Genomic DNA, 60948 nt, shown 5'->3' on the forward strand with positions numbered 1-60948 from the left:
GAAGTCTGGAATTGTGATGCCTCCAGCTTTGCTTTTCTTTTTCAAGGTTGCTTTGACTATTCGGAATCTTTTGCAGTTCCATGCAAATTTTGGATTGTTTGTTCTAGCACTGTAAAAAAAAATGCCATTGGTATTGATAGGGATTGCATTAAATGTGTAGATTGCTTTGAGTCGTATAGATATCTTAACAATACATTTTCTTCTAATCCATGAGCATGGAATGTTTTTCCATTTCTTTGTGTCATTTTCAATTTCTTTTATAAGTGTTCCATAGTTTTCAGAGTACAGGTCACCTTTTCAGTTAGGTTTGTTCCTAGATATCTTATGGATTTGGTAGTATTGTAAATGGGATTGGTTTCTTAATTTTTCTTTCTGCTGCTTAATTATTGGTGTATAGAAATGCAATGCTGTATGTTGATTTTGTATCTGACTACTTTATTGGTTTTGTGTATAAGTTCTACCTGTTTTTTGGTGGAGTCTTTCTAGTTTTCTATATATAGTATCATGTCATGTGCAAATAGTGAAACTTTTACTTCTTCCTTGATGATTTGGATAGCTTTTACTTCTTTTTGTTGTCTAATTGCTGAGGCTAGGACTTCCAGTACTATATTAAGTAACAGTGGTGAGAGTGGACATCCCTGTATTGTCCCTGACTGTAAAAGGAAAGCCCTCAGTTTTTTCCCATTTAGAATAATATTAGCTGTATGTTTTTCATAGATGGACTATGTTATGTTGAGGTATACTCCCTCTAAACCTACTTTGTTGAGTTTTTTGTTTGTTTTCAATGCTTATTTATTTATTTATTATTATTATTTTTTTAAACTAAGCCGTTGGTGAGACTTGTGTTCTTTTTTTTCAACGTTTATTTATTTTTCGGACAGAGAGAGACAGAGCATGAACGGGGGAGGGGCAGAGAGAGAGGGAGACACAGAATCGGAAACAGGCTCCAGGCTCTGAGCCATCAGCCCAGAGCCCGACGCGGGGCTCGAACTCACGGACCGCGAGATCGTGACCTGGCTGAAGTCGGACACTCAACCGACTGCGCCACCCAGGCGCCCCAATGCTTATTTATTTTTGAGAGAGGGAGAGAGAGACAGAACTTGAGAAGGGGAGGGGCAGAGAGAGAGGGAGGCACAGAATCCAAAGTAGGCTCCAGGCTCTGAGCTGTCAGCACAGAGCCCGACGTGGGGCTAGAACTCAGGGACTGTGAGATCATGACCTGAGCTGAAGTCAGACACTTAACTGACTGAGCCACCCAGGTGCCCCGGGTTGTTTTTGTTTTTGTTTTTTTTAATAATGAATGGATGTTGTACTTTGTCAAATGCTTTTTTTTTTTTTGCATCTACTGAAAGGATCATATGGTTTTAATTCTTTCTTTTATTAGTGGTGTATCACATTGATTGGTTTGTGAGTATTGAACCACCCTTGCACCACTTGATAATGGTAAATGATTCTTAATGTACTGTTGGATTTGGTTTGCTGGTATTTTAGGGACAATTTTTGCATCCATATTCATCAGGGCTATTGGCCTATAGTTCTCCTTTTTAGTGGAGTCTTTATCTAATTTTGGTATCAGTGTAATGCTGGCTTCCTAGAATGAATTTGGAAGTTTTCTTTCATTTTTCTATTTTCTATATTTTCTTTCACAGTTTGAGAAGAATAGGTATTAATTCTTCCTTAAATGTTTGGTAGAATTCACCTCTGAGGCCATTTGTTACTGGACTTTTGTTTCCTGGGATTTTTTTTTATTACTTGTTCAATTTCTTTGCTGGTTATCAGTCTGCTCAAATTTTCTAGTTCTTTCTGTTTCAATTCTGGTAATTTATATGTTTCTAGGAATTTATCCATTTCTTCCAGGTTGTCCAATTTGTAGGCGTATAGTTTTTCATAATATTCTCTTATAATTGTTTGCATTTCTGTGTTTTTGGTTGTTATTTCTCTGTCTCATTTATGATTTTATTTATTTGAGTCCTTTCTCTTTCCTTTTTGATGAGTCTGGCTAGAATTTTATTGATTTTATTAATTTTTTGAAAGAACCAGCTTCTGGATTCATAGATCAATATATTCTTTTTTTTTTTTTAGTCTATGTATCATGTATTTCTGCTCTTTATTATTTACCTTCTTCTGATGGCTATAGACTATGTTGTTCTTTTTCTATCTCCTTTATGTGTAAGGTTAGATTTTGCATTTGAGATTTTTGTTCCTCAAGGCAGGCCTGTATTGTGAAATATTCCCCTCATAGGACTGCCTTTGTTGCATACTAAAGGGTTTTGGGCCATCGTGTTTTCATTTTCATTTATTTCCCTGTTTTATTTTTTTACTTTTTTCAATTTCTTGTTTGATTTCCTGGATGACCCATTCATTATTTAGTAGCGTGTTGTTCACACTCCATGTATTTGTGGCCTTTCCAGAATTTTTCTTTCTGGTTGTGTTCAAGTTTCATAGTGTTGTGGTCAGAAAACATGCATGTTAGGATCTCAATCTTTTTGTATTTGTTGAGGGCTGATTTATGATCCAGTATGTGATCTTTTCTGGAGAATGTCCTATGTGAACTTGAAAATTATGTGTATTTTGCTACTTTAGGATGGAATCTTTTTTTTTTTTTTTCAACGTTTATTTATTTTTGGGACAGAGAGAGACAGAGCATGAACGGGGGAGGGGCTGAGAGAGAGGGAGACACAGAATCGGAAACAGGCTCCAGGCTCTGAGCCATCAGCCCAGAGCCTGACGCGGGGCTCGAACTCACGGACCGCGAGATCGTGACCTGGCTGAAGTCGGACGCCTAACCGACTGCGCCACCCAGGCGCCCGGATGGAATCTTTTGAATATACCTGTTAAATCCATCTGGTCCAGTGTGTCATTCAAAGCCATTGTTTCCTTATTGATTTTCTGCTTAGATGATCTGTCCATTGTTGAAAGTGGGGAGTTAAAGTCTCCTACTATTACTGTACTATTATCAAATGAGTTCCTTTATGTTCGTTATTAATTGATTTATATACTTGGGTGCTTTCAAGTTGGGAGTATAAATATTTATAATTGTTATATCTTCTTATTGGATCATCCCCTTTGTGATATAGTGTCCTTTTCTTCTTCTTCCTCTTCTTTTTTTTTATTTTTTATTTTTTTATTTTTTCAACGTTTATTTATTTTTGGGACAGAGAGAGACAGAGCATGAACGGGGGAGGGGCAGAGAGAGAGAGGGAGACACAGAATCGGAAACAGGCTCCAGGCTCTGAGCCATCAGCCCAGAGCCTGACGCGGGGCTCGAACTCACGGACCGCAAGATCGTGACCTGGCTGAAGTCGGACGCTTAACCGACTGCGCCACCCAGGCACCCCTTCTTCTTCCTCTTCTTCTTCTGTTCCCATTGGTGTTGTTTTTGTAGTTGTAAGAACAAGGAAAGCCTTTCTTTTTTAAATTTTTATTTAAATGCTAGTTAGTTAACATATAGTGTGATATTGTTTTCAGAAGTAGAATTTAGTGATTCATTACTTACATACAACACTCAGTTCTTTTTTTTTTTTATTTAAAAAAAATTTTTTTTTCAACGTTTATTTATTTTTGGGACAGAGAGAGACAAAGCATGAATGGGGGAGGTGCAGAGAGAGAGGGAGACACAGAATCGGAAACAGGCTCCAGGCTCTGAGCCATCAGCCCAGAGCCCGACGCGGGGCTCGAACTCACGGACCGCGAGATCGTGACCTGGCTGAAGTCGGACGCTTAACCGACTGCGCCACCCAGGCGCCCCACAACACTCAGTTCTTAATATGGCATCTTTTTTTTTTTTTTTTAAGATTACTTAATTTTGAGAGTGAGGGGGAGAGGGGCAAAAGGAAATGGAGAGAGAGAATCCCAAGCAGGTTCCATGCTGTCAGAACTGAGCCCAAATGAGGCTCAAACTCACAAACAGCGAGACCATGACCTGAGCTGAAATCAAGTGTCAAATTCTTAACTAAACTGAGCCACCCAGGTGCTCCACGACTTCTTTGTTTTAAAGTCTAGTTTGTCCAATATAAGTATTGCTACTCTGGCTTTCTTTTGATGTCCATTTGCATGATAAGTATTTCTCCATTCCCTTACTTTCAATCTGCAGGTGTCTTTAGGTCCAAAATGAGTCTCTTGTAGGCAGCGTATAGATGGGTCTTGTTTTTCAATCCATTCTGTAACCTTAGGTCTTTTGATTGGAGGATTTAGCCCATTTACATTCCAAATAATTATTGATATATATGTATTAATGCCTTTTTATTATTTTTGTCACTGTTTCTGGAGATTTTTTGTTGTTGCTTTGTTTCTTTCGGTCTTTTCTTTCCACTCAAAGAGTCCCCTTTAATATTTTTTGCAGGGTTGGTTTAGTGGTCACAAACTTCTTTAGTTTTTGTTTGTCTGGGAAACTCTTTGTCTCTCCTTCTATTCTCAACGAGAGCCTTGCTAGATAGAATATTCTTGGCTGCAGATTTTCCCCCATTCAGCATGTTGAATATGTCATGATACTGCTTTCTGTTTCGCCAAGCCTCTGTTCAGAAATCTCCAGCTAGGCTTATGGGTCTTCTCTTGTAAGTTAATGACTTCTTTTGTCTTGCTGCTTTTGACATTTTTTTTCTTTATCACTATATTTCACCAACTCGATTACAGTATGTCTTGGTGTTAGCATGCTCTTGTTGATTTTGATGGAGTTCTCTCTGCTTCCTGGATCTGGATGTCTGTGTCCTCCCCCAGATTAAGGAAGTTTTCAACTATTATTTCTTTTTTATTTTATTTTATTTTTATTTTATTTTATTTTTTAATATATGAAATTTATTGTCAAATTGGTTTCCATACAACACCCAGTGCTCATCCCAAAAGGTGCCCTCCTCAATACCCATCACCCACACTCCCCTCCCTCCCATCCCCCATCAACCCTCAGTTTGTTCTCAGTTTTTATGAGTCTCTTATGCTTTGGCTCTCTCCCACTCTAACCTCTTTTTTTTTCCTTCCCCTCCCCCATGGGTTCCTGTTAAGTTTCTCAGGATCCACCTAAGAGTGAACACATATGGTATCTGTCTTTCTCTGTATGGCTTATTTCACTTACCATAACACTCTCCAGTTCCATCCACGTTGCTACAAAGGGCCATAGTTCATTCTTTCTCATTGCCACGTAGTACTCCATTATGTATATAAACCACAATTTCTTTATCCATTCATCAGTTGATGGACATTTAGGCTCTTTCCATAATTTGGCTATTGTTGAGAGAGCTGCTATAAACATTGGGGTACAAGTGCCCCTATGCATCAGTACTCCTGAATCCCTTGGGTAAATTCCTAGCAGTGCTACTGTTGGATCATAGGGTAGGTCTATTTTTAATTTTTTGAGGAACCTCCACACTGTTTTCCAGAGTGGCTGGACCAGTTTGCATTCCCACCAACAGTGCAAGAGGGTTCCCGTTTCTCCACATCCTCTCCAGCATCTATAGTCTCCTGATTTGTTCATTTTGGCCACTCTGACTGGCTTGAGGTGATATCTGAGTGTGGTTTTGATTTGTATTTCCCTGATGAGGAGCGACGTTGAGCATCTTTTCATGTGCCTGTTGGCCATCCGGATGTCTTCTTTAGAGAAGTGTCTATTCATGTTTTCTGCCCATTTCTTCGCTGAATTATTTGTTTTTCAGGTGTGGAGTTTGGTGAGCTCTTTATAGATTTTGGATACTAGCCCTTTGTCCGATATGTCATTTGCAAATATCTTTTCCCATTCCGTTGGTTGCCTTTTAGTTTTGTTGCTTGTTTCCTTTGCTGTGCAGAAGCTTTTTATCTTCATGAGGTCCCAATAGTTCATTTTTGCTTTTAATTCCCTTGCCTTTGGGGATGTGTCAAGTAAGAAATTGCTACGGCTGAGGTCAGAAAGGTCTTTTCCTGTTTTCTCCTCTAGGGTTTTGATGGTTTCCTGTCTCACATTCAGGTCCTGTATCCATTTTGAGTTTATTTTTGTGAATGGTGTGAGAAAGTGGTCTAGTTTCAACCTTCTGCATGTTGCTGTCCAGTTCTCCCAGCACCATTTCTTAAAGACACTGTCTTTTTCCCATTGGATATTCTTTCCTGCTTTGTTAAAGATTAGTTGGCCATACTTTTGTGGGTCTATTTCTGGGATTTCTATTCTATTCCATTGGTCCATGTGTCTGTTTTTGTGCCAATACCATTCTGTCTTGATGATTACAGCTTTGTAGTAGAGTCTAAAGTCTGGGATTGTGATACCTCCTGCTTTGGTCTTCTTCAAAATTGCTTTGGCTATTCAGGGCCTTTTGTGGTTCCATATGAATTTTAGGATTGCTTGTTCTAGCTTCGAGAAGAATGCTGGTGCAATTTTGATTGGGATTGCATTGAATGTGTAGTATTGACATTTTGACAATATTTATTCTTCCAATCCATGAGCACGGAATGTATTTCCATTTCTTTGTATCTTCTTCAATTTCCTTCATAAGCTTTCTATAGTTTTCAGCATACAGATCTTTTACATCTTTGGTTAGATTTATTCCTAGGTATTTTATGCTTCTTGGTGCAATTGTGAATGGGATCAGTTTCTTTATTTGTCTTTCTGTTGCTTCATTATTAGTGCATAAGAATGCAACTGACTTCTGTACGTTGATTTTGTATCCTGCAACTTTGCTGGATTCATGTATCAGTTCTATCAGACTTTTGGTGGAGACTATCGGATTTTCCATGTATAATATGTCATCTGCAAAAAGTGAAAGGTTAACTTCATCTTTGCCAATTTTGATGCCTTTGATTTCATTCTGTTGTCTGATTGCTGATGCTAGAACTTCCAACACTATGTTAAACAACAGCGGTGAGAGTGGACATCCCTGTCATGTTCCTGATCTCAGGGAGAAAGCCCTCACTTCTTCCCCATTGAGGATGATGTTAGCTGTGGGCTTTTCATAAATGGCTTTTATGATGTTTAAGTATGTTCCTTCTATCCCGACTTTCTTGAGGGTTTTCATTAAAAAACGATGCTGAGTTTGGTCAAATGCTTTTTCTGCTTCGGTTGACAGGATCATATGGTTCTTATCTTTTCTTTTATTAATGTGATGTATCACATTGATTGATTTGCGAATGTTGAACCAGCGCTGCATCCCAGGAATGAATCCCACTTGATCATGGTGAATAATTCTTTTTATATGCTGTTGAATTCGATTTGCTAGTATCTTATGGAGAATTTTTGCATCCATATTCATCAGAGATATTGGCCTGTAATTCTCTTTTTTTACTGGGTCTCTGTCTGGTTTAGGAATCAAAGTAATACTGGCTTCATAGAATGAGTCTGAAAGTTTTCCTTCCCTTTCTATTTTTTTGGGATTGCTTGAGAAGGATAGGTATTATCTCTGCTTTAAACGTCTGGTAGAACTCCCCTGGGAAGCCATCTGGTCCTGGACTATTATTTGTTGGGAGATTTTTGATGACTGATTCAATTTCTTCGCTGGTTATGGGTCTGCTCAAGCTTTCTATTTCCTCCTGATTGAGTTTCGGAAGTGTGTGGGTGTTTAGGAATTTGTCCATTTCTTCCAGGTTGTCCAGTTTTTGGCATATAGTTTTTCATAGTATTCCCTGATAATTGTTTGTATCTCTGAGGGATTGGTTGTAATAATTCCATTTTCATTCATGATTTTATCTATTTGGGTCATCTCCCTTTTCTTTTTGAGAAGCCTGGCTAGAGGTTTATCAATTTTGTTTATTTTTTCAAAAAAACAAATCTTGGTTTCATTGATCTGCTCTACAGTTTTTTTTAGATTCTGTATTGTTTATTTCTGCTCTAATCTTTATTATTTCTCTTCTTCTGCTGGGTTTAGGGTGTCTTTGCTGTTCTGCTTCTATTTCCTTTAGGTGTGCTGTTAGATTTTATATTTGGGATTTTTCTTCTTTCTTGAGATAGGCCTGGATTGCAATGTATTTTCCTCTCAGGACTGCCTTCGCTGCATCCCAAAGTGTTTGGATTGTTGTATTTTTATTTTCGTTTGTTTTCATATATTTTTAAATTTCTTCTCTAATTGCCTGGTTGACCCATTCATTCTTTAGTGGGGTGTTCTTTAACTTCCATGCTTTTGGAGGTTTTCCAGACTTTTTCTTGTGGTTGATTTCAAGCTTCATAGCATGGTGGTCTGGAAGTATGCATGGTATGATCTCATTTCTTCTACTCTAATTAAGGGCTGTTTTGTGACCCAGTATGTGATCTATCTTGGAGAATGTTCCATGTGCACTCGAGAAGAAAGTATATTCTGTTGCTTTAGGATGCAGAGTTCTAAATATATATGTCAATTCCATCTGATCCATTGTATCATTCAGGGCCCTTGTTTCTTTATTGACCATGTGTCTAGATGATCTATTCATTGTGGTAAGTGGGGTGGTAAAGTCCCCTGCAATTACCACCTTCTTTTCAACAAGGTAGCTTATGTTTGTGAGTAATTGTTTCATATATTTGGGGGCTTCCGTTTTCGGTGCATAGACATTTATAACTGTTAGCTCTTCCTGATGGATAGACCCTGTAATTATTATGTAATGCCCTTCTTCATCTCTTGTTACAGCCTTTAGTTTAAAGTCTAGTTTGTCTGCTATAAGTATGACTACTCCAGCTTTCTTTTGGCTTCCAGCAGCATGATAAATAGTTCTCCATCCCCTCACTTTCAATCTGAAGGTGTCCTCAGGTCTAAAATTAGTCTCTTGTAGACAGCAAATAGATCGGTCTTGTTTTTTTATCCATTCTGATACCGTATGTCTTTTGGTTGACACATTTAGTCCATTTACATTCAGTGTTATTATAGAAAGATATGGGTTTAGAGTCATTGTGGTGTCTGTAGGTTTCATGCTTGTAGCGATGTCTCTGGTACTTTGTCTCACAGGATCCCCCTTAGGATCTCTTGTAGGGCTGGTTTAGTAGTGATGAATTCCTTCAGTTTTTGTTTGTTTGGGAAGACCTTTATCTCTCCTTTTATTCTAAATGACGGATTTGCTGGATAAAGGATTCTCGGCTGCATATTTTTTTTTCTGTTCATCACATGGAAGATTTCCTGCCATTCCTTTCTGGCCTGCCAAGTTTCAGTAGAGAGATCGGTCACGAGTCTCATCAGTCTCCCTTTATATGTTAAAGCACGTTTATCCCTAGCTGCTTTCAGAATTTTCTCTTTATCCTTGTATTTTGCCAGTTTCACTATGATATGTCATGCAGAAGATCGATTCAAGTTACGTCTGAAGGGAGTTCTCTGTGCGTCTTAGATTTCAATGCCTTTTTCCTTCCCCAGATCAGGGAAGTTCTCAGCTATTATTTCTTCAAGTACACCTTCAGCACCTTTCCCTCTCTCTTCCTCCTCTGGAATACCAATTATGCGTAGATTATTTCTCTTTAGTGCATCACTTAGTTCTCTAATTTTCCCCTCATACTCCTGGATTTTTTTTATCTCTCTTTTTCTCAGCTTCCTCTTTTTCCAAAATTTTATCTTCTAGTTCACTTATTCTCTCCTCTGCCTCTTTAATCTGAGCCGTGGTCGTCTACATTTATTTTGCAGCTCATTTATAGCATTTTTTAGCTCCTTCTGGCTGTTCCTTAGTCCCTTGATCTCTGTAGCAATAGTTTCTCTGCTGTCCTCTATACTGTTTTCAAGCCCAGTGATTAATTTTATGACTATTATTCTAAATTCACTTTCTGTTATATTGTTTAAATCCTTTTTGATCAGTTTGTTAGCTGTCACTATTTTCTGGAGATTCTTTTGTGGGGAATTTTTCCGTTTCATCATTTTGGATAGTCCCTGGAGTGGTGCGGAACTTCAGGGCACTTCTCCTGTGCTGTCTTGAATAACTTGCGTTGGTGGACGGTGCCGCAGTCAGACCTGATGTCTTCCCCCAGCCCACCGCTGGGGCCACGGTCAGACTGGTGTGTACCTTCTCTTCCCCTCTCCTAGGGGCGGGATTCACCATGGGGTGGCATGGCCCATGTGGGCTACTTGCACACTACCAGGCTTGTGGTGCTGGGGATCTGGCGTATTAGCTGGGGTGGATCGGCAAGGTGCACAGGGGCGGGAGGGGCAGGCTCAGCTCGCTTTTCCTTCAGTGATCCGCTTTGGGAGGGACCCTGAGGCACCGGGAGGAAGTCAGACCCACCGCTGGAGGGACGGATCCACAGAAGCACAGCATTGGGTGTTTGCGCAGTGCAAGCAAGTTCCCTGACAGGAACTGGTTCCCTTTGGGATTTTGGCTTGGGTGGGGGTAAGGAGATGGCACTGGCGAGTGCCTTTGTTCCCCACCAAGCTGAGCTCTGTCGTCTGGGGCTCAACAACTCTCCCTCCCGTTGTCCTCCAGCCCTCCCACTCTTGGAGCAGAGCTGTTAACTTATAACCTTCCAGATGTTAAGTCCCGCTTGCTGTCAGAACACACTCCATCCAGCCCCTCTTCTTTTGCAAGCCAGACTCAGGGCCTCTGCTTTGCCGGCAGGCTGCCCCTCCATCCCCGCTCCCTCCCTCCAGTCTGTGTAACGCGCACTGCCTCTCCGCCCTTCCTACCCTCTTCCATGGGCCTCTCATCTATGCTTGGCTCCAGAGAATCCGTTCTGCTAGTCTTCTGGTGGTTTTCTGGGTTATTTAGGCAGGTGTGGGTGGAATCTAAGTGATCAGCAGGACGCGATGAGCCCAGTGTCCTCCTACGCCACCATCTTCCTCTAGCTCACTTAACTATTATTTCTTCAAATAAATTTTCTGTCCCCTTTTCTCCCTCCTCTTCTTCTGGGTCTCTTGTAATATGAATGTTATTATATTTAATGGAATCACTTAGTTCCTAAGTCTATTCTTGTGTTCCATAATTCTTTCTCTCTTTTGTTCAGCTTCATTGATTTCCATTAGTGTGTTTTCTAGGTCACCAATTCATTCCTCTGCTTCTTCCAGCTTGCTGTTCACTGCATCAAGCCTGTTTCCAGTGGTATTTATTGCACACTTCATCTCTGCTTGATTCTTTTTTTTAAATTATTTTATCTCCGTGGTAGGGTCTCACTGATGTCTTCCATTCTTTCCTCAAGCCCAGTTAGTATCCTTATGTCTTTTAAATCACATAGGGAAATAAGAACTACAAACCCAAAATAGTAATACTGGCCTTCACATTTACCTGTGTGGTTACTCAGTAACCAGTAATTCTCACACAATGGAAGCTGCCATCCAGTGTCTTTCCACTCAGGTCAGAAAGGCCCCTTTAGCATTTCTTGTAAGCCACTACCCACAGCATACTCTTTCATCTTGGCTGATCTGGGAATGTCTTCATCCCTCCATTATGCAGGACAGTTTTTCTGGCCTTGAACTCCTAATTGACACTGTTTTTTTTTTTTAACTTCCAGTAATTATATCTCTTTAATTTCAAAAATTATTATTTTCAGCCATCTCTGTTTCTTTTAGCAAATCCTATCCTTGTACCTTGAGTGCTATTTCAACCTCTACTCCTTAAAGAGAGATATATATAGAGAGAGATTCTTAGGCAGGCTTCACACTTAGCATGGAGGCCAATGCAGAGCTCAATTCTATGGCCCTGGGATCATGACCTCAGCTGAAATCAAGAGTTAGACGTTCAAGTGACTGAGCCACCCAGGCACCCCAAATATACTTGTATAATAGTACCTATTAAATATACTTATTAAATTAAGGGCTGCTATAGTTTTTCCATTTCTTTGGATCTGAGTTCTATCCATTAGATTTACTTTCTTTCATCCTATTTCCTAGCTGACTTTTGCTTGTGTACACATATTTTTCAGACTTTTGTGTGCTGAATGCTGAGCCATGCCATGGTCCCAGTGTGGGAAGTGCTTGGCTCTGGCCCCATCTTGCTTGGAGAGTGACACATCCTCTTTATGTAAATCATGCCCTGCTTTCGAGCAGGAAGTACCCTTGCTGACAGAGCAGATAACTTCACTCTGTCAGTCCAGCCTGCTTCTCTCTGCCCCACATGGGCATCTTGCCCCCCTGGTCTTGGTCAGCCACCCAGCTTATCATTGATGATGCCCATCTGTTCATTTGTCTTGGGATACTTTTCCATTTCTGAGCTGGTCAGTTATTACTTTTCTATTATGTCTCTGTACGTGGATCAGGAAGGGATGGTTTCAATCCACACTCGGTCTGCCATGTGTAAGCAGAGGGCCCTCCAACCTCATTCCCCTGCTATCCCAGGAGCCTGTGGTCTGAAGAGCTCAGCCACACACACCCCTGGTCTCCAATTTTGGATTTAAAAAATTATTTAATGTTTATTTATTTTTGAGAAACAGAGCATGAGGGGGAGAGGAGCAGAGAGAGAAGGAGACACAGAGTCCAGAGCAGGCTCCACACAGCTCAAACCCATGAACTGTGAGACCAAGCTGAAGTCGGATGCTCAACTGATGGAGCCACCCAGGTGCCCCTACAATTTTGGATTTTTGAATGTATGGATTTATTTGGTATGAAGTGGACATTTATTAATATTGTGTTTCTCATCCAAGAGCATGTGAGGTCTCTATCTCTCATTTCACCTTCTGTGATTCTGTTAGAGCTGGAAAGTCCTCCACATAAGTGTTATATGTTTATAGCTTTATTTCTCTTTATTTGTGATATTTTTAGTTGCTGCTGCAGAAAGAAATGCTTGAATTTTGAGGACTTTCTGAGAGTTCATTGAACCCATTGGCTTTCCTAGGAGGGCAGACTGTCCTCCATCTGCTGTGATGGCTGCTCCATGGCTGCCCTTCAGCCATACCAACCTCAACCGGGTGTGCAAAGTGCTGTGAGCACCAGCAGTGCCAGCACGATTCCAGGATTGGTCTGCAGGGCTGCATGGGTCCTGTTCTTGGTTGGCCTGGGGCCTCTGCCAAGGAAGGACATTTCCCCGTGTGTGCCAGCTTGCCCTGGGTGCTCTTGCATCATGAATGGGTGTCAAATCGGAGCTTAGGAAAAGTCTTTCCTGTGCTGACTGGGATAATCATATGATTTTTCTCTGTTAATAAATTTATGTGTTTTCTCCTTCACTAAATGGCCAAGCAGTTCCCATGAGACCAACCTCCCTGCAGATAACAATGTAAACTTAGACAAAACATAATAACTAGCATATGAAGACTTGGAAAAGGAAACAGTCTTCAAAGTATCAACTTTAGGTGCTATTTATACTTTCTATCACACATGTAGCTTCTATTTAATTAATTTCTAATTAATTACCATTTCCTGTTTTAGGTATGTCTCTTGTAACAACCATGTTTTTTTTGGTCTTTTGGATCTGTGTATTTTTACCTGTCTGACCAGCCTGAAGTTAATGGGAATATCTGGTGCCTTTAAATTTAATGCAGCTGCTGATGTGTCTGTCTATAAGTCTATCATCTTATTTCCTGTGATCCTTTCTTCTTTCACTTTATCTTGTTCATTTTCTCCCCTTTCCAGCCTTCTTTTGGATTGGCTTTTTTTTTTTAACTCTGCCACTTCCACCTTTATTAATTAAAATCATACATTCTGTTTCTATTCTTTTCATTATCGTTCTTGAAATTTTACTTTATAATCTTAACTAAATAAAAAAACAAAGTTTATTTTATTGTATTAAAAAAATTTAGAGAGAGAAAAAGAGTGTACATGAGTGGATGAGAAGGGGAGAGAGAGAGAATCTCAAGCAGGTTCCATGCTCAGCATCGAGCCTGACACAGGGGTCAATCCCAAAATTCTGGGATCATGACCTGAGCGAAATCAACAGTCAAACGCTCAACCGAGACACCCAGGTGTCCCTGAAAGAATAAAGTTAACCAGAACTTTTACTCATCTGGGATCTCAGACCTCAAACACTGTGGCTATACCTCTTCCACCTCAATTATATACTTTGTTATGTAGTACTTTAACTCCATCTCTTCATAAACACCATCAAATGCTATTAATACCATTGTTATCATCAGTGTTCATCTACATTTGTAAAGTGCATACTTGTAAGGTGTAGCCTGATGGAACTCCACATATGGATGTCTGCTTGTAACAGTCATTCAGGGCAAACCCAGAACCTTTTCAGAGCGAGAAGCCCTCCTGCTCCTTGCCAGCTCATACTCCAAAGCAGTCATTTAGCTCATCCATCACCTGATGATAGGCACTGTGTGTGAGGGTCCCAGATGTGAGCACTAGGTGGTAAGAAGGACACAGGGGACCATGAATGGGGATGAACATAACAGAATATTGATGGATGAATGTATGAAGAAGATGTGATTTACACATACAGGGAAATATTGCAGCCATAAGAAAAGGAAATCCTGGGGCACCTGGGTGGCGCAGTCGGTTAAGCGTCCAACTTCAGCCAGGTCACGATCTTGAGGTCCGTGAGTTCGAGCCCGGCGTCAGGCTCTGGGCTGACGGCTCAGAGCCTGGAGCCTGCTTCCGATTCTGTGTCTCCCTCTCTCTCTGCCCCTCCCCCGTTCATGCTCTGTCTCTCTCTGTCCCCCCAAAAAATAAATAAATAAATAAATAAACGTTGAAAAAAAAATTAAAAAAAAAAAAAAGAAAAGGAAATCCTGCCACTTGCAGCAACATAGACCTGAAGGACATTACGTGGGGTGAGATGTCACAAGGTGACTACTGTGCAATCTCACTTGCATGTAGAATCTAAATACCCTGAACCCACAAACACAGGGAGCAGAACAGTGGTACTAGAGGCAGAGGTGGCAGTGGGAGACTGGGGAGATGTTCACCAAAGGGGACAAACTTGCAGTTAGAAGTACATACAGTAAGAAAGGGATTAAAGGATCCAGGCATTATGACAAATATAAAAAGTGGTAAATAAATAAGTCAGTGAAAAATTAAAAACAACAGAAATCCCCGAGAAGACAGGAAGACAAGGAATCAAAACAAGCAAATATTAATAAAGAATTTTCCTAAATTAAGAAATGTTTGAATTTTTATGTAAAAATACACTATGAATCAATATCTACTTAGCCAGGCCAACATACCAGGAAGTCACTAATGCATAAGGGGAAAAAAGTCAGCTCCTTACCAAACTTTATGACATCAACTGCTTAGGCCATGAGAAAAAGTAGGAGCACAGATGATAGAGATAGACAAGAAAAAAAATGACTCAGCCCCAAAACAATGTTCTCCATACAAATATATATATGAGACATTTAAACATGACACAGATTTGGAAAAAAAAAGATTAAGGAGGACAAGTTGTGAGCATCAAATTGATTACTTGTCAAATCAACCAGGAGAAATAACAAGACAGAATTTCAAAGTTCTGGGCTCTAACTGTGTGAGTGAGAAATAAGAAGATAGAACATGGAGTTTTTATGCCTTAACAATATGAATGTAGGTACAAATATTTTTTTTTTTTTGACGTTTATTTATTTTTGGGACAGAGAGAGACAGAGCATGAACGGGGGAGGGGCAGGGAGAGAGGGAGACACAGAATCGGAAACAGGCTCCAGGCTCTGAGCCATCAGCCCAGAGCCCGACGCGGGGCTCGAACTCGCGGACCGCGAGATCGTGACCTGGCTGAAGTCGGACGCTTAACCGACTGCGCCACCCAGGCGCCCCTGGGTACAAATATTTTAATATGTGGTGAAGCTTATAGAGCATATAAAACATTTGGTATGTTGGCAGTAAACATATTGGGAGTGAAATGATGAGTTACTTTATTTTCATGATGTTGTTTGTCTTCATGACCATGCTCTTAAATAATTTTGGGTAATCACCTTTCTTGTCCTTAAGACATAGTGTTCTCAGCTTTCATGAATTATAGAGATTAAAATAAAAAGGAGGGAATGTAAACCTTGTACCCTGGTCCAAGCTAGAATTTCATCCTGGCTATGGCCAGTGAGTACCCCTGGCCCTCAGGTTGTGGTATTGAAATAATGCTTTTTAGTTGGGAAACTAGGCCTTTGGGATAAAGCCTGATTCTAGGTCATGGGCAGGAAGTGTATAGTGAGACTAAAATCTTGCTCTGCTATATAAAAGGAAACTAGCAAAGAATTAGTGTGTGTTCAGGATACCAGGACCACCTACTGTAGCTCCCATGACACCAACATGTGAGATTATGAACTTTAATGATCATAATTTCAGTGGATTGAAAAACTTAAAATATGTTTAAATCCATGACTTAAAATAACATTTTAATACAAATTGGCTCTTATTGGATAGTGAAAGGGAACCATCTCATTATCTCAAAACTTCTCCAGAAATACATTAAACATTGTCTTTTCTATGTAAGTGCATTGCACAGGCAGGCAGATAATAGATGAAGGGTGTGACTCTTTAAAATGAATTATAGTGACTCTGATTTCTGGTTCAACATGTAAAGAGTTGGATGTCATCACTACATCTTTACATCAAGAAAGAGCTGAACAAACTGAAAATCAACAGCTCTTCCTAGATCTTCAGAGATCTGAGGTCACAGGGAATACTGCTACCCACAACCCCAAGTCTGAGGTGAATCAAGAGACCCAGATCCCTGCACTGAGAGACATATTGGGGCCAGCCCCACAAGCTGACACACTGCCAGTCACAGGGCAAGGTTAATGTGGGAGATGAAGCTCTAAAGGGCCCACGTTTACTTCTGGGAGTTCATCAGGATTTCAGGGTGAAGATCAGAGAAGATTCCCATCCTTGTAGCAGGGCATGGGGAAGGAGGCCATCTATGATGCATCCTGTGTTAGACTCTGACATGGTCAGCGGTGAGATATCTCCAAATCTCACACTGAAGGCCAGCTGACCTCAGGAGGATGGAAGAAACAGAGGAACAAATTAATGACATAGAAGACAGAGTAATGGAAAGCAATGAAGCTTAAAAAAAGAGAGAGAAAAAAGAATCATGAAAAATTAGAATGGATTTAGGGAACTCAATGACTCCATCAAACATAATAACATTTATATTATCCTGGAAGAAAGAGTAATGGGGCAAAAAATTTATTTGAAGAAATAATCGCTGAAAACTTCCATAATCTGAGGAAGGAAACAGATATCCAGATCCAGGAGGAACAGAGAACGCCTAACAAAATAAAAAAAAAGCAGACCCACACCAAGACATATTGTAATTAAATTAACAAAATATAGTGATAAAGAAAAAAATTAAAAGTAACAAGACTGAGGAAGACAGTTACATACAAAGGAAACCCTATAAGGCTATCAGGGAATTTCTCAACAGAAACTTGTCAAGTCAGAAGGGAGTAGCATGATATATTCAACGAGCTGATTGGGAAACATATGTAGCTGAGAATTTATCCACCAAGGGTATCATTCAGAAGAGAAGGAGAGACGAAGAGTTTCCCAGAAAAACAAAAACTAAAGGAGTTTGTGACCATTAAACCAGCTCTTCAAGAAAAATTAAAGGGGGCTCTTTGAGTGGGCAGGAGAGACCTAAAGTGACAATATAAAGGCAAGAAGCACAAAAGCAAGAAAAATGACTATTTCTGTAAAAATCAGTCAAGAGACTCACAAAAATGTATAAAAAATATAATAACATATACTTAAAACATGGGGAAGAGAGGAGAAAAGAATAGGTTCAAACTTAAATGATCATCAACTTAATGTAGACTGGTATATGTAGAAGATGTTATTTATAAACCTAATGATAACCAAAAGTCAAAAACAACTAATAAATATGCAATGACTAAAGAGAAAGAAATCTAAATATATTACTAAAGAAAACCAGAAAACCATGAAAGAGAAAGAGAAGAAAGGATCAGAAAAAAAAATCATCAGAAACAACCACAAAGCAAGTAATAAAGTAGCAAAAAATACATAGCTATCAATAAGTACTTGATATGTAAGTGGACTAAATGATCCAATCAAAAGACATAGGGTGTCAGAATGGATTAAAAAACAAGACCCATCAATATGCTGCCTACAAGAGAGTCATTTTATTTTATTTCATTTCATTTCATTTCATTTTTTTAAATGTCTTAGGTTTTCTTTTTCTTTTCTTTTTTAATTTAATTTTTTTAAAATTTACATCCAAATTAGTTATCATATAGTGCAACAATTACTTCGGGAGTAGATTCCTTAGTTCCCCTTACCCATTTAGCCCATCCCCCCTCCCACAATCCCTCCAGTAACCCTCAGTTTGTTCTCCATATTTATGAGTCTCTTCTGTTTTGTCCTCCTCCATGTTTTTCTATTATTTTTGTTTCCCTTCCCTTATGTTCATCTGTTTTGTCTCTTAAAGTCCTCATATGAGTGAAGTCATATGATTTTTGTCTTTTTCTTACTGACTAATTTCACTTAGCATAATACCCTCCAGTTCCATCCACGTAGTTGGAAATGGCAAGATTTCATTCTTTTTGATTGCCGAGTAATACTCCATTGTGTGTGTGTGTGTGTGTGTGTGTGTGTGTGTGTGTGTGTATATATATATATATATATATATATATATATATACCACTTCTTTATCCATTCATTCATCAATGGACATTTGGGCTCTTTCCATACTTTGGCTATTGGTGATAGTGCTGCTATAAACATGGGGGTGCATGTGTCCCTTCAAAACAGCACACCTGTATCCCGTGGATAAATGCCTAGTAGTGCAATTGCTGGGTCATAGTGTAGTTCTATTTTTAGTTTTTTGAGGAACCTCCATACTGTTTTCCAGAGTGGCTGCACCAGCTTGCATTCCCACCAACAATGCAAAAGAGATCCTCTTTCTCCGCATCCTTGACAACATCTGTTGTTGTCTGAGTTGTTAATGTTAACCATTCTGACAGGTGTAAGGTGGTGTCTCACGGTGGTTTTGATTTGTATTTCCCTGATGATGAGTGATGTTGAGCATTTTTTCATGTGTCTGTTGGTCATCTGGACGTCTTCCTTGGAGAAGTGTCTATTCATGTCTTTTGCCCATTTCTTCACTGGATTATTGTTTTTTGGGTGTTGAGTTTGATAACTTCTTTATAGATTTTGGATACTAACCCTTTATCTGATATGTCATTTGCAAATGTCTTCTCCTATTCTGTCAGTTGCCTTTTAGTTTTGATGATTGTTTCCTTTGCTGTGCAGAAGCTTTTTATTTTGATGAGGTCCCAGTAGTTAATTTTTGCTTTTGTTTCCCTTGCCTCTGGAGACATGTTGAGTAAGAAGTTGCTGCAGCCAAGATCATAGAGGTTTTTGCCTGCTTTCTCCTTGAGGATTTTGATGGCTTCCTATCTTACATTTACGTCTTTCATTCATTTTGAGTTTATTTTTGTGTATGGTGTAAGAAAGTGGTCCAGGTTCATTCTTCTGCATGTTGCTGTCCAGTTTTCCCAGCACCACTTGCTGAAGAGACTGTGTTTATTCCATTGGATATTTTTTCCTGCTTTGTCAAAGATTAGTTGACCATATGTTTGTAGGTCCATTTCTGGGTTCTCTATTCTGTTCTATTGATCTGAGTGTCTGTTCTTGTGTCAGTACCATACTGTCTTGATGATTACAGCTTTGTAGTATAGCCGTAGTATATAGGATTGTAATGCCTCCTGCTTTGGTTTTCTTTTTCAAGATTGCTTTGGCTATTCGGGGTCTTTTCTGGTTCCATACAAATTTTAGGATTATTTGTTCTAGCTCTGTGAAGAATGCTGGCGTTACTTTGATAGGGATTGCATTGAATATGTAGATTGCTTGGGTAGTATCGACATTTTAACAATATTTGTTCTTCCTATCCAGAAGCATGGAACCTTTTCCCATTTTTTTGTGTTTTGTCAATTTCTTTCATAAGCTTTCTATAGTTTTCAGTGTACAGACTTTTCCCTTCTTTGGTTAGATTTATTCCTAGGTATTTTATGATTTTTTTGTGCAACTGTAAATGGGATCAATTCCTTGATTTCTCTTTCTGTCACTTCATTGTTGGTGTATGGGAAGGCAACCGATTTCTGTGCATTGACTTTATATCCTGCAACTTTGCTGAGTTGATGAATCAATTTTAGCAGTTTTTTGGTGGAATCTTTTGGATTTTCCATATAGAGTATCATATCATCTGTGAAGAGTGGAAGTTTGACCTCCTCCTGGCTGATTTGGATGCCTTTTATTTCTTTGTGTTGTCTGATTGCAGAGGCTAAGACTTCCAATACTATGCAGAATAACAGTGGCGAGAGTGGACATCCCTGTCTTGGTCCTGACCTTAATGTGAAAGCTGTCAGTTTTTCCCCATTGAGGATGGTTTTAGCAGTGATTCGTTCATGTATGGCTTTTATGATCTCGAGGTATGATACTTGTATTCCTACTTTCCTGAGGGCTTTTATCAAGAAAGGATGCTGTATTTTGTCAAATGCTTTCTCTGCATCCATTGAGGGGATATATGGTTCTTGTCCTTTCTTTTATCACGTTACTGTTTTGTGGATACAGCCCTGCATCCCAGGTATAAATCCCACTTGGTCATGGTTAATAATTTTTTAAATGTATTGTTGGATCCAGTTAGCTAATATCTTGTTGGGAATTTTTGCATCTGTGTCCATCAGGGAAATTGGTCTATAGTTCTTTTTAGTGGGGTCTCTGTCTGGGTTTGGAATCAAGATAATGCTGGCCTTATAGAATGTGTTTGGAAATTTTCCTTCCATTTCTATTTTTTGGAACAGCTTCAAGAGAATAGGTGTTAACTCTTCCTTAAATGTTTGGTAGAATTCCCCTGGAAAGCCATCTGGCCCTGGACTCTTGTTTTTTTGGGAGATTTTTGATTACTAATTCAATTTCCTTACTGGTTATGGGTCTGTTCAAATTTTCTATTTCTTCCTGTTTCAGTTTTGGTAGTGTATATGTTCCTAGGAATTTGTCCATTTCTTCCAGATTGCCCATTTTATTGGCATATATTTGCTCATAATATTCTCTTATTATTGCTTTTATTTCTGCTGTTTTGGTTGTGATCTCTCCTCTTTCATTCTTGATTTTATTTATTTGGGTCCTTTCCTTTTTCTTTTTGATCAAACTGGCTACTGGTTTATCAAGTTTGTTAATTCTTTCAAAGAACCAGCTTCTGATTTTATTGATATGTTCTGTTGTTGTTGTTGTTATTTGTTTTGTTTTGATAGCATTAATTTCTGCTCTAATCTTTATTTCCTGTCTTCTTCTGGCTTTGGGTTTTATTTGCTGTTCTTTTTCCAGCTCTTTAAGGCATAAAGTTAGGTTGTGCATCTGAGATCTTTCTTCCTTCTGTAGGAAGGCCTGGATTGCTATATACTTTCCTCTTATGACTGCCTTTGCTGCATCCCAGAGGTTTTGGGTTGTGGTGTTATCATTTTCATTGACTTCCATATACTTTGTAATTTCCTCTTTAACTGCTTGGTTAGCTCATTCATTCTTTAGTAGGATGTTCTTCAGTCTCCAAGTATTTGTTACTCTTCCAAATTTTTTCTTGTGGTTGATTTTGAGTTTCATAGCATTGTGGGCTGAAAATATGCACAGTATGATCTCGATCTTTTTGTACTTGCTGAGGGCTGATTTGTGTCGCAGTATATGCTCTATTCTAGAGAATGTTCGCTGTGCACTGGAGAAGAATGTATATTCTGCTGCTTTAGGATGAAATGTTCTGAATATATGTTAAGTCCATCTGGTCCAGTGTGTCATTCAAAGTCATTGTTTCCTTCTTAATTTTTTGATTAGATGATCTATCCATTGCTGTGAGTGGGGTGTTGAAGTCTCCTACTATTATGGTATTACTATCAATGAGTTTCTTTATGTTTGTGATTAACTGATTTATATATTTGGGAGCTCTCACATTTGGCACATAAATGTTTACAATTGTTAGGTATTCTTGGTGGATAGACCCCTTGATTATGACATAATGCCCTTCTGTATCTCTTGATACAGTCTTTATTTTAAAATCTAGATTGTCTGATAGAAGTATGGCAACTCTGGCTTTCTTTTGTTGACCACTAGCATGATAGATGGTTCTCCATCCCCTTATTTTCAATCTGAAGATGTCTTTAGGTCTAAAGTGGGTACAAGAGACTCATTTTAGACCTAAGACTACCTGCATATTGAAAGAGAGGGGGTGAAGAAACATTTATCATGCAAAGCGATGTCAAAAGACAGCCAGGGTAACAATAATTATATCATACAAAATAGACTTTAAAACGAAGAGTGTAACAAGAGACAAAGAAGGGTATTATATAATAATAAAGGGGAGAATCCAACAAGAGCTGACAATTGTAAATATTTATGCCCCCGATTTGTAATACCCAAGTATATAAAATAATACCAAACATAAAAGAACTCATTGATAATAATACAATAGTAGTAGAGGACTTTAACACCCCACTTACAACAATGGACAGATCATCTAAGCAGAAAATCAACAAGGAAACAATGGATTTGAATGACATACTGGACCAGATGGAATTAATATATTGAAAACATTCCATTCATCCTAAAGCAGCAGAATACACATTCTTTCCAAGTGCACATGGGACATTCTCCAGAATGGATCACATAGTAGGTCTCAAATCAGGCCTCAAAAAGATTGAAATCATGTCCTGCATCTTTTCTGACCACAACACTCTCAAAATTGAAGTCAAGCAGAAAGAAAAAAAATCTGGAAAGACCAAAAACACAAGGTTAAACAATGTGCTACTAAATAATGAATGTGTCAACCAGGAAATAGAAGAAATAAAAAGTACACAGAAACAAATGAATATGAAAACACAGTGTTCCAAAACCTTTGGGATGCAGCAAGGGTGATCTTAAGAGGGGCGTATATAGCAATACAGGTCTACCTCAAAAAGCAAGAAAAATCTCAAATTTGAAACCTAACCATATACCTAATGGAACTTGAAAAAGAATCACAAATGAAGCCTAAAACCAGCAGAAGGAAGGAAATAATAAACATTAGAGCAGACACATGATATGGAAACTAAAACAACAGGAAAACAATAATAGAACAGATCAATGAAACCAGCAGCTGGTTCTTTCAAAAAATTAATAAAATTGATAAACCTCTAGCAGACTCAACAAAAAGAAAAGAGAAAGGACCCAAATAAATAAAATCATAAAGGAGACAGGAGAAATAACAAACAACACAGAACTATAAACAGAAAATATTATGAAAAACTATATGCCAACAAATTGGGCAACCTGTAAGGAATGGATAAATTCCTAGAAACATATAAATAACCAAAACTGAAATGGGAAGATACAAAACTTGAGGAGACCAATAACCAGCAAATAAATTGAATCAGTAACAAAAAATCTCCCAATAAATAAAAGTCCAAGGCCAGATGGTTTCCCAGGTGAATTATAACAGGGATTTAAAGAAGAATTAATACATTTTTCTTCTTAAACGATTCCAAAAAGTAGAAAATGAAAGAAACTTCCAAATTCATTTTATGAAGCCAGCATTACCCTGACACAAAACCAGATAAAGACTCCATTAAAAAAGAATTACAGGCCAATATCCCTGATGAACACAGAGGCAAAAGTTCTCCATAAAATGCTAGAAGATTGAATCCAACCATACATTAAAAAATCATTCACTGTGATCAAGTGGGATTTATTCCTGGGTTGGAAACATGGTTCAACATTAGCAAATCACTCAGTGTGATAAACTGCATTGATAAAAGCAAGGATAAAAACCACAGGATCCTTTCAATAGATGAAGAAAGAGCCTTTGACAAAGTACAACATCCATTCATGATAAAAAAAAAAAAAAAAAACCTCAACAAAGTAGGTTTAGAGTAAATATACCTAACATAATAAAGGCCATCTAGCTAACATCACCCTCAATGAGAAAAAACTGAGAGCCTTTCCTCTACAGTCAGGAACAAGCCAAGGATATCCACTCTCATCACTGTTATTTAACATAGTACTCGAAGTCCTAGCCTCAGCAGACAACAAAAAGAAATAAAAGACATCCAAGTCAGCAAGGAAGAAGTCAAACTTTCAGTATTGCAGATGACATAATACTATGTAAAGAAAACCTGAAAGACTCCACCAAAAAACTGCTAGAACTGATAAACAAGTTGAGTAAAGTCACAGGATACAAAATCAATGTACAGCAGTCTGTTGCATTTCTATACACCAATAATGAAGCAGCAGAAAGAGAAATTAAGGAATCAATCCTATTTACAATTATACCAAAACATTAAGATATTTAGGAATAAACCTTATGAAAGAGGTAAAAATATCTGTGCTCTGAGAACTATAACACTGATGAAAGAAATGGAAGATGACACAAAGAAATGGGAAAACATTTCTTGCTCATGAAAGAATATATATAGTTAAAATGGTTCTCAAAGAACCAACACTAATCCTTCTTAAACTCTTCCTAAAATTTGAAGAGGGAACACGCCCAAACTCATTCTTGAGGTCAGCATCACCCTGATTCCAGATCCAGACAATGGGTTTTTCCCACAAAACAACAGTATCCCTCATAAATACTGATGCAAAAATCATCAAAAAAATAGCAAAATGAATTCAATAGCACATGAAAAAGATTATACAACATGACCAAGTGAGATTTATTCCTGGAATGCAAAGATAGCTCAACATTCAAAAACCAATCAATGTGGGGTGCGTGGGTGGCTCAGTCGGTTGGGTGTCCAACTTCAGCTTAGGTCATGATCTCACCACTCGTGAGTTGGAGCCTTGCACTGGGCTTTGTGCTGACAGCTCAGATTCTGTGTCTCTGTCTCTCTCTGCCCCTCATACCCCCTCTCTCTCAAAAATAAATAATCATTAAAAATGTTCTTAAAAATCAATCAATGTAATAATGACATTAACAGAATGTGGATGAAAGCCACATGATTATCTCGGTGCAGAAAAGCTTTTGACAAAATCCAACACCCTTTCATGGTAAAAACATTCAACAAGTTAGGAATAGAAGGGAGCTTCATTGGGTGGCTGGGTGGCTCAGTTGGTTAAGTGTACAACTCTGGATTTTGGCTCAGGTCATGATCTCAGTTTGTGAAATTGAACCCTGTGTCGGGTTCCATGCCAATTGCTGGCAGTGCAGAGCCTGCTTGGGATTCTCTCTCTCCTTTTGTCTCTGCCCCTCCCCTACTTGTGCTCTCTTCCTCTCTCTCAAAATAAACAAACTTAAAAAAAAAGAAGGGAACTGCCAAAAAAGGGCCATATGATAAACCCAAGCAAACATACTCAATGGTGAAAGACTGAAAGCAGTTCATCTAAGATCAGGAACAAAACAAGGATACCCACTTTTGCCACTTCTATTCTAACCTTATGCTGGAAGTCCTGGCCAGGGAAGTTAGCTAGAAAAGAAATAAAAGGTATCTAAAGTGGAAAAGAAGAAATAAAATTATCTCTGCTCATAAACATGAATTTCTGTGTAGAGAATTTTAAAGATTCCACAAAAAACACTTATTAGAATACATGAATCAGGAAAGTTGCAAGAGACAAAACCAATAGAAATCATTCACGTTTATATACACTAACAATGAATAAAAAGGAAGTTAACAAAAATAATTCCATATACAATACTATCAACAAGAATAAAATACTTCAAATTAACTTACCCTAGAGGTGGAAAACTTGTACACTGAAAAGCACACAACACTGCTGGAAGAAATTAAAGAAGTACCAATAATTGGAAAGGCATCCTATGCTCATGCACTGGGTGCATAATGTGGTTAAGTTGTAAATATGACCCAAAGCAATCTACGGACTCAACACCATCCCTATCAAAATTCCAATGGTATTGGTTGCAGAAATTAAAAATTCATCCCAAAATTCATATGGAGAAAAGCTTCCATGATATTGGTTTTGGTAATGCTTTCTTGGATATGACACCAAAAGCACATGAAACAAAAGCAAAAACAGACAAGAAGGAACTACATGAAACTTAAAAACTGTGCATCAAAGGACATAACCAACATAGTTGGAAACCTATAGAATGGGAAAAAATATTGGCAAATTATATATCTGGTAAGAAATTAATATCTAAGATATATAAATAATTCCTATAATTCAACAACAAAGACACAAATAACCTTATTTTAAATATCAGCTAAAGACTTGAATAGACATTTCTCCAAAGATGATATACAAATGGCCAACAAGCACATGAAAAAATGCTCAACATAATTAGTCATTAGAGGAATGCAAATTAAAAATAATGAAGTGTCACCACACACCCATTAGAATGACTACTATCAAAAAAATAGAAAACAACAACGTTGATAAGGATGTGGACAAATTGGAACCTTCATGCACTGTTGGTATGAATGTAAAATGGTGCGGCTATGGTGGAAAACAGTATGGAAGTTCCCCCAAATTTTGTAAAACTATCCTATGACCCAGCAATTCCACTTCAGCGTATATACCCCCCAAAATTGAAGACAGAGTCTTGAAGAGATATTGGCACATGCATGTTCATAGCAGCAATATTCACAATATCCAAGAGGTGGAAGCAACACGAATGTCCATCGGCGGATGGATGAATGGGCAGATGTGGTAAATACATTCAATGGAATATTATTCCACCCAAAAAAGTAAGGAAATTTTGACATATGCTACAACATGGATGAACCTTGAGAACACTGTGAAAAGAAGCTGGCCACAAAAGGACAAAGACTGTAGGATTCCACTTAAATGCGCCTAGAACAGTCACACTCATAGAAGTAGAACAGTAGAATGCACATTTCTAGATGGGGAAGAGGCAATGGGGAGTTATTGTTTAATTGGCACAGAGTTTCAGTTTTGCAAGATGAAAATAGTTCTGGAGATGGATGGTAGGAATGGCTGCACAACAGTGTGAATGTACTTAATGCGACTGAAATATACACTAAAAATGGTTAAAATGTTAAGTTTTATGTTGTGTGTGAGTTTGTTTCTCCACCAGAAAAAGAAAAATTAAAAGGACAGTCTACAGAATGGGAGAAAATATTTGAAAATTACATGTCTTATAATGGATTAATATCCAGAAGGTATAATGAGCTCCTACAACTCTACACCAAAAACCAAATGACCAAATCAAAAATGGGCAATGGGCTTGAACAGATATTTTTCCAAAGAAATGGCCATAAACACACGAAAATATGTCAACATCACTCATCATCCGAAATGCAAAACACGAGATACCACTCTACACACTTTAGAGTGGCTATTATAAAATAATCAGGGGGTGCCCGTGTGGCTCAGTTGGTTGATGTCCCACTCTTGATTTTGGCTCAGGTCATGATCCCACAGTCATGGGATTGAGCCGTGCTTCGAGCTCCACAGTGAATGTGGAGACTGCTTGGGATTCTCCCTCTCTTTCCACCTGGTCCCTGACTCATGCTCTCTCTCTCAATAAAATAAAATAAAACAAAATAAAATAAAATCGGAAAAGTACAGGTGCTGGCAAGGATGTGGAGAAATTGGACCCCTCATGCACTGTTGTTGAGGACGTGAAATGGTCCAGCTTCCCAGGGAAAATAGTTTGGGTAATTCGTCCCAAAACTAAATATAGAATTACCATATGACCCAATAATTGTACTTGTGGGCATATGTACAAAAGAACTGAAAGCAGGACTCAAACAAATATTTGTATACAAATGTGCACAGTGGTATTTTCCTCAGTAGACAAGACATGGAAGCAAACCAAACATCCACCTGCAGATGAATGGATACAGGAAATGTAGCATATACATATACTGGAATATTATTTGCTCTGGAAAAGGAATTAAGTTCTGGTACACATTACATAGATGAACCCTGGAAATATGCTGAGTGACATAAGCCTGATGCAAAAGGACAGTGTGTCATCGGACTTACATGGGGAGAGTAGAATAGGATAGTTCATGGTGACAGGACTTGGGATGGTAGTTGTCAGGGGCTGGGGGTGGCGCACTGCATAGGAGTTATTGCTTAATGGAAGAAGGAAACATCCTGGACATGTATAGTGGTGATGGATGTCCAACAATGTAAATTCACTTAATGCCACTGAAGTCATTGTATGCTTAAAAATGGCTAAAATGGTAGGGGCACCTGGGTGGCTCAGTCGGTTGGGCGTCTGACTTCAGCTCAGGTCATGATCTCATAGTCTGTGAGTTTGAGTCCCACGTCAGGCTCTGTGCTGACAGCTCAGAGCCTGGAGCCTGCTTCCGATTCTGTGTCTCCCTCTCTCTCTGCCCCTCCCCTTCTCATGCTCTGTCTCTCTCTGACTCAAAAATAAATAAAAACATTTTTAAAAATTAAAAAAATTTTAAATTTAAAAAATGGCAAAAATGGTAAATGTTATGTAATGTGTATTTACCACAATTAAAAAAAAAACAGTTTAAAGACAAAACAGTAAGTGAAAACATTAGTCTTGGAGAACATAACCAAGACATCATAAAAGTTTGGCTCCAGAATTCTTTTTTTTTAATGTGAAATTTATGGTCAAATTGGTTTCCATACAACACCCAGTGCTCATCCCAACAGGTGCCCTTCTCAATACCCATCACCCACCCTCCCCTCCCTCCCACCCCCCATCAACCCTCAGTTTATTCTCAGTTTTTAAGAGTCTCTAATGGTTTGGCTCCCTCCCTCTGTAACTTTTTTTTTTCCTTCCCAAAATTCTTTTAAACATTGGTTGGAGAAGATTCTCAATGTATGTTCTCTGTAGATTCCCTGCGGATGTGACCGGAATGCCACCTGGATCACAAGTGCCTTCCCTGTACGGGGCCCTGCTAGGGTCACCCTGTGGGCCCGCTAGCCCCGTGGTCACCCCCACCTTTTCTCTTCTACCCCCGGCTGGAGTGTCTCGCCAGCCGCTTGGCTCTTCTGTTGTCCCTTCCACACGCTCTCTACTGGTTATCCTATTTTCCTCGTGATTTCAACATCAGAGATTCTAGTTTCCATGGTGATGTCTTGAGAGGATTTGTCTCTTTCAAGTCTTTTTTGCATTTTTTCCAGTTTGCATTTTTGGCTCTCTTTTTTTTGTCCTCGTTGCTGTTTTGACTAGGTTACTCCCTGCCTGTCATTATTGGAATTTTAGTCTGATTGAGAATACCGGGAAAGTGCACAGATTACCCTGAAACCAAGGCATTTAAGTTGCTGCCTGATTCTCATGAGTGATGCTCTGGGGCTCACTCAGTGAGGTGTGGGCGCTGTGTCCCTGGCACGCTCACTCCTGCAGCGGCCTCGCCAAGGCCTGTGCAGAGAGTGGCTAAGGGCCAAAGGCCGGCTGGCATTCTGTTCGGGACTTGCAGTCTTCTGCTCAACTGGTACAGCATTCAGCAGTGCTTCCAGCGATTCCATCCAAATGGGGACAGGTTATGTGTGGTGCTCTCTCTGTGCACACACTGCATTAGCAGGTGTATTCCTGGCAGCACAGAGCACACATCCTGACCTAAACCCTCGCTTGTAGACCTGCTTCTGGCTGGTGCCTCCAAGCAAGTTGCCCAGATGGCTAGCGATTACTCACCTCTTAGCAGGGAGCCTACGCCATGTAAAAAGGTCTCTTTAGCTGGGTCTCCAGGGGCCCTGGATGGCAAAGGAGGGTGACAGAGGCCAGATAAAACATTCAAGTGATGCAGGCGCTAAAGGCCACAAAGATGCTCTGGCCCCGACTGCAGCTCTCTCAGCTTCTTGCCAGAATACAGGGCCAATGACAGCGGATGAACCACTCAGGTCCCTCTTGTCACTGTGGGGCCTGACAGCACTCGGCACACTGCAGCACTCAGTGAATAGTTCTCACATGCTACGTGGGACGAATGTGGTTATGTTCAATCATTCTTAAATTCCTGGGATAAAGTGTACTTGGGTGGATGTACGCTGTTTCTGGGAGAAATTATTTGGCCATGCCAAATTGCAGTTTTGAAAACTTAATACCTCCAGCGACTTAAATTAACACATTAGTCATACACTGATTTCCCACATGTACTTGGGCCCCGTTTTGAGTGTCTTATGCACAGACACACACTATCCCGTATCCATGGCCTGTTATAATGATGCAACATTTCAGTGTCTGCTGGGGTAATTCCCCCCATGTCACTGGCCTTCATATGTAGCTTTATTCCTCAGTGTTCTTTCTTCTGTTTTGATATAAACCTCAAAATCAACTATTTAGCTCCAGAAATACACACACATGTGCTCACACACACATGCCTGCATGCACACACACATGCACACACACTCATGCACACGTGCATGCACACACTAGGGTTGCTTTGCCTGAGAAAGGCTGTGTTAACATTTGTTCAAATCTACTTTTTCTTGTTCTTTCTCCCTTCCCCCCCCCCCCCCAGGAGCATTTTAAACATTTCCTCATATGGACATTCACATTTCTTGTTAAGGCTGTAGGTATCTTCTCTCTTTCGCCACTACTGTAACAGGTGTCTTCCCTTCTGCTATGTCCCCTGGCCAGAACCCGTTCTGCTTTTGTCATGTTTTGTCTGGTGACTTTACCGAGTATTCTTACCGTCTCTGGGAGTTGCACATTGTCCTCTTGTGTGCTCTGGATGTGCTCTAAGTTTTCTGACATAGTTTCAATGTCTCTTTCCTGCTTGCCCGGATGGTTCTCTTGCGCAGCTGTGGCGGCTGCTGTTCCAGTGGTGTGAAGGGTCAGGAGACACAGGAGCGATGTTCCTGTGACCCAGCCTTAGCAGGAATGCACTGTTTCCCCACCAAGGAAAGGACGGCTTTTAGGCCAAGGCAGTGTGTACCTTACTAGCAATAGCTATCTTTACTTTCTTTCCTTTTATTTTTGGAAAATGGGTTTTGAATTTGTTAAAAGCCTCTTCATTAATATTAGTCTCATTAAGGAAGTAATTAATATGTGAATTACACCTATGGGGTCCTTGCATTCCTGGAGTAAATCCTACTTGATTACAACGTGCTATCTTAAAGTTTGATTCTGGCGGCTAGTCCTTCACCAGGACTTCTGAACTGTAAGCTGGACTGTGGCAGTCCCCTGCTTACATGTGGTCAGGTGTGTTCACGCACGTGCACCACCAGGGTGAGTCTGGAAGCCTCTCCCCAGTCTGTGTGTGGGCTGCGTAGCAGCACAGGGATAGCCCTCAGCAGAAGGTTTGACAGGTTCCCAAGGAACCCTCAACCAAGGGCTTTTACATTCCTTCTGAAACGTCTCCACTTCTTCTCCAGACTTTGGCCTATTTGAACCTTCCATCTCTACTGTGGTTACCTTTGGCAAATTACTTTCTTTCTAAAAAGTGAAATCTTTCATTTTAAAATTATTTACATAGAATTATACAATACCTTTTATGATTTCAGAGATTTTTTTCTTTAATATTTCCCCCTTGTCATTTTTTGTTTTGTGTATTTTTTGCTCTCAGCTTATATCTTTTTTTAAATGTTTATTTATTTTTGAGAGAGAGAGCGAAAGAGAGAGAGAGACAGAGTGTGAGCAGGGGAGGGGCAGAGAGCAAGGGAGACACAGGATCCAAAGCAGGCTCCAGGCTCTGAGCTGTCAGCAGAGCCCAACGTGGGGCTCAAACCCACAAACCGCGAGATCATGACCCGAGCCAAAGTCTGGCACTTAACTGACTGAGCCACCCAGGGGCCCCAGCTTATATCTTGATGAAGTTAGTGACTTTTTCTTGATTTTTTCCCCAAAACCAGATGTTTAGAATGTTAGTTTTGGTGTCTTCTTGGCATTTGGCCCCCTGATTTCTGTGTTCATCTTTTTAGTTCTTCCTAATGCCTACTCTCAGCTCACATCTTTCAATTTTCATATTGGAAATTTGGGTACTTAAAAACTCTTTGACACTGACAGGTCTGAGCATTTAAAACTCTGCTGGCTTTGGCTGCATCTGGATTCAATGTCCCGACACTGATGGCCGGCTGGCCTGTGCTTCTCCCCTTGCTGCCTGTCACCCTGATAAGGCCACTGAGTGCCAGGTGATATACACACTCTGTCTTCGTGAGGGGGCCTGTGCTCTGAGTGGACAGACGACATAGCACCTCCGGGATGCTCACTTGGTAAACATTTAATATCTTACCACATCTCAGCCCAGAGCACTGGGCCCTTTTGTGGTGAGATGTGGCCCCACATCTGGGCCTGGCCGGTGGCCCTCACAACATTAACAGGACAGCCAGCATGGTCACAGGGACACTGAGGGTGGCGCATAGCATGGAGGAGAGGGTGGGGAGTGGCTGAAGAGGCAGGGGTGTGTGCTCTATGTGATAATGGATCCACTTTGAGAAATAGGAGACCCGCGCATAAACTGCAGGATACATAGGGTATGTGCAGCCACGGCCCCAGCTCACCACTCCAACCTGCAACCAGGTGTGGTTGAATTCACAGACGAGTGGGCCACCAGAGTCACCCTGGAAAAGAGAGGGGGTTCCTGTGAATAGGGAGTTCAGGGTCTTTAGCCTCCTGCATCCCACACACTCAGCCCCACTTTGCCGGTGCCAAGCTCTGCTGCAGGCGGGCTGTGCTCCAGGCACTGTCCTGCCAGTGGGGGTGGGGGTGGGGACGGTGCCATGGGGTGACAGACAGTGGGCAAGGCCCCGGGCAGACGTGGAGCCTGGGCTGTTCTGGCAGTGCTGGGGTCCACAGGGTGCTGAGTGCTAACTGGAGTCGCATAAGCCACCCAAGACTCCCGCCCAGCTGAAGGCCACATGGTGATGTGCTCCTGAGCCCTACAGGGGACAGGCCATCCGGGACCACCTCCCACTCCCGAAGTGCCCCCTGGCTCAAAGCAGGTGAACATCTGAGAGCCCCAGTCTTGGCCCCTGCCCCTCAGAGGGAAGCACCTCGCACACAGTCTTCATGTTCTTGATGTCCCCGGCACACAGCATGTCCATCATAATATATGACAGGTGTCCGTAGAGCAGCTGGCACAGGGGCAGTGAGATCAGGGGCATCTGTGCCTCCTGCAGCTTGTCTGAGGTGTGGCCTGTCGGAAAGGAGTGCAGGCCCAGTGAGGGGTCCCCAAGGCACCTGTGGTCCTGGGGCCCAGCTGGCTCACCCTGAGGCTCCTCCTGCTCCCGACCTCCTCATGGCTCCCTCTCTGCACTGGGGTGCCTGGTTTGCTAAGTGGGTATGAAATATATGTGTCACGTGAGTCTTCCTAAAGCAGTGGGAAGGGCCACACCACGTTCTAGCCTGTTCCCTCTCACTGCTGCAGCTGGGGACCAAACAAGCCTCTGTCAGCCCAGTCCCCAGGTGGCTGAGTGGAGGGCACTGTGTGCAAAATAAAGAACCTCTGGGTTTTGCCGGTGTCACCCCTGCATGCCTCAGTCTACCCTGATGGGCACAGTCATTGGTCCCAGAAACCTGTGCTCTCCTGACCCATGTGTGAGAGGTTCCCATGGCTCTGGGCATCGCTCTGACTGAAGAAAAGCTGTTTGCACAGGCTGCAGACCCATGCGACCCTGGTGTCAAAGGGGTGCCCATTTGGGGAAGGCACAGCACCCTTCAGGGGCACCTGGGGAACCACTTTTGGAGCTAGAGAAGGTGACCCAAAGCAGGAGTCAGCAGCATTTGCAGTTGACGCTGGCTGCGCAGTCAGGGCAATGTCAGGAGAGGAGCCACGGACAAGGCAGGTGGTGCAAACGGGCACGCAGAGCAACAGAGCACCCACAAACCAGGGTTTGCAGTGCTGGAAGAGGCAGCCCAATAAAGTGCATCGGGAAATACGCTGGCTGTAAACCTCTCAGGGCCTCCACTGTGACCACGCAGGGCAACAAGGAGTGCACTTCTCTCCTGCCATAAGCAAGCAGCAATGTGTCTGCACAGGACACAACTGCTTTCCTACATTGTGGCTGTCCAGGGAACACATAGCAGATGAGGCAAGACCTCAAGGGACCCATGCCCCTCGGGTGGGGAACGTCCCCAGGTACCTGGGCAGCTGGAAGCCCAAGGTGGACACCACAGGGAGGGTGTTGCAGAGAGAAGGAGGCCCAGAGGGCACAGAGTCTCGGCTCCCTCAGCTTGCTGCTGGGTCCTGAGCCGTGCGTGCAGAGGGTACAGACAATCCCATGGGGAGGATGGGCAGAGGATGGTGGGGTGGACTCCACAGCCCCCAGAGCTCACAGGGGCCTGGGATACCGAGTTACAGCCATCCCAGAGTGGAGAGTCTTGCTGACCACCCAGACAGTGGTGGAGACAGAGGACGTGTGGTGTAAGCTATCCATCACACTCTCACGGCCGCCACAGCCCCATGCAGCTGGTGGACGGAGGACCAAACTGATGAGCCTGGCAGAGCACAAGGGAAGAGGTGGAAGGAAGATGTGCATGGAAAGCAGTCAGCAATAATTTCAATGGCTTGTGTAGGTGTGGCCAGCACACCAGCTCAGAATGCTCGGAAGCCACAGGAGAGGTTTGCACTCACTAGTAGGTCTTTCCTCTAAGTCTCCACCGAGAGCCATGGGACAATACAGGAGACAGGGCAGGGGTCCAGAGAGAGAGCCCCTCCACGCAGGAGGCCAGGGGATGGCCAGCTGCCACCGGAGGACTGCAAGAGCACAGCTTGCTTCCTTTTTCACCTGTGGGCCATGAGCCTTCCATTGGTCGGGAGGACCAAAAGATACTCTTGTCCCAGGACACAGAGTAGAGTGCAGCTGCCCCAGGTATGCCAGCAACTGTGCACAGAGGCCCATTTCCAATGGGCCCACAGCACTGCCAGGGACCAAGGCTGGACCAGGGCAACTCAGGGATCCTCCTCCCCAGCACCAGTTGCCCTCCAGAGGGTAGGCGACAACGTGCCACGGGTGTGCAGAGGTGCTGAGGTGAAAGGAGGAGCAGGAACAGAGAGACACCCCAGGCCCCACATCCAGCAGCCACCACGGAGGGACCTGAGCCTCTGGTGCACTGAAGGCATCCAGAGCAACAGCAGAACCTGCAACCCAGCTCAAATTCTCACCAGACTGCCCCGCCCTCGCCACCCCACTAATGACTCAGCAGAGAAGGGTCTATTCTGGGGTTCACAGGCTTCAGTTCTAAATGTTCTACAATGTCTGACATTCAACAAAAATGTAACAGATATACATGCATGCACACACTCACACATGAACTCACACCCATGCACGTGCACCCCTCACCCCATATGCATACATGCACGTGCACACACCTGTACACACACGCACACACACATGTACAAAGGCACACGTGTACACAGGGGGTGGTCTATGAATCTGTCCTCGTGCTAGAATCACATTGTCTTGATATCTATAACTTTACAATATTTTGAAAGTGGGAACTGTGAGTCTGTCCAGCTTTGATCTTCTCCTCCAAGAGTGTGTTTTGGCCACATAGGGACCCTTCCAATTCCATATGAGCTTAAGAATCAACTTTTCCATTTCTTCAGAAAAGGCACTGGACATGCAGGCCACTTTGGGTGGTGCTGACATTGTGACAATTTTGTCTTCTAACCCGTGAACACAAGCTGCCTTTCCATTTATTTACGTCTTTCAAAATCCCCCTCGGCAATGTTTTGTAGCACTTGGTTTACAGGTCTTCACCTCCTTGGCTGAATTTACTAAAGGTAGCTTTTTTTTTCAGATGATGTAGTATTATTTTCTTAATGTCATTTTGTGATTGTTCACTGGAGGCATATAGAAACTCAGTTAACTTTTGTGTGTGTTGATCTTTATCCTGCAACTTTGCTGAAATTGTTTCTTGTTTGTAGTGGTTGGTTTTATGTGTTGGTTTTTAGGATTACTTGGAATTTGGGTGACTTTTCTTTCTTTTTCTTGCCTAATTTAACTGTCTGAAGCTTCTGGTACAATACAAAATGTCAGCGGTGAGAGTGGCCTTCTTATCCTGCTCATGATTTTAAGCGTCAGTTGTCCACCTTTCTCTGCTGGGTAAGATACTGGCTGCGGGTTGTTCATAAATGTCCTTAGTCGTGCCAAGGAAGTACTCCCCTCTTCCTACTTTTTGACTGGCTTTTTTTTCTTCATGAAAGGACATTGGATCCAGTCAGAGGCTTTTCTGCATCACTTGAGCTGAACATATGGGTTCCCCCTTCATTCCTTTAATGTGGTGTGTTCTATTGGTTAATTTTTGCATGCTGAGCCTCCTTTGTATTCCTGGGACAAATAACACTTTGTTGAAGTGTATAATCCTTTTTTAATGTTTATTTATTTACTTTTTGAGGGAGAGAGAGAACTCAAGTGGGTGAGTAGGAGAGAGAGAGGGCAAGAGAAATCCCAAGCAGGCTCTGTGCTGTCAGCCCAGAACCCGATGCCAGGCACAAGCTCACGAACCATGAGATCATGACCTGAGTTGAAACCAAGAGTCAGACACTTAACCGACCAAGCCACCCAGATGCCCCAAAGTGTATAATACTTTTAATGTGCTGTTTTTTTATTTTGATGGCATAATGGTATGTATGTATGTTTGTATGTATGTATTAATTATATAATTTATTGTCAAATTGGTTTCCATAAAACACCCAGTGCTCATCCCAACAGTTGCCCTCCTCAATGCCCATCACCCGCTTTCCCCTCTCCTCCACCCTCCCATCAACCCTCAGTTTATTCTCAGTATTTAAGAGTCTCTTATGGTTTGCCTCCTTCCCTATATGTAACTTTTTTTTCTCCTTCCCCTCCCCTGTGGTTTTATGTTAAGTTTCTCAGGTTCCACATAAGAGTGAAAACATATGGTATTGGTCTTTCTCTGTATGACTTATTTCACTTAGCATAATACCCTCCAGTTCCATCCATGTTGCTGCAAAAGGCCAGGTTTTATTCTTTCTCATTGCCAAGTAGTATTCCATTGTATATATAAACCACATCTTCTGTATCCATTCGTCAGTTGATGGACATTTAGGCTCTTTCCATAATTTGGCTATTGTTGAGAGTGCTGCTATAAACATTGGGGTACAAGTGCCCCTATGCATCAGCACTCCTGTATCCCTTGGGTAAATTCCTAGCAGTGCTATTGCTGGCTCATCAGGTAGATCTATTTTTAATTTTTTGAGGAACCTCCATACTGTTTTCCAGAGTGGCTGCACCAGTTTGCATTCCCACTAACAGTGCAACAGTTTCTCCACATCCCCTCCAGCATCTGTAGTCTCCTGATTTGTTCATTTTAGCCACTCTGGCGAGAAGTGGTATCTCAGTGTGGTTTTGATTTGTATTTCCCTGATGAGAAGTGACATTGAGCATCTTTTCATGTACCTGTTGGCCATCTAGATGTCTTCTTTAGAGAAGTATCTATTCATGTCTTCTGCCCATTTCTTCACTGGATTATTTGTTTTCTGGGTGTGGAGTTTGGTGAGTTCTTTATAGATTTTGGATACTAGCCCTTTGTCTGATATGTCATTTGCAAATCTTTTCCCATTCCGTCGGTTGCCTTTTAGTTTTGTTGATTGTTTCCTTTGGAGTGCAGAAGCTATTTATCTGGATGTGGTCCCAATAGTTCATTTTTGCGCTTAATTCCCTTGCTTTTGGTGATGTGTCAAGTAAGAAATTGCTGCTGCCTAGGTCAGAGAGGTTGTTTTCCTGCTTTCTCCTCTAGGGCTTTGATGGTTTCCTGTCTCACACTCAGGTCCTGTATCCATTTTGAGTTTATTTTTGTGAATGGCGTAAGAAAGTGGTCTAGTTTCATTCTTCTGCATGTTGCTGTCCAGTTCTCCCAGCACCATTTCTTAAAGACACTGTCTTTTTTCCATTGGATATTCTTTCCTGCTTTGTCAAAGATTAGCTGGCCATACATTTGCGGATCCAATTCTGGGGTCTCTATTCTATTCCATTGGCCTATGTGTCTGTTTTTGTGCCAATATCATGCTGTCTTGATGATGACAGCTTTGTAGTAGAGGCTAATGTCTGGGATTGTGATGCCTCCCGCTTTGGTCTTCTTCTTCAGTATTACTTTGGCTATTTGGGTTCCATACAAATTTTAGGTTTGCCTGTTCTAGCTTCGAGAAGAATGCTGGTGCAATTTTGATTGGGATTGCATTGAATATATAGATTGCTTTGGTAGTATTGACATTTTAACAATATTTATTCTTCCAATCCATGATCATGGAAGGTTTTTCCATTTCTTTGTATCTTCTTCAATTTCCTTCATAAGCTTTCTATAGTTTTCAGCATACAGATCTTTTACATCTTTGATTAGGTTTATTCCTAGGTATTTTATGATTCTTGGTGCAATTGTGAATGGCATCAGTTTCTTTATTTCTCTTTCTGTTGCTTCATTATTGGTGTATAAAAGTGTAACTGATCTCTGTATATTAATTTCGTATCCTGGACTTTGCTGAATTCATGTATCAGTTCTAGCAGACTTTTGGTGGAGTCTATCGGGTTTTCCTGTATATCAGGTCATCTGCAAAAAGTGAAAGCTTGACTTCATCTTTGCCAATTTTGATGCCTTTGATTTCATTTTGTTGTCTGATTGCTGATGCTAGGACTTCCAACACTACGTTAAACAACAGCGGTGAGAGTAGACATCCCTGTCGTGTTCCTGATCTCAGGGGGAAAGCTCTCTGTTTTTCCCCATTGAGGATGATATTAGCTGTAGGTTTTTCATAAATGGCTTTTATGATGTTTAAGTATGTTCCTTTTCTCCTGACTTTCTCGAGGGTTTTTATTAAGAAAGGATGATGTATTTTGTCAACTGGTTTTTCTGCATCGATTGACAGGATCTTATGTTTCTTTTCTTTTCTTTTATTAATGTGATGTATCACACTGATTGATTTGCAAATGTTGAACCAGCTCTGCAGCCCAGGAAAGAATCCCACTTGATCATGGTGAATAATTCTTTTTATATGCTGTTGAATTCAATTTGCTAGTATCTTATTGAGAATTTTTGCATCCATATTCATCAGGGATATTGGCCTGTAGTTCTCTTTTTTTGCTGGATCTCTGGTTTGGGAATCAAAGTAATGCTGGCCTCATAGAATGAGTCTGGAAGTTTTCCTTTCCTTTCTATTTTTTGGTACAGCTTGAGAAGGATAGGTATTATCTCTGCTTTAAATGTCTGGTGGAATTCCCCACAGAAGCCATCTGGTCCTGGACTCTTATTTGTTGGTAGATTTTTGATAACTGATTCAATTTCTTCACTAGTTATGGGTCTGTTCAAATTTTCTATTTCCTCCTGATTGAGTTTTGGAAGTGTGTGGGTGTTTAGGAATTTGTCTATTTCTTCCCGGTTGTCCAGTTGGCATATAAATGTTAAGTACTTTTTTTATAAAAGAATAAATGGCATATAATTTTTCATAGTATTCCCTGATAATTGCTTGTATTTCTCAGGGATTGGTTGTAATAATGCTATTTTCATTCGTGATTTTATCTATTTGGGTCATCTCCCTTTTCTTTTTGAGAAGCCTGACTAGAGGTTTATCAATTTTGTTTATGTTTAAAAAAACCCAAATCTTGGTTTCATTGATCTGCTCTACTGTGTTTTTAGATTCTGTATTGTTTATTTCTGCTCTGATCTTTATTATTTCTCTTCTTCTGCTGGGTTTGGGGTGTCTTTGCCGTTCTGCTGCTATTTCCTTTAGGTGTGCTGTTAGATTTTGTATTTGGGATTTAATGTGCTGTTGATTAAGTTTGTTGGTGTCTTGTTGAGGATTTTTACATCTACATTCACGAAGAATAGTGTCTCATACTTTTGTGTCTTGCTTTGGGATCAGTGTAATGTTGGCTCCATAGAATGAGGTGAGTGTTCCCTTCTCTCCTATGTTTTTCAAATATCATTTGAGAAGAATTGCCATCAACTTTTCTTTAAATCTTTGGTAGTGTTCATCAGGGAGGCCACCTCGTCCTAGACTTTTATTGTTGAGAGGTTTGTGAATACCAACTTGCTTACTTGTTACAACTCACTTGGAGTTTTAAGTTTCTCTGGAGTCAGTTTTGGTAATTTGGGCATTTCTAGGAATTTTTCCCTTTCATGTATGTTATCAGACTTGTTGGCGTGGAGTTATGTCTACTATTCTCTTAAAATCCTTTTATTTATGTGATGTCAGTAGTGGTGTTTTCAGTTTCATTTCTGTAGTCAGGCTAGCTAAAGGTTTGTTCATTTTGTTGGTCTTTTCACATAACTAACATTGGTCTTATTGACTATTTTTTTTCTCATCTCTATTTAATTTTCTTTGCTTTCTAGTTATTGTCTGCTTTCTGCTAGCTTTGGTTTAGTTTGTTCTTCTTTTGTTTCTTAAGTTGTAAAGTGAAGTTATTTATCGGAGGTCTTTCTTCTTTATAAATGTTAAGTACTTCTTTTATAAAAGAATAAATGGCATAGCTATAATTTTTCCCCATAGTACTGCTTTTGCTGCACCCCATACGTTTTGGTATGTTGCATTTTAGTTCTTTTTTTATTTGTCTCTAAGTATTTTGTAATTTTCCTTGTGATTTTTTTTCTTTGATCCATTTGTTATTTAAGAATGTGTTGTTTACTTTTCATGGTTTTGTGAATTTTTCCATTTTCTTTATATTACTGATTTCTACTTCACCCTGTCTGGGTCAGAGAAGATATTTTGTAGGATATTTACCTTTAAGATATACTGGGACTTTGTTTGTGGCCTAATGTATGGTCTATCCTGAAAAATTTCACAAGTGCATTTGTGTGTGGCTGTTGCGGGGTGGGTGTCTATGTGTGTCTGCTACATCTAGTTGGTTCATTGTGATGTTCGAGTCCTCTCTTCCCTTCCTTATCTTCTGTCTGGTTGTTCAGTCCATTGTTGAGAGAGGCATATTGAAATCTCCAACTATTACGGTAGAGCTGTCTAGTGCTCCTTTCAGTTCTGTCAGTTTTTGCTTCATATATTTTGATGGTTTGTCTTTAGGTGTGTAAATGCTTATAATTTTTATATCTTCCTGATGTATAAACCTTTTATTCATCTATAATGTCCTTCTTTGTCTCTTGTAACTTTTTTTTAAGAGTGTATTTTATCTGGTAATAGTGTAGCCACCCTGCTCTCTTTTGGTCACTGCTTGCATGAATATCTTTTTCTGTCCTTTCATTTTCAACTTGTTTGTGCCCTTGGATCTCAGGTGAGTTTCACAAACAGCACAGAATTGGATCATGTATTTTTATCCATTCTTCTAATCTCTGTCTTTTGATTGGAGAATTTAATCCATTTACATTTAAAGTAATTACTGATAAGGAGAGACTTACTTCTGTCATGGTGCTATTTGTTTTCTCTATGCCCTGTATCTTTTTGTCCATCATTTCTTGAATTACAGTCTTCTTTTGTGCTTAAACACTTTTTTTCTGTAGTGAAATGTTTAAATTCCTTCTTCATTTCCTTTTGTGTATATTCTACAGATATTTTCTTTGTTACCATGGGAATTACATTGAACGTGATAAAGTTATAACTTTCTAATTTGAATTTCTAGCAGCCTAAATTCAGTAAATTTTTTTAATTAAGCAGACATTAATCTTTCTTAACCTTGTATAAGATTAATCTAAAGTCTCCAGACCAGACCACAAATTTATAGCAAGTTATTAGAAGGATTTTCATTAAAATAGAAAATAAGAGAAGGAGACCTAGCATCATTGCAATAAGACCAAAAAATAAAAAAAATAAAAGATGAAAATATGGGAAAAGAAATGATGAAACAGTCATTATTTGGAAAAAAAAAATAGGATGTTTCTTTTCCAAATACTAAATTGACAAGGTATTAAAAGTGAGTTCTATAAGGTGGCTGGAAAAATCAATGTGCAAAAATCAATAGCTGTCACTAATCAGCAAATACAATTAAAAAAAAATTTTCAGGGGCGCCTGGGTGGCTCAGTCAGTTAAGTGTTCAAGTTCGGCTCAGGTCATGATATTGCAGTTTGTGAGTTCAAGCCCCATGTTGGGCTCTGTGCTGACAGCTTGGAGCCTGGAGCCTGCTTCAGATTCTGTGTCTCCCCCTCTCTCTACCCCTTGCCCACTCATGCTTTCTCTCTCTCTCTCTCTTTCAAAAATTATAAATAAATGTTAAAAAAAGAAAATAAAATATTCAGTAACCATAAAAATTCTAAAGTACTCAGGTATAAACCTAGAAAGAAAATATGAGGCCATTATGGAGAAAACTAAAATAACTAATAGATTTTTAATTTTTTTATGTTTATTTTTATTTTTGAGACAAAGATGGTATGAGTGAGGGAGGGGCAGAGAGAGAGGTACAGAGGATCTGAAGAAAGCTCCAGGCTTTCTGCTGACAGCAGAGAGCTTGATGCGGGGCTTGAACTCACAAACTGTGAGATGACCTGGACCAAAGTTGGATGCTTAACTGACTAAGCCACCCGGGTGCCCCCATTTTTAAAATAAGTTTAAAAAGATTGTTTATAAGTTGAATTTAGAATCTTAAAGAAAACTCTGTTTTGAAATCTGTATTTGTATTTTCAATATACTAAATATACATTCTGTACTCAGAATCGATGTAACTCCTTCTCTGTAGACAACAAAGACAGCCAGGGATAACAAAACCGCACACTGACAAAGAAATAGTGATTGATGGGTAGGATTTCCAGTCTCCAGACACCTGCACTCCCATAACTGACAGAATTCATTCTTCTCTGTAGTGACACAGAGCTGTCATCCTACACAAGCTCCAATTAAGAGATTGACCCCTTAGTTTTCTTACCTTGTTGGGAGATGACTCCCCATCCTGTAGCCCAGCAAATGACATTCTGAAGGTTCACATCTGGGGGTGCAACGCAGACTGGGAGCACAGAGTCAGAAAACACAATGCGAGATTTCAGCTGCACCAGGGCAATGTCCCCTCCAATAGGGTGGTACACTTCATACGTAGGGTGAATGATCACCTTGTTCACCTCGAACCACTGGGTGTGATTGCCTGCAACCCTGAGGTCCACAAGGCCCACGTACATATCAAATGCTTCAGTGTTCTTCTCCCTGTGGGGACACAGGACAGAGGCACAGTGGCTTGTGCACCTTGTACCTGGGAAGGGAAGTCTCCTAGGAGTTCACAGGCCCAGGGAAGCCTGGAGCATGGTGGCCTGGGTCTCCAGGTTCTCAGCCAGGATATGGAAAAGCAAACTCCTGCAGCACACTGGGATACTGGTTGTTTAGGAAAACTTCCCCCAAAGAAGTCCTAAGCTGGGCCCATGGAGGATTCAGGGACTCATCATGACATGCTGCTCACCATCAGCCCAGGAGGGTGAACTTAGGTGTGCAGTGAGTCGCCCATGAAGGTACGTCTTTCCTCACCTCTCCTGTGATGTTTCCTCTCACCTCTCATCCTATGACGAGGCTCCACACCTGTCCCAAAGAGCCAATGGCCCCCAAGGAGCCCTAAACCCTGTGAGAGGAGAGGCTGCCCTGGCTGGAACTGTGTGCTGGGTGCCACTCTCTCCCCCACTTCTGGGAAGTCCCAGCTGTAGGTAGCCCACGTGGTCAACCCCAGAGGCCCTGGACCTCCTAGGGAATGGCATCTGCTGCTGCCCACTCACCTCTGGAAGCAGTGGGCTGCCGACAGGATCCAGTACTCATCGATGATGGACCCTCCACAGACGTGGAAGCCTGCATAGTGCACGCTGACCTGCCATGGCCACTTCCTCTCTGGGACATCCACGCCCCCCACAATCTTCCCCTGTATGTAACGATGGCCACAGGCTGAGGAGAAAGGGACAGAGTCTGCAAGTTATCAGCGGTGGCAGGTGGGTTGGGTTGGGGAGAAACACAGAGTGGCAGAGAGGTCTTGCCTCTGGGTGAGAAGGGAAGGGAAAGTTTGGGGAGGTCAGGAAGAGGGCAGGGAAAGGGAAAGACAGGGAGGGGTGAGGCATGAGAGGGAATGGGAGGGGAAGTTGGGGGGAGGGCCAAGGAAGGGAGGCCAGGGCAAGGGAAGGGATGAGAGTGAGGGTAGGAAAGGGAAGGCAGGTAAGGGAAGGTGCTGAGGAGGGGCGGAGAGGTGCGGGGAAGGGCGTGAAAGGAGGATAGGAGCAGGGAGGGGTTGGAAGGGGCGGAGAGGGGCAGAGAGGGGTGGGCCTCCACCCCACGGAAAAAGAAGCCCCGAAATCGCCCCTAGGACCCCTTCAACTTGGGCTGGGAAGGGTCCTACCCACGTCTCGGTTCAAGGAGACACCCTCGATCCTGGGGTGTCCGTGGGCTATGGCTGCAACTTGGGTGGGGGGCAGGAGGAGCAGAAGCAGGATGAGGCCGGGGGCTGCAGGCACCGAGGCTCCAAGCACAGCATGAGGGACAGATGGCCGGGAAGCCATGAGGTGGGAGGGTCCCAGGGGTTCAAGGGCAGGACCTCGTCCGACTTGCAACCCTGCTGGGGCATGCGACGCCAGGAAGATGTGAGGGCACCGCAGCACCTCGGCGCAGAGCACGTGACAGCACAGAACACGTGAGGGCACCGCAGTGCCTCGGGGCAGAGCACGTGACAGCACAGAACACGTGAGGGCACCGCAGTGCCTCGGCGCAGAGCACGTGACAGCACGGAACACGTGAGGGCACCGCAGCGCCTCGGCGTGGGGCACGTAACACCGGGAACATATGAGGGCACCACAGTGCCATGGCAGGGGGCACGTGACAACACAGAACACATGAGGGCGTGCAGCTCCATGGAGCAGGGCACAAGACACCAGGAACATTGATTGGCGGGAACCCTGACTACCTGTTTTGGGCAGACACGTGGTGTCTCAGCCACCTGGGCAGGCCCCCTCCTCCTGGAGTACCCGCAGGCTGCAGGCTCCTCATTCCCCATCAGGGAGCCAGTCTCTGGTGGCCTTGCTCCCAGACAGCCCACTCTTGGGGTCACTCTGATTGTATATTCCGGCTCATGTGTTCTGGCCTGTCTGTCCACCTTCATGTTTCCCAAGGGACAGGACTCGCCTGCATCCCCTCACTGCAGGCTTGGGATGGGAAAGAGTGGTGCCTCCTACTCTGGGTGGGGGGAGAGAAGAGGGCCCGTCCTGCAGGGGGTGTGGACACATGGCATTGGTTCTCAACCAGGAGTGATGTTCCCAGGGGACATTAGGTAGTGTCAGGAGCCATTGTCGATGATCAGAATTGGGGGGTGTGGTATTGGCATCTAGTGGGTTGTTCAGGGACGCTGCTAAGTAGCCTACAGTGCACCTGCTGCCACCCTCCCAGAACCAAGAACTGTCCAGACCCAGGGTCAATAATGCTGAGGCTGAGATATCTAGCCTGCAGGTTCTGCAGGGACCACCTTACTGTGGGGGAAGGGGTTGGAAGTTGGCCTTCCGCTGATGAATTCTGCTTCTGAGGCGCCTTTTGGGGGGCAGAGTGTGGAGCTTTCCCCATGTCTGCCTTGAGAATAGGAAGGATGGTTAGAGCGTTCCATCATGTTGGGCCACCCTGGTCTGTGGGTTTAGTTAGGACTAATGTGTGAGAGTATGTGTGTGAACATGTGTGAGATTCTGTGAGCATGTGAGAGTGTGTGAGCATGTGAGAGTGTGTAAGTATGTCAGGGTGTGGGTATGTGTGAGCGTGTGAGCATATGTGTGTGACTGTGAGCATGTGTGACTGTGAGAGCGTGTGAGAGTGTATTGTGTGCCTGTGAGCATGTGTGTGAGTGTGTGAGAGTGTAAGCATGTGAGAGTATGTAAGCATGTGAGAGTATGGGTGTGTGTGAGCGTGTGAGAGTGTATTGTGTGACTGTGAGCATGTGTGAGTGTATGAGCATGAATGTGTAAGCATGTGAGAGTGTATGTGTGTGAGTCTGTGAGAGTGTGGGTATGTGTGAGTGTATGTGTGTGACTGTGAGCATGTGTGAGTGTATATGTGTGTTTGTGAGAGTGAGCGTGTGAGACTGTGTATGAGTGTATATGTGTGAGTGTGTGAAAGTGTGCGTGCATGTCTGGGAAACTGTGTGAGTGTGAGTGTAGGTGTGTGAATGTGAGAATGGGTGTGTGAGTGTGTGATAGTGTGTGTGTGTGACTGTGAGCATGTGTGTTGGCATATGTGTATGTATGTGAGAGTGTGTATGACTGTATATGTGTGTGAGGGCGTGTGTGCATGTGTGGGAGAGTGTGTGTCAGAGTGAGTGTAGGTATGTGTGAGTGTATGTGAGTGTATGTTTGAGTGTGTATGTGTGTGAGTCAGTGTGTGTGTGTCAGAGTGTGTGTGTTTCAGAGTGTGTGTGTGAGTCGGTGTGTGTGAATGTGTGTGAGCGTGTGTGAGAAAGAGTGTGTATGCATGCATGTGTGTGGGCATTTCCAGGTCGCAGGCTCCTCTACATCCAAGTTGGACACATGGGAGGAAAGAAACACTGCAGGGAACTCCCCACTGAGCTGCTCTTCAAGTCCTGTGGCCCCTAGCTAGTCTATTTATCCTTTCAAAATCTCCTGTGTGTGACTTGTGTGGTTGTGAGTAGTGGGAGGAACAACATGGAATGTGCTCATCATTTTTGTCTAAACCTGAAGGAACTTCTCCCAGCTGAGTTAATTTCCACCAAACTGCTATTTTCACTTGCTTGAATTGATGTTTATTTTCCATGTTGGAGGCTTTCCTTCGATGTCTGCTCTTCCTTTGTTTTCCATTTGAAATTAAGACTACTGGAATGAAAAGTGATTGGAAACTCGGGTGTGGACAGTGCTGGGTGAGTCATGGGTAGCCTGTGATGTCAGTAACTTCAGGACATCCCTCTAAGCTTGTCTGCTTGTACACATGATCTCCGGCTCCTTCCTGAGGCAGGGGTCTTACTGCAGACTCTGGGAACTCAGGTAGAAGGTAGTTGTGTTTTAATAATCTGCATTGTGTATACTATGTCCTAATGCTCGTAACCTAACGCTGGCACCCAGGGCCCTAAACTGTGGATTTTGTTTGTTACTCTGCAGAAAATAGAACTCTAGATTGTCTGCGATAGTCAGTGAGGCACATAGCCTGAAGGTGTGGAGTGGGGGGAAGATTTAGGGTTGTAACTTCTCAGTTTTCCCTGGACACTCCTGGGTGTATCAACCCCTCCCACAGTCAGAGCTAGACACACCGCTTCTTCCTGAGGATTCTGTATTGTAGATCAGGATGTTTTCTGCTTTCTCCGTGGCCTACTCAGTTCTGTTACATCAGTCACTACTTATATATATCTGTCATCCACTTGGTCAAAAACCATTCTTATTAAAGTGTAATTTACACACATTAAAATGAATCGAATCATGCAAGTTTTGAAAAATGCTTGCAGTCATGTTACCACCACAATCAAGCTATAGAAGAGTCCCATTGCCTTCCCCTTTAGAGTCCTTCTGTCCATAGTCCCTTGAAACAGCTAATCTAGACTTCCATCCACACAGTTTGCCTTTTCCAGAATGTCATAGATGCATTCTTTAAAGTCTGGCTTTCCTTACTTGGTATAATGCATTTGAGATCCATCCACGTGTTTGCCAGTAAAACTGATTGGCCTCAACATTTCTTTTCTGGGGGATTTTAACTATGAATTTAAGCTCTGCAATACTTATAGGATTGTTTAGGTTATTGGTTTATTCTTGAGGGAGTTTTGGTATGTTGTATCTTTCAAAGAAATTGTCCATTTCACTTGAGTGGTAGAACTTAGAGCCATAAAGTTGTTAGAAAAATTCCCTTGTTATTATTTCAATGCCTGTAGTAATGACCCTCTTTCATTCCTGATACTGGTAGCTTCTAACTAGATTTTATTTATGAAGGCTGTTGTTTCTTTGTATGCTACTTGACTGAATTTTCCTCCATTCGTGATAGTTTCACATCGATTCTTTTTTAGGTGTTAAATTGAAAGAGCTCTTTATATATTCGTGATACAAGTATCATCAGATGTATGATTACCAAATACTTTCTCACAGTAGAAAGAAATTAGGTTACCTTTTGATTTTCTTGAATTCACTCTATGGCTCACAAAAGTTTTTAACTTTAAAGAAGTCCAATTTATCTATTTTCTTTTGACATTGGTGCTTTTAGAGTCATATCTAAGAAATCATTGCTTAACCACCAAGGTCATGAAGAGTTAATCCTGTGTTTTCTTCTAAGTGTTTTATAATTCCAGCTCCTATATTTAGGCCTTCAATCAATTTGGAGTTAAATTTGAATATGGTGTGAGGCAGGGGTCCAGATTCACTCTTTTGTATGTGGATGTACAGTTGTGTTAGGATCATTTATTGAAAAGACTAATATTTTTCCCATCGATTGTCTTGGAACCCTTGTCATAAAACAACTCACCATAAATGAAGGGTTTATTTTTGGACTCTTAATTCTGTTCTATTGAGGTGTATTTCTGTTCTTACACAAATTCCACACTCTTTCAGTTATTGTAGCTTTGTCGTAAATTTGCGATCACAAAATTAAGTCCTCCAGCTCTGTTCTTCTCCAAAATTTTTTTGTCTATTCTGAGTCTTCACATGAATTTTTTTTTTCAACGTTTATTTATTTTTGGGACAGAGAGAGACACAGCATGAACGGGGGAGGGGCAGAGAGAGAGGGAGACACAGAATCGGAAACAGGCTCCAGGCTCTGAGCCATCAGCCCAGAGCCTGACGCGGGGCTCAAACTCACGGACCGCGAGATTGTGACCTGGCTGAAGTCGGACGCTTAACCGACTGCGCCACCCAGGCGCCCCAAGTCTTCACATGAATTTTAAGGTCAACTTATAAATTTCTAAGGAAACCCCGCTGGAAGTTTGATTTTAGTGAATCTGGAGAGTAGTACTATCTGTTACAGTTTGAATTATCCTCCCCCCACCCCGCCCGCCCCGTAACAGATATGTTGAGGTCCTATTGTCGGTACCTCAGAATGTGACTTTATTTGGAAATAGGGTCATTGCAAATGTAATTAAAGTTAAAACAAGGTCAAACCAGGGTATCCTTGATCCAAAATAACTGTTGCTTTATGAGAAGAAGAGAGAGGAGCATACAGGGAGAAGATGGCCTTGTGATGGAGAATGCAGTGTGAAGGTGGAGGCAGAGATGGAGGGAGGGATGCATCGACAAGTGGAGGAATGCCAAAGTTGCCAGCAGCATGAGAAACCTGGATGTGGAGATGTACTCCCTCAGAACCCTTACACAAACAGCCTTGCTGACACCTCAATTTTGGAATTCTGGCCTCCATAACTGAGAGAGAATGAATTTACGTTGTTTTAAGTCAAGTGTGTGCTATTTTGTTATGGCAGCCCCAGGAAACAAATACAGATTTTGGAACCAGGAGTGGGGTCTGGCAAGTTTGAAATCTATAAGGCACGTAGTAGCCTGGAGTCTTGAGCAAGTGTTGAAGTTAAGGTCTTGAGTCTGAAATCTGCAGGGCAGGTGAGCAGGCTGGAAATGCACCAGGATTTCAATGTTACATCTTGTGTCTGAAATCTGCAGGGCAGGTGGGCAGGCTGGAAATGGAGCAGGCTGGAAATGTGGCAGCCTTAAGGCAGAGATCCAGGATACCTCAGGGCTTTGCTGTGAAGGCCATCAACTGATTGGATGATGCCACTCACATAACAAAGGTAATCTCCTTTACTTAAAGTCTATGATTATAAATATTAATCACATGTACAAAACACCTTTACAGCAACATCTGGAGAACATCTGAGCAAACAATTGGACACCATAGCCTAGCCCAGTTGACCCATAAAATTGCCCATGACAGTTCATTCCTTGTCAATTCAGTGCCCGTACATATCTCCTTAATCCATAGTTAATCTCCAAATAACGACAATATGAAGTCTTATTTCCATCTATCATGATAGAATCGTCTCGAATATAAGTGAAAATGCACTAACCCTTTCCCAGGAGAGTATGCAAAGTGCACAGGTGATGCTCACTCTTCTCTTATAGAATCTTCTATTCTTTTGTAAAATATTTATTTATTTATTTATTTATTTCAAGAGAGTGAGCACACGTGAGTGGGGAAATGGCAGAGAGAGAGGGGAAGAGAGAGTCCTAAGCAGGCTCTGTGCTCAGTGCAGAGCCCGACATGGGGTTTGATCCCACAAACTGTGAGATCATGATCTGAGCTAAAATCCAGAGTCAGATTCTCAACCCACTGAGCCACCCAGGCATCCTCACACACACACACACACACACACACACACATTCTTAACAAAATGAGGAAAAAATACTCATTGCAATTACAGTCTGAGTTTCTGCAAATGGGCACGTGGTCCTTGCTGGTCTCTGTAAGTACTCTCCTCCACTCCTCATTCTGTATCCCCTTTTGCCCTTGGCAAGCACCTCAGGTGGTTGTAGCCTGTGACCTGGTGCAATGACCCAAGTCTGCCTTCCTGAAGCACCTGTGCCATTGGTTCTGCCTGAACTGTGTCGGTTTCCACTGATTTAATCACTGGGCACGGTAATGCTAGACACACCCCGAGAAACGTCCTGTATTCCAGATGAACTCCTTCCCTCCACTGTGGACATGCAGCTCAGTTTCCTTTTGGTGCATTTGTTCTTGGTTTCTCTCCTACTCCTTTTTATCTTGTTAAGGTTGCTAGTGACGGCTCCACTTTCCTAAGTTTGCTTGTCTTGGTTAGTGTAGCTAAACCACACTGGTTCTTTAGGGTTGACATATATGTTTTTTTTTTTAATGTTTATTTATTTTTGAGAGAGAGAGAGACAGAGCATGAGCTATCAGCATAGAGCCTGATGTGAGGCTTGAACCATGAACCATGAGATCATGACCTGAGCCGAAGTTGGACGTTTAACTGAGTCACCCAGGTGCCCTGGCCATTATATGTTTTTTTTTTTTAATGTTTATTTATTTTTGAGACAGAGAGGGACAGAGCATGAACGGGGGAGGGTCAGAGAGAGAGGGAGACACAGAATCTGAAACAGGCTCCAGGCTCTGAGCTGTCAGCACAGGCCCGACACGGGGCTCGAACTCACAGACTGTGAGATCATGACCTGAGCTGAAGTCGGACGCTCAACCGACTGAGCCACCCAGGCGCCCCTATATGTTTAAATTATCAACAAGAGGCAGTCTTGAACTGTGCCTTCTCACTTCCTCAGGTTATATTCTACTGTCTAATGGTTTCACCACTGGGCTGGACAGTGGCTTAATTGCTTCATGGGGGATGCATCTGGGAAGAAGTATGATGATTTGTAAGGGGCGCTTGTGCATAGCTATTCATCATGAATGTTATGCAGCCATAAACTCTTATTTTTAATGTTTATTTATCTGAGAGAGAGAGAGCGCGTGCACGCATGAGTAGGGGAGGGGCAGAGAGAGGGAGAGAGAGAGAATCCCAAGCAGGTTTCATGCTCAGTGCAGAGCTGTATGCAGGGCTTGAAACCACGATCATGACCTGAGCTGAAACCAAGAGTTTGTCACTCAACCAACTGAGCCACCCAGGCACCCCTTTTGTTGTCCCCTTTTAAGCTAAGAAGGACATCAGTGCTGCCATTCTGAGACATCTGTGGCCTCATGTTAAAAGGTTTGTTCTCGGTTTCCTGTTCTCCTTTTAAGCTGCATGTCTCTAGTCTCACATGTCTCCCGGGGTTATTAGTATGGACTCCATTCGCTTGTGCAAAGGAACGACAGAGTCCTGGTGGCACAAGGCCACATTCAGAAACCCTCGTCTGGGGTTTTTCATTTTCATAAGCTTTTAAGGAACCTGTCAATATCTCGGAGGTAATCACCATTCAGTAAAGACTGTTCTCTGGCATCTGATCCCTGGAAATATTGCATCCCTTGCATTGTATTTCAGGGCTGCTGCCCTTCAAGGCTCTCCAGATCAGCACCCATCCTGCAGAGGGTCTGACGCCCTGTACTCTGCCTCCATTCCTTCCCAGACCCCAGGCTGGAGCCCCTCACCTTGCACTTTCCATGCAGTTGGCAGAAGGCAAAGAGAATTTGGAGGAGAAAGCCACCCAACTTGAAAAGGCAAGAGGCTTTCAGGGAAGGATGTGGAAGTGGCCTGGGAGGGAGGTCTTGAGGAAGGGGATGAGCCTTTCACCTCATGGTGAAAGGAAGAGCATGGTCGCCAGCTGTGGGATGTGCCCACAGAGCCGAGGCCTGAATTCCTGTTGGGTTGGCTGCAAGAAGTGGGTGGGCGATGGCTCCCGAGAGGCATACTGACCCATTCTGTGTGGCTGGCAACACCAGTGAAACATTCTGACACAGCACGTTTTCATTTATCCTGGAGCAAATCAGGCCAGATCATCATTCCAACTTCTAGCAATTTTCTGTAAGTACAGCACTCTGGCAAGAAATAAGGAGTTTTCTCTGAGCTGGGAAAGAGCTGGGCTTGCCTGTCTCCTGCAGACACAACTCGCCCCCCACGTGTGTGTGGGGTGGCTACGCTAGACCAACCAAGGTCTGGGTCCCGCCAACCCTGCAGGTGTGGCAAGAAGCTCTGCTTGCCGTTCTCAGGCCCTCTGCCCCAGGGTACACAGAATGCTCACAGTCCAGAGGCCCCTCTGCTGCAGAGGTCACCAACACTGCCCTGCAGAGGCAGAAGCTCCAAATGACAAAGGACAGCTGGTAAGAGAGGACACATAGGATCCCACTTGCCCACAGCCTAGCAGGCCAGGGGTACCCATGGCCACATTCCCTCTTCTTTACACCTTTCTTCTCTAACAAACTTGTGGCCATGGGATGGTCTCAGTAGCTGGGGGGTGGGGCTGCCTTTTCTACCTGCCTTTCTCTGCTCCAGGTGAGTCTCTGCAGGTATGTCCTCATCATCCAGGGCAGAGTGTGGAATGTTCCATACCTGCAATTTCCTGTTGGAGAAAGCAGCCCCTTAGAAACTCAAGGATTTCAGAGCCATTAACTTCCACCTCTCATTTCTGCCACAACACCCACACTCAGGGTGGCACTGGTTCACAAGAAGGCTTTGTTCTGCCATCTTGGCACATGGCATGTCATCTTTCACTCTTCCAGGGGAGGACTATAAAATGTGCTTTAGTGAGCACCACGACACATGCACTTCAGTCTCCTATAGAAACTCTGACTTTAAGCCTGGTGGAAGAAGGGCTTAGGGCTATTGGCTACAAGAATAGCTCTCTTCTTTCATCAAGACCCAAGGAAACTATGGGGTTTGAACAATGAGCCAGGAAAATGCATTATGGACAAGATGTAAAGCATGCTTTGGGAGCATGTAGTCTAGACCAGGGCTTCATCATGTACACCCTATTCATGGAGACACCCAAGAAGCTGAACTTCTCACTTCTGCATATGAGGGACCAGCATGCAGCTGGTCAAGGTTGAGATAGACAGGAAACAGTGCTCACCCAGAGAGCTAGAAACACATATTAATAGAACAGTGTTAATAAGAATGATGAAGCCACCTTTTCTAGTTCTGATTGTACAGTGATGCTCCTAGGCTCTTCCCAGTGTCATTGAGAATGGTGATAGCACCTATCCTAGTCCTGATTGTATAGTGAGGGTCCCTAGGTTGTCTTCATTTATGGTGATGTTTTCTGTAGCTTTGTTGTCAGGTTTTTTTTTTTTAAGCATATATTCTTCAAGTCAGGGATTTTTTTGTCTTCTTTTAACCTTGGTAAGGTTTTTAGCCCTGTATTTTTTGTTATTTTTTAAATGTTTCTTTATTTTTGAGAGAGATACACAGACAGAACATGAGTGGGGGAGGGGCAGAGAGAGAGGGAGACACAGAATCTGAAGCAGGCTCCATGCTCTGAGCTGTCAGCACAGAGCCTGATGTAGGGCTCAAATCCATGAACCACAAGATCGTGACCTAAACCAAGGTTGGACTGAGCCACCTAGGTGCCCCTTAATCATGTATTTTTAATGGTCATTATTAAATTCCTTCATGCTCTATTGAAATGAGCTTGTATTTTTATTATATTAATGTAAATTATATATAAACTATATATTCATTAATATTGCCTTATTACATCCCTACAATTATGAAACTGAGAAAATCAAATACAAAAGAGTGGAAGAGTGGAAATGAGTATGTAATAAAAATGACCTGTTTGTCTATGCGAATAATTTAGAAGAATTTACAAATTTTTCTAGTAGTAGAATTCAGCAAGTTTCCTAGAATGAAGATAAAATATAAACAATCATATGTGTATACATAAGCAACAAAATCTGAGATACACACTTAAAGATACATGACATTTACTATACAACAAAATGTTTAAGTATTTAGGATTACCTAAGGATCAGAAAAATTATAAAAGTTTATTGAGATGTTAGAGACAAATGAATGGTGAGATATCCAATGTTCATGGATATAAAGACTTAATGTCGTAAATGTACCTGTCTCTAAATCAATCTATAGGCCAATGAGAATCCGGTAAAAATATAATATAGCAATTACTTGAGTGGTATGGCAGAGTAATGGTTCCCCAAAGCTGTCCACATCCTAATCCCCATGTCCTGTGAAAATGTACCCCTCCTGGTAAAAGGGACTTTGCAGGTGTGATTAAGGTAAGCATTTGAGATGGGGAGATTTTCCTATATTATCCAGATTGGCCCAGTGTGAAAACCCATGGGTCCTTATACAAGATAGGCAGGAGGGTTCATGTTAAGAGAAAGCAAAGTAACCACAGAGGTAGAGATTGAGTGATGTTGTCACAAGCCGGGGTATCTGGCAGCGTCTAGAAGTTGGAGTCAGCAAGGAATTGGTTCTTTTCCACAAGGAACCAGCCCTGCAGATGCAATTGTTGATTGTAGCCCCATCAGACTCAGTTCAGACCCTTGACCTTCAGAACTATGAAAGAATATGTGTTGTTTTAAGCCCCCCCCCCAACACACACATCTGAGATAGTTTTTAAATGTACAGAAAAGACTGGTTTTAAAAGTTATAATTCATGTGGAAGGGTGATAGATAAATTTTCCTTTTAAATACCAAATCTTATTATGACACCCTAGTAGTTAAAACACACTGGTGCCTATGCAGGCACAGAAGCTGGTTGGAATTGGACAACCGATAGTGGAATCAAGTGCAAGATTAGATCCTTCCATGTGTGGAAGTTTGACACATAACTCAGGTGGTTTTGGAGGCCAATGGGAGAGGAGGAGATATTCGGCAAATGTTCTTGGTAAAGTAGCTACTACATGGGAGAAATTAACTAAGAACGTGACCTCACACTATACAAAAATAAGCAAAGAGAACACTTTAAAATGTTTAGTTTAATATATGGACAAGTTTCCAATAATGGCAAACAGTTTCATAGGGGCTTTCCCATGAAGACAGCACATAGGCGTCATCTTCACAGAGGCAGGAAACATCTAAATCATCTAAATCGTGGTGATGAATCACCAAACCCGGGGGAGCAAGGAGGTGGAGAGGTGAGTCAAGCAGTCAAGGCTGCTCCTGCTTTTTCAGAAATGGCAGCTTTGTGGCTGTATTACTTTTGGCAGTCTTTGGGGTTAGGGAAACAACAGTAGGAGGCCATGGTTCGCCAGGGGTGTGGACCATGGTAAACCACACCTGCCCTGGACTGCAGACAAGATGGGATGCCCCCTAGGAGGGAGCGGGCAGTGAGCCAGCTCTCCCATGGACTGCAGTCCAGCCTTGAATCTCACGGAAGCTCAGAAAATCTCAAACCCAAGCTTGGTGTAAGGGAGCTCCAGATTGCCCCTGGAGAAGCAAGCAGAAATCCTCTTAGGATAGTAGTCACATCACCCTGGGCCTGGGATTATTCTGAAAAATGACATTTAAATATCTGTTCAGCACACAAAGATGACCAGAAACATGAGATAATTTGCCATGACAGAACCGGTGGAAAAACAGACATGAAGAAACCCAGATACTTGAGTTATAAGCCAGAAACTGTAAAACAAATGTGCTTACTATGTTCAAGGAGATAAAACCAGGCCTGTAAACTTCTGAAACAACTGGAAACTATAAATTTGACACAGGAGATTTGAAAAGGAACCAAACAGGACTTCCAGAAATGAAAAATACAAAAATCAAGTTCAGAACTCATTGAATGACATTTATAATTACCTTGACTCAGGTGAAGAGAGACTCTGTGGACCAGAATATGAGTCAGAAGAAATTACCCAGAATGGGAAGGGAAAAGGGAAATTCAGAAAAGAAGCATGAATATGCTTTCATGCTATTGATGTGTATATTTTTTAAAAGAAAAAGTGCTGTTTTGCTTTCATTTGGGTTTGAATAAAATAATGAGAAACATTTCTGCTTTTGGCCAATATAGAGTAACAGAGACCAAATTTACCTTTCATCTGAAACCACCATGAATTACTAAAAGGATAGATATAGGAAACCTGTTTTCAGTACTTGGATATCAACTAGTGCATAATTGTAATCCCTGAGAGGCAGGAAATAAATGGAAGTAGCTTTAGCATTGTCTCAGCTTCTGGGACACAGCACAGGAGGAAGGATCCTGGATGGGGCCTGGAAAAGCACTTGCCTGAGTCATGGGACAAGGTGGCTCAGCCTGTCCACACAGAGAACCAGAGGTGTGAGGGCTGCACAGAGGTGAACCCTGGGGGATTGAAGAAGACCCCCTCTTGGTGTTCTGCTGAGCACAGATCAGCACAAACACATGTAAAAACTGTCTGAAGCTGAGCAAAGGATCTCCCAGAAGAATGAGAGGGAACAGTACCCAGTGCTTATACAGGACTGGGAATAGTGGTCCCACCAGCCAGCCATGAAGAAGTCATAATTCATGGAGCACTGGATAGAGTGCTCATCAAGTTCTCACTGCAGAAGTGTGGAATAATTAGCCCCAGACTGAGCCCTGCACAGACCCACCTAACAATCCCAAAAGCAAGACCTAAAAGGCCTGTCTATTCAAGTAACTTCAATGCATCCTGGGTCAGAGCTCAGCAAGATGTGTAGAAATACAAAAACATCCTGCATCAACAGGGTAAAACTCAATGTCTGGCATCCACTCATAGTTCACTGGGCATGCAAAGAAGTGAGAAAACACAACTACAATGAGGAGAATTAAAAAAACAAAACATGGGCGCCTGGGTGGCTCAGTAAGTTGAGCTTCTGACTTCAGCTCAGGTCATGATCTCATGGTTTATGGGTTTGAGCCCCACGTCAGGCTCTGTGCTGACAGCTCAGAGCCTGGAGCCTGCTTCAGATTCTGTGTCTCCCTCTCTATCTGCCTCTCCCTGGCTTACACTATCTCCCTCCCTCTCAAAAATAAATAAACATTAAAAAAAAACCAGAAACTAACAATAATTGGCAAGGATGTGGAGATTGGAACCCTCATGCACTGTCAGTTGGGGTGTAAAATGGTGCACCCATTGTGGAAGACAGTACAGCCATTCTCAAAAAAAAAATTACACACAGGATTACCACATGGCCCAGCAATTCCACTGGCACATACCCCAAAGAATTGAAAGCAGGATTTTGAAGAGATATTTGTGCATCCATATTCATAGCAGCATTATTCACAGTAGATAAAACATGGAAACAAGCCATGTGTCCATCAGTGGGTGCATGGACTACCAAAGCATGTTCTATACATACAATGGAATATTGTTCTTCCTTAAAATAGAATGGAATATTAATTTGCCTTAAAAAGGAAGGAAAGATATAAATGGTGCAGAAACAGGACCCGAAGCCCAAATTCCGGGAGGGTGAGCGAGTGCTGTGCTTTCATGGGCCTCTTCTCTATGAAGCAAAGTGTGTAAAGGTTGCCATAAAGGACAAACAAGTGAACTACTTTATATATTACAGTGGTTGGAATAAAAATTGGGACGAATGGGTTCCAGAAAGCAGAGTACTCAAGTATGTGGACACCAATTTGCAGAAACAGTGAGAACTTCAAAAAGACAATCAGGAGCAGTATGCAGAGGGGAAGATGAGAGGCACTGCCCCAGGGAAGAAGACCACCGGCCTGCAGCAGAAAAGTGTTGAAGTGAAAACCGAAAAGAACAAACAGAAAACACCTGGAAATGGAGATGGTGGCAGTACCAGCGAGACACCTTAGCCTCCTCGCAAGAAAAGGGCCCGAGTGGATCCTACTGTTGAGAATGAGGAAACATTCATGAACAGAGTTGAAGTGAAAGTAAAGATTCCTGAAGAATTAAAATCGTGGCTTGTTGATGATTGGGACTTAATTACCCGGCAAAAACAGCTGTTTTATCTTCCTGCCAAGAAGAACGTGGATTCCATTCTAGAGGATTATGCAAATTACAAGAAATCTCGAGGAAACACAGATAATAAGGAGTACGCTGTGAATGAGGTGGTGGCCGGCATAAAGGAGTACTTCAATGTGATGCTGGGGACTCAGCTGCTCTACAAATTTGAGAGGCCGCAGTATGTGGAGATTCTCGCAGACCACCCGGAGGCGCCCATGTCCCAGGTATACGGGGCGCTGCATCTACTGAGATTGTACGAATTGGAGCCATGTTGGCCTATACTCCTCTGGACGAGAAGAGTCTTGCATTGTTGCTGAATTATCTTCATGACTTCCTAAAATACCTGGCAAAGAATTCTGCAACCTTGTTTAGTGCCAGCGATTATGAAGTCGCCCGCGCCTGAGTACCATCGGAAAGCTGTGTGAGGCGAGGCGCTGACGCTGTTTGGATTTCTGTAAACACATTTTTGTTTAGTCCTCCTCTTGTACAAATGATGTACTTTGCAAATGTTAGTGTATAACAGAATTGATGTTTGTTTTCTGTTTGATCTTAAACAGAGAAAATAAAAGGGGTTATAGCTCCTTTTTTCTTTTCTTTTTTTTCATTTCAAAGTCGCTACCAGTGTATTCAGTGATGGACAACGAGAGACATACTGTAGACTGTTTTATTGCCTAGTCGACCAAGCTCCTTTTGAATGCTGGTGGTTCTATCCCTTTGACACTCCGCACTTTTATAATATGTGTTAATGCTGTATGACAAACTGCTCTGATTCCTAGTGCCAAAGGTTCGATTCAGTGTATATACCTGAACACGCTCATCCGTCTGTGCTCCTTTTTTTAATGGTGCTTAAAGTAAAGAGCCCATCCTACAGGCCATCCATGCTGTTCCTTAGGCATCGTCCCTTTGCTCCGATTGTTGAAGAATGGTGGCTTGTTTCATGGTTTTGTAGTTGTGTCTAATGCACGTGTTAACATGATAGACGCAATGCATTGTGTAGCTACAGTTTTCTGGAAAAGCCAATCTTTTAGGAATTGTTTTTCAGATCTTCAATAAATTTTTTCTTTAAATTTCAAAAAATAAAAATAAAAAATAAAAAGGAAGGAAATTCTGACACAAGGTACAACCTGGATGAATCTTGAGGACATTGTGCTATGTGAAGTAAGCCAGTCACAAAAAGACAAACACTGTAGGATTCCACTTACATGAGGTCCCTAGAGTAGTCAAAATAGGCACAGAAAGTACAGTAGTGGTTGCCAAGGGCAACGTAGGTATTATTTAATGAATATAGTCTTAATTTTGCAAGATGACAAGGGTTCTTGGTGGTAATGGTTACACAATAATGGGAATATAAGGAATGCCATTGAACTGTACACTTTAAAATGGTTAGGATGGTATATGTGTATTTTACCACAGTAAAATAATTAGGATCAGCCCACGAAGTCTGTCCTTGGACCCACCACTACAGCAGTGAACGCAGACAGGTAAACAAAGCCTCATACTAAAGGCCCTTAGTCATACATCATGTCAGCTTTGACAACAGTTACAAGGCATACTTAAGGACCAAACACAGTTTGAAGACACAGAGCAGCACCAGAACCAGACCTGGGTGTGGCAAAGCTGTTGGAATTACCGGACAGGTAACATAAACTATGACTCATATGCTAAGGGATCTGATGGATACAGTAGACAGCATGAGGAGCAGATGGGCCATGTGAGCAGAGAGATAGAAGTGCTAACGGGGGTGGGGTTAAAGGGAAATGTTAGAAATCAAAACACTGTCACAGAAATGAAGACCCCCTTTGCTGGACTCATCAGCAAAGTGGACATGGCCAAGGGGACAGTCATGAATCCTGAAGATATGTCCAAACCCTGACAGACAAAGAGAAAAAAAGTGAAAAAGTAACACAATGCTCCAGAATGGTGGGACAATCACAAGAGGTGTCACATACACATAGTGGGAATATCAGAAGGAGAGGAAAAAGAGAAAGGAATAGAAGAAACATTTGAAGCCATAAGGAGTAATGACTAATGACTAATGGTAGACACCAAACCACAGATCCAGGAACCTTAGAGAACATCATCAAATAAGATATATGGAGAGACATATCATATTCAGTGCAGCAAAAAATTAGACAGAGAAAATCTTGAAAGACATCAGAGGAAAAATCCTTGCCTATAGAGGAGCAATGTCATCAGACTTCTCCTCATAAATCATGAGTTCAAGAAGAGACTGCAATGAGGTTTTTTAAATGTTTTAAGTGGGGTGCCTGGGTGGTTCAGTTGGTTAAGCGTGCAACTTCAGTTCAGGTCATTATCTGTTTCATAAGTTTGAGCCCCAAGTCGGGCTCTGTGCACTGACTGGTGAGGCCTGCTTGGGATTCTCTCTCTCTCCTTCTCTCTCTGCCCCCCCCCACTGTGATCTCTCTCTCTCTCTCTCTCTCTCTCTCTCTCTGTCAAAATAAATAAATATTTTACAAAATGAAATAAAATCTTAAAAAAAAAGAATTAAAGACTGCTTCAGTCAAAAACAATATATTTTAAACAGTATTCACAATAGCCAACAATGATAGCCAGAAAGCAGTGAATAACATACTCAAAGTGCTGGGGGTGGGGGAAGGAAATACCAACCAAGAATTTTATATCCAGCAAAATTATCTTTAAAAAAATGAAGGCATAATAAAAACATTCCCATATAAACAAGAGCTGAGAGAATTTGGTGCTAGCAAATCTGCTTCCTAAGTTTTATTTAGGAAAATTCTTTGGGTTGAAACAAGGACAATGGATGGTAATTAGGATGAACATGAACAAATGAAGTTCTATGGGACTGGTACTTATGCAGATCATTGTAAGAGACTGCATAATGTATATACCCTCTCTTTCATCCCCTTAATTTGTTTAAAAAGCTGTTGCATAAGGCTATATATATATATATATATATATATTACAAGTATACAAATGTATACAATCATACACACACGTATTTGGGTATGTGTATACAAATAAACATAATATTTCTGATGATAATAGCACAGAGGCCATGGGTGGGTAAAGAAATCACATAGGAATATGTGCACACTGAGGTAACTGAATGCTATTGTACGGTTGTACAGTGGCTACTGCTGAGGAAACAGCAGCATGGGGGGGGGGGATTTCCAAAATCATCACTCCCTAGTGTCTTTTTGTTCAACAGGTCTTTCCTCTGCTTATGTTTCCTCTTTCATTTTCCCCATAAGGGCAAGAAGAAACCCAGCGTCCCCTTGAAACAAACTTTGCCAAGCCTTATTCCACTG

At 41.9% G+C, this 60948-nt stretch overlaps 1 protein-coding gene and 1 pseudogene across 1 annotated transcript; one reads left to right on the top strand and one right to left on the bottom strand.

Moving 5' to 3' along the window:
- Positions 1 to 31496: 31496 nt before the first annotated feature.
- Positions 31497 to 44020, bottom strand: PRSS38 (serine protease 38). Its single transcript, XM_045480326.1, has 5 exons — positions 43773 to 44020; positions 43165 to 43327; positions 42336 to 42607; positions 32568 to 32710; positions 31497 to 32135 (listed from the first exon to the last, which is right to left on the bottom strand). Exons 1-5 carry the CDS (start codon positions 43930 to 43932, stop codon positions 31881 to 31883), a joined length of 993 nt encoding a protein of 330 aa, XP_045336282.1. The 5' UTR covers positions 43933 to 44020; the 3' UTR covers positions 31497 to 31880.
- A 13093-nt stretch (positions 44021 to 57113) lies between these two features.
- On the top strand, positions 57114 to 58240 carry LOC123601076 (annotated as a pseudogene).
- Positions 58241 to 60948: the final 2708 nt, after the last annotated feature.

The sequence above is a fragment of the Leopardus geoffroyi genome, chromosome A1, assembly GCF_018350155.1.
Source record: "Leopardus geoffroyi isolate Oge1 chromosome A1, O.geoffroyi_Oge1_pat1.0, whole genome shotgun sequence".
Lineage (NCBI taxonomy): Eukaryota > Metazoa > Chordata > Mammalia > Carnivora > Felidae > Leopardus > Leopardus geoffroyi.

Coding starts and splice junctions, on each gene's coding strand:
- PRSS38 (XM_045480326.1), bottom strand. CDS start 43,932: ATGGCTTCCCGGCCATCTGTCCCTCATGCTGTGCTTGGAGCCTCGGTG. Junction 42,608..43,164: donor GCAGCCCACTGCTTCCAGAG/GTGAGTGGGCAG, acceptor GTGTCCCCACAG/GGAGAAGAACACTGAAGCAT. Junction 32,136..32,567: donor ACATGAAGACTGTGTGCGAG/GTGCTTCCCTCT, acceptor TCTCTTTTCCAG/GGTGACTCTGGTGGCCCACT.